The following is a 72,089-nucleotide window of genomic DNA, read 5'->3' on the forward strand; positions in this document are numbered from 1 at the left end:
AATTCAAAAAGGTATATGCATTGTTACATTTATTGCAACATTATTTACAATAGCCAAGATATGGAAGCAACTTCAGTGTCTGTCAATGGATGGATAAAGAAGAGGTCACATATATACACACAATGTATATGCAGCTATTAAAAAAAAGAGTGAAATCTTGCCATCATGACAACATGGATGGATCTAGAGGATATTATGCTGAGTGCACTAAGTCATAAAGACAAGTGCCATATGATTTCACTTATATATAGAATCTAAAAACCAAACCATGGGATCCCTGGGTGGCGCAGCGGTTTGGCGCCTGCCTTTGGCCCAGGGCGCGATCCTGGAGACCCGGGATCGAATCCCACGTCGGGCTCCCGGTGCATGGAGCCTGCTTCTCCCTCTGCCTGTGTCTCTGCCTCTCTCTCTCTCTCTCTCTCCCTGTGTGACTATCATAAATAAATAAAAATTAAAAAAAAAAAATAAAATAAAAACCAAACCAAACCAAACAACAGCAAAGACTCATATATACAGAGAACCAACTGGTGGTAGCCAGAGGCAGGTGGGTATAGATGAAATAAGTGAAAGGGATTAAGAAGTACAGATTTCCAGTTATAAAACAAAAAATCACAGAGATGAAAAAGTACAGCATAGGGGATATAATCAATGATATTGTAATAACTTTGTATGATGACAGATGATAACTATACTTATTATGTTGAGCATTTCATAATGTATGCAATTATCAAATCACTATGTTGTGCACCTGAAACTAGTATAAAGTATTATATGTCAACTATACTTTAATTTTTTAAGAAGTAAAAATATGAAGATTTAATGGAATTAAATATACAGAAGTCACCATGAATGGTGCCTAGCACATCATAAGTACATTGCAAGTGTACATTATTATTATTATTATTCTGTTCATATTGTGTTTATTCAAAGAATTGAAGACATCTATTCTTAGTTTCTAAGTGTTCAAAACATTTTACTTCTTATTATACAGTCTTCTCTTTCCACTAAGCAGAGGCCACAATTTACTTATGTATTTCCATTTGGAAGCATGGTGGGGTGGTGAAAGAGTCAGGATTTCCTAAGAAAATTTCCAAGGCACTATTTGAGTGGTGGGGGCTTTTCATGATCCTGATGTTGCAACATGCTAGAAAAATGGGTCCTTAAAGTAGACTTCTGACAGACTTGCACACACATCTTCCTTGACGATGGGCACATCATGTGACAGCCCCCCACTATATCTTCTTGTGTCACTTACCCTGTGATTATGCAGGGCAGTAGCTGATCCCCAGATTGTAGTGTTTACTATCTCTAACAGGTATTAGCTATTGTTTAGAAGGATGCTAACAAAAGTAATCAATAGCACAAAGAAAGATGAGCCACTGAAAAGAATATAATGAGATAGTAGAAGTCACCTCAAATATATTGTAGTTGCATAATTATAGAATTTCCTGGCTAAATTTAAAGTTGGTTAAGTAATAAATAGGTAGAGTATTTTCAAAGAATATCTGGCACATAGAGAAAACTAAATAACTCTTAAGTGAATGGATGAATAAATGACAAGGTTATGAAAATGTTTATAACATTGATTACATGTTATCAGAGAAAACAATTTAAAAGGTATACTTTGATTATTCTACTAAGAATGAAGACATTTTTCAGCACTGTGGAATATCTGTCAGAGTTGTTTCCTTAAATGCTTAATGAATTTTATAATGCTGATGGCCTGATGGAATTTGTAATTTGAAGACCACAGATATGGAACAAAAGGGGAGCAGGCTAAAATCCTATTCCTGAATTAAGAGAACACTTTGAGTATTAAGTACTCAAGATCTAATAGAATTGAAATGCCAATCTATGGCAAAGCCTTGCAGAGTCATTTTTCACTGTGTTGATTATGCTATAAGGCTTTATTTGATTCTAAACTTTGTAGTGGAAAAAGTACTGGATGTGAAGTGAAACAGACTCTAAGTATAGAGAACAGACTCTAAGTATAGAGAACAAACTAATGGTTACTGGAGGGGAGATGGATAGGAGGGTGGGTGAAATAGGTGATGGGGATTAAGGAGTGCACTTGTGATGAGCACCTAGTGTTGTATGGATGTGTTGAATTACTATATTATACACCTAAAACTACTGTTACACTGCATGTTAACTAACTGGAATTTAAATAAAAACTTGAAGAAAAAGAAATAGATTCACAGTCAGTATCTATCAGGGATGCCATTCACATAGACCTCAGGATGTGCAGTCCTTTATAGAGTCAGGTAAAATTGTGGTCTGGCTTGGGTTCAAATCCTTGTTCTGCTACCTACTAGCTTGTGTGATGTGAAGCAAATTAGTTAACCTTTCTGAATGTAGTTTCCTCTGCTACTAATATGAGCATTAAGTCGGATAACACAGTAGTAGGTACAATGTCTAGCATTGTGTCTTGCTCATATTTGATGATTTTTCTACATTGCCACTGTTAATAATTATAGGAAGGCATTGACTCTGGGTCTGTGTTAGAATAGGTGTTTTTTCCATTTGGATATTTTGCCTAGGCAGCTTTACATAGTGAGATGGTTAAGACTCAGGCTCAGCTCATACCTGGTTCTGCCACTGAAGTAGCTATGCAACTTTGAGTGAGTTAAATAGCCATGTATGATTTCATCTTTTTCTTCTATAAAATGTGGGCAATAGTAGTACCTCCCTCACTGGGGTGGTTTGAGGATTAAATGAGCTAACATTTGTAAAGTATTTGGAACAGTTTCTTTCTTTCTTTCTTTCTTTCTTTCTTTCTTTCTTTCTTTCTTTCTTTCTTTCTTTCTTCTTTCTTTTTTCTTTCTTTCTTTCTTTCTTTCTTTCTTTCTTTCTTTCTTTCTTCTTTCTTTCTTTCTTTCTTTCTTTCTTTCTTTCTTTCTTTCTTTCTCTTTCTTTCTTCTCCCCTTTTTTTCTTTTTCTAATTACCTTTCATTGAGTCCTTACTGTATGCCCACCAGGACAGTGTTTTGTGTGCATGGTCTTATATAATCTTCCCAATAACTTATTAGATAGGCTCCATTATTCTTCCCATTTATTAGATGAGGAAACTGATTCATGAAATTGAAGTAACTTGTCTGAGGGCATGTGGCAAAGTTGTAAGTCAACAGCAGCAAGAATCTCATTCTCTCAATTTGCCTTCTCTTGTTCATCTCATTTTCCAGTCTAGTAGTGAGCTCTTCATCACTGGAGGTGCTCAAGAAGGGACCTTCCCTATATCTCCACTCCATGATGGACCCTGCAACCAGAGCTGGAATAATTTCTGATATATATTTAGCACCACACAGATATGTGTCAAAATCTGATGGGAACCCAGAGAGCTGAAGACTACTAAAAGAAATTGATAAATTATTGTATTGGACTAAAGATGGTGGGCAGGACTATGGTTACAAAAATAAAAATAAATTATCAAAGGCATTAATATGTATTTTTAAATTGATATATAGAGGATTGATACTTCTCATTTTCATCATTGGTCTTTGCAATGGTCCTCTCTTGAATGTGTATGTACATATAAATGTATGTTTATATATGTAAATGTATATGCATATGTATGAATCTAGGTATGCTTATATTTATTACCTTTCATTTCCTATTAACTCTCTCCATTTCCTGTTAGGCAGCTATTCTTTTTTTTTTTTTTTTTTTTTTTTTTTTATTTATGATAGTTACAGAGAGAGAGAGAGAGAGGCAGAGACACAGGCAGAGGGAGAAGCAGGCTCCATGCGCCGGGAGCCCGATGTGGGATTCGATCCCGGGTCTCCAGGATCGCGCCCTGGGCCAAAGGCAGGCGCCAAACCGCTGTGCCACCCAGGGATCCCTAGGCAGCTATTCTAATGTATTTAACGTGTATGTTTTTGCTTGAATGTGTATTATTGGATTCTGTGTGTATATTTTAATTTACATAAAGGATATTGTGAAACATATATTTCATTTTCTTGCTTAACTTTGTTGACTTATTGCTTGCCCATAAGAATGATCTGGGTGTGCCTGGCTGGCTCAGTTGGTAGAGCGTGTGACTCTCAATCTCAGGGTCATGAGTTTGAGCCCCACATTGAGCATAGAGTTCACTTAAAAAAAAGAATGATCTATGTTGCTGTATGGGTACCTTGCTTCTAATTACTCCAAGTACTGCATGGGGTACCTCCATCACTTTTGGCTTGTCTACAGATGGATACCTTGTTTTCAACTTCCTATCACCACAATCAAGTTATTATTTGGCTACTTGGTATCCACTGTAGTTGGTCAAACTTCTCATGACAATCCAATTGTTATATTTTTATATATACAATAGAATCAGGGATAGTACTTATTAATTTAGAAAAATTATTAAAACTAAGAATTGTAAAAGTCATACAGAATTTAAGATTTTATTTTAGCTTCAAACGTTTAAGTGCGAATTTAGCCCTTTAAAAAAAGATAGGGTAAAAGTTTTTGTTGAATGTATTTACTTTTTCAAAAAAGTTATTATTTTTAATTTTTTTTATCTTTTTAAAGAGATTATTTACTTTTTCCCAGCTTTTGAGATATAATTGACATATATAATTATGTGTAAGTTTAAGGTATAATTGTGTTGATTTGATACAAACACATACACATATACATAGTGAAATGATGTATAAACTAATATAAATTGCTTAATTTATAATAACTATTATACTACAAGTATAATATTTATAATATAAATAGCTTACTTTAATAATGTATAAGCCAGTATAAATAGTTAAGTCATAGCATTAGCAAACATCACCATCACCTCAAATGACTACCATTTCTTTTTTGTGGTGAGAGCATTTAAGATCTATTTTCTTAGTAACTTTCAAGTATATAATACAGTATTGTTAACTATAGTCACCATGCTCTGCATTAGATCCCCAGGACTTATTCATTGTATGACTGGAAGTTTATGCCCTCTGGCCAACATCTCCCTAATTCCCTCATGCCCTGGCTTAGCTTCTGGTGACCATCGTTCTATACTCTGCTTCTATGAGTTCAGCTTTTTTAGATTCTACACATAGATGATGTCATTCAACATTTGTCTTTCTCTATCTCACTACTTTTGGTTTTATTTTAGTATGGGACTACTTTTTGGAATTCATTTTAATATTTCTTGTTTAAATGATATACTTTATCATTATGTGCTTTTCCTATTTTATTTCCTTTAAAGAGAAGTTAAGAACTTAAATCTATTGTAGAGAATTCTAAGTGTAGATTTCTTTCAGGTTTTTAACTCTTCTCTTTTTAAAAATTTAATTTAATTTATTTATTTGAAAGAGAGAGAGAAACTGAGATAGTGACAGGTATAGTGAGAAAGAGCACAAGCAAGAAGGAGAGGGAAAAGCAGGGTTTTCCCTGCTCAGGGTTCAGGGTCGCAAGGCTCTATCCTAGGACCCCGAGATCACAACCTGAGTGAAGGCAGATGCTTAACTGACTAAGCCAGTTAAGGACCCAGGCGTCCTTAACTTTTCTCTTTTTTACAGTTGTTCCACCAATATTACTTGCTTTTATCAAGTATTTCTAAAGTATTCTTTGTTTTTAAAATAACGATTGCTACCTTTTCAGTCTTATATTTTATTAGTTTAAATACGTAGCCTATAGCCACTTAAAATGGAACAAATGGAATTCTACAAATGTGATTTTGTTTTAATTTGAAGAGGGCTTAGTTATTATCCTAGATTTTGGGCCTCAAGCATTCTTAATCAGGGGCTTCAGCCTAAAAGCTATGCTTTGATACTTTCTTTTCTTTTTTTTCTCTTAAGGTGTGGGGAAGGGGCAGAGAGAGAATCTTAAGTAGACTCCATGTCCAGCAAGAAGGCCAGATATGGGACCTGATCCCACGGTACTGAGATAATAACCTGAGCCAAAATCAAGAGTTGGACAATTAATCAACTGAGCTACCCAGGTGCTCCTCTTTGATACTTCCAATAAGCGTAAAACCATGCTTGGAATTTTAAATATATAGTAGATTAGAAAGTATCCTGTATTGAAAAGAATAATATGTATATTAGATGATTTTAAACTCTGTGTCTACTGTCTGCTCTTACTGTTACTGCAGTAGCCTAGTCTCTGGCCATAAATGGAACCCAAAATAAATTTGTGTTTAAATTTAATGAATTTATATATAATTATATATTTATATTTATATATATTTATATATAATTATACATAATTATTTAATGAATGAATACATTAAAATTGGGAGGCCATTAAGTGTGATTTCTCATTTTTAAAAAAGATTTTATTTATTTATTCATGAGGGACACAGAGACTAAAAGAGAGGCAGAGACACTGACAGAAGGAGAAGCAGGCTCCACGCAGGGAGCCTGACATGGGATTCAATCCTGGGTCTCCAGCATCAGGCCCTGGACTGAAGGTGGCGCTAAACCACTGAGCCACCTGGGCTGCCCTGATTTCTCAATTTAAAAAAATTTTTTATTGAGATATAATTGAGATACAACATCATATAAATATAGGGTATTCAATGTGTGACTTGCTGCACTTAAACATGAAACCTACAGCAGTATGCTTTCTGATGTTACCTCGTGCCATCTTAAACACTTTGTTATTGACCACTGAATGTATAGGATTTCTCTGGGCTATTGCATTTTAAGAAGAACCTGTTTTTTTCTTCACTCTTAGTAGAAACTTAAGGAGTATTTTTAGTAGAAACTTTAGGAGTATTTATTTATTTATTTACATATTTTTTTTTGTTTCACTTTCCTGACAAAAGAGGATACTACTCATTTTCTCTGTAATGATAATGTTTACTCCTAAAACAGAGGCTGCTAAAATATTTTTTTGTACAGAATCCTTTTATACAAAATTTAAAGCTAATTGGACTACTCTGGTTTTGGAAAGCATACTGGAAAAATGCAATCGCAATTAATTTTCATAGCAAATTCTAAGAAACAAAGAAAACATTGATCGATGGATAGGTGGATGTATGTAAAGTACTCACGTTTTTATTTATTCATTCGCTCAACAAATATTTATTACCATTCTACTATGTGCCAGTCACTCTGATGAAAAATATTGACTATATTAACTGTTCTCATGGAGCTTGCATTTTAATCACTGGGAGCTAAAAAACTTTAAAAGGAGCTAATAGATGAACAAACATAGTGATTATAATAGGATAAAGGCTAGAAAGGAAATAAAAAGAATGTGAAAACGAGGGCTAATAGGGAAGACTCTGGGATGTTTCCTCTGAAGAGGTGCTGTTTATGTTGAGAACTGGGGGATAAAGACCAGCCAGGGATCAGATAAGGCCACACTCACAGAGGGAGACTCAATTTTATGTGCTCTAAGACTTTCATTAATAATTTCAAAGAAATTCTCGAGATATATAAAATCTTTATATATAGCCTTATTTTTTTAAATAAAAAAAATGAAACCAATAGAGATATCATCTAAATACCAAGGCAATTTAGGTTTTATATAAATACTATCTACTCTTTGCTCCCCAGAACAACACAAAACAGTTTAATGGACACGTTTTTATTTGATTTTTGTCTCAAGGATTCTTGTTTGTAATATTGGAACTCACTTTTCTTTTTAAACATGTAGCCCAATAAAGAAAAAAAAAAAAAAGAAAAGAAAGAAACACATAGAGAAAAGAGTATGACTTGCCAATTTAAGAATCTGGATTCTCATTGTCAGCAGATTATGACCAGTTCCCTACTTTGTAGATTATTCTCTTCTGTTGATTCTTTTACTTTTTCTCTTTCCACCCTTGTTTGGTTATTACACTGCTCATTAGCATTTCTATTAAGCCATTCTGAGGAGGGGAAAAATCAATCAAGGAAAGGAGCTTCAATTTAAGGCTTGGTGGGTGAGAAGTTGAATCTATTGGCTAAAATCAGATTATTTTTGGATTCTCTGTGGATTTTCTTTATCCATGTTATTTCTTTCCCCAATAGGATAGACCTATACAAGCTGATTATATTGTATAACATAGAAACTCAGCTAAAGATTTTTGGAGAACAGACATATTTAAACTAAAACTTCTAGGTGACAGTAATTTCAGTGATTACAATTTGAAGAGTGCTGAGGTGATGTTAGTAATAAGAACAGAAATTCTACATGAAAGACATGACATGTTGGTACCTGTAGCCAGTGTCCAACACCTATAGTAAGGAACTCTTCACATCCTGGAAGTAGCTGACCCTGCATCATAAAAAATATACCAAGTTATGTTCCTGTCTCTTCCCTATTTATGACAATACCCTTTAACCCACAGAAGCTCAGTTCTTATTAGTTAGGGTCTAGGGCAATAGAAACAGTATGTTTGAAGTATTAACCATAAATGTGAATAAAGACCAAGTACACACCCTAAATCATGGCTATCACTTACTTCATGTTTGTAAATCTTGGAAAAGCCTCCGTGTTCTTTCTTCTCTGGCCTGAGGCTATTTCCTTTTGAGTGACCATAGCCTCCCTGTGCTCCCAGGGGTTTGGGTAGCTGTACAGCCATGGAATGCTTGAAGAAAGGAGGATTGGAGACCAGGTTCCATGGGTAGGTCAGAAAAGGACATGGGGAGATTCTGTGTCCTTGCTGGGGATGGATTTGTGCTGAACTTGCAAAATGTACGAGTTCAGTGTCATCTGTTTTCAGTATTTCCTGAACAATTGATTTATTCCACATTATTAATGAACTTTGCAGCAGTTCTACTTGTCAGAGCCTACTCTGTAGGGGTCAATAATGAGAGGAAACCTGATGTTAGTGAATCCAGCTTAAGTGATTCTGTCATGCTAACGATTCAATATATCAGGACAAATGTCAGCTCCTTCCAATATGTTAATTCCTCGGATCCTATTTGCATAAACTACAGTCAATGAAATACAAGCTCCCCCTCTAAGATAGTTAATGGAGATTTGTAAAGGATTTTTAATTTACTTTTTTTTTTTTTTTTTTTTTTGGTCTCCTTCAACATAAATTCTGAAGTTAAAAGAGGGACATGGAAAACGAGAATCACAGATTAGGAAAAGGACATAAAATAATACAAAAGCCAAAATATAAAGGAATATAAGATCCATAGGTATAAACATAGTAGTTTCTTAAGAATTCTGTACATTTGCATTTACTAGTTTCAAGAAGAACAATTATTTTTTAAAGAAACATGACAACAAAGTATTGATGTATTCTTATATTTTGAGTTCAATTTTCAGTGTCTCTAGTCTCCTGAAGTCAATCACCAGTTCATTAGTTTTCCCAAAGGACATTATATCTGGGTTTCCTATCTTTGCTTCTAACCTACATTATCTCTCTTGGGGCCTCTGCCATGTGACAGCAGTGTTTATTTTAGAATCACCATTTCTTTTACTCTCATGTTCAAGGTGAATAAATATCACAATTTAAAATTAAGATTAGGAAATCAGAATTTCTTTTTTCTGGGGTGAAATACGTAGTTATCTGATTTCTCCACTGAAGTCATTTCCCTTCTTTTCTTTTTTCTTTTTTAGAACCTTTAGGATTTCTATTCACTTGGAGTTCTATAAGTTATTGTCAATTGGTCATCACCTGGGATTTATTAGCTTTCTGTATCTATTTGCACTGCTGACCACTGTAACTTTCATTCAGACTGAAGCATTTCTCTTGTCTGCTAATTTCCTTGGCTTTTGTTTTGCTGTATGGCAAATTTTACTTCCTCACCCATGACCATTAGTATAGACTACTGTATTCATGTAACTTTTTATAGAGATAAAAGAAAACCAAGCTGGACCTTGAATTTTATTGTTGACATTTGCTTCGTAGCTTCATGCCTCCCAGCAGTGCCTGAGTTGGTTTTCAGTCTCACTTACAGCAGAGGTAACAATGATGAAGCTAATGGCAGAGAGCACCATCAATCAACAAAGAGCAGTATCAGCAATATGGACTGCATTTTCCATTTTTGCTGAAGTGCTTACCTGCCATTGGCCTGGTGACCTGTCTGTGTCTGTTTTCTTAGGTTGCAAGATGATGAGTTTATTAGTTATCCAAACCATTTCCCTTGCCTAAGTTGCTATGTTTCATCTTCTTTTACCCCCATTTAATTTTGAAGATGCAGAGCTTAGTACTTTGGAAATTACTACGATGAGTTGTTCAGAACCTATTTTGCTCATCATTTGCCCTAATACAGACAACCGAGATTAATATTTGCATGTGTTCACTACCTATAGCGAATAAGTGAGAGTGTTTTATTAAGACATCTGCAGTATTTGAAGCAGAGGTTGGTGGTCCAGAATTACAGGTCCAGTTAATAAGTGAGACATTACCATGCCTTGACTTTCTAAAGATAGTTTCTGATGTGTGAATAACTGGAGAGAGTTCATTTATCCTCTGTTTTTACCTTCATGAGTCAGCTGGCTTTTAAACTCTGAGAGAACAAAGACTGACTTTCCTTTGTTTCACCATGATAACAGACACAATGCTATGCAATATAATAAAGTGTCTATATATCTTGTGGAATTTTCTAGAGGAAAAAGGGTCTTCTTTTCTGTACCTATGTTGCTTTGTATAATAAATTCCTAAAGGTTTTAAAAGAAGCATCAAATTGGGATTGGAATTTTTCAGCTTGACCAGGACTCAGCTGATTTGAAAGCTAAATCTTCCCCACCTTTGTTACTAACAAGTCTTCTAACTTTAGCTGAGCCAGGTCACAAATGCATTGTAAGAAAAAAATAATCTGGGGCTCCCTTTGGCCTGCTATCTCCTATCAAGGCCTTCCTTCCAAGCTCTTCTAGACCTGCTAGCTTACTTGTTGGCCCCTGTGATATCTTGACAGTGTCTGATTCTCCAAAGCAGTGAGTCACCAACTTTCTACTCTGATAAAAGGACGTAGAGCTTCCTCTGTTCCCTTGATACCAATTATCATGTATGAAGGGTTTTGTGCAGATGATGTCCTTGTCTGTGCTTTCTTATCACCTGATATGGGACAAGTGGAAAGACCACTCAATTAGAAGTCAGAAATTGGGAGGTTTGTATACTCTAACAGTTATTACTAGTGTTTGATTTTGGAAAATTCCTTGATTTGATATCCCTGATGATAGCATTTTATAATCTTCTAAATGGGCAGGATTGAATGAGGGGGCATCTGTGTAGACAGATGGTAGGTGAACTGTGAACGCTCTCCTAGAGTAAGGCTCCCTTGCTTCATCCTTTTGCTTCTCTCCTGTCTTCCTCTTTGACTGACTTGGTACCTCTCTCTTCCTTCTTTTTTCCTTCTCTTTCTTCCTTTCTTTTCACATTTCTGCCATATTTTGTCCTCTTCCCTTACTTTGTCTCAGCCAACCTTCCTCCCTTCTTCCAGCCCTTCCATGTTTCATATTCTTCACCCTCACCCCTACACAGTCGACCTTAAAGGATATGTAGTTAGTTGTTCACTATACCACAAAATTGGAAGGAGGAAGCAAAATATGGGAGAAGTTAGTATGAAGCTCGGCAAAAGGAAAGAGAGAAACATGATTAGATAAAATGTTCTTGTTGTCTTTGAAGAAGAATACATATTCTTTAGGAAAGATAAAGCTTTTCCTGATAATTAGGTCTGACACAAATTTGGGACACACAAATTTCAGTGTTCTCAAAAGATCCATACAATTAAGCAGTGGTGGGCTTCTGGATGTTTATTGTATGTCTTTACAGAAGCTGAAGGTATGAACCAAGAATCTCAGTTCTATTCAGGGTCAGAACATGGTCTAGTGTTCTGGTGGCTTACCTTCTAGATAAAAATATTTCACTTAAAGACAAATCATAGACTACAAAATGCAGACTGAATTTCTTCTAATGAGGTCACAGGAAAGTAACAACCCCTAGTGACTTGTTTTTGGAGCCCTCCTGATTGTACTGGAACCAGCCTCTTACATAGTCTCCTCACTTATGACTTGAAGCATAGGTCAGTTTCACACATGCCCATGCAAGCTGGTGATCGCTAATACCCACACATCTGCTGAGTTCTTCCTCTCTCGCTCTGGCCTCTCTTCTCAAGACTTGGACCTCAAAGCTACTTGAGACTTTGTACTGCAGCCATTACAGCCAGTGCTTTACATTAACTTCATTAACAGTGTTGTGGCTAAACATACTCTCCAAAATGCCATGATTGGTCAGTGTTCACTAAGAGGCCAAGCGCCAAGAGATTTTAAAGGACTCTAGTCCCAAAGTCCTCAATATGCCGAAGCTCTGAGTTTAACTCTGATGGAGTAGAGAGAGTATCTCTTTCATCTACTGTTAGTCACAGAGGTACCAGTCAGGGCTGCTGGTTGTCTACCTTAGAGTCCCTTGCAGAAAACACCTCCTTTATTCTCTTCCTTCAGACTCTTTCCATAGAGGGCATTAGTGATTAGTGGCACTGGGTTGGGAGACACACATGCCCTTTCTCCTCCTCTGAACCAGACTCCTTCTTTAACTTCCATTTAAAAATAAACTCATTCAACTGAAGGCCTGAGGGCACCCCCACCAACCATTCAGTGTGTATTCTCACACATGTCAAAGCCGCCACAATGAACCCAGCTTATGCTCTAATTGGGGTCTGGTTGCATCTTATTTTTTTTTTTTTTTCTGGTTGCATCTTAAAGAATAAATGTGAATCACTAGCTTCAACTGAATTGAGTGAATTGAATAACATAAATTTGAAGAATAAGTACAGTCTACAAATGTTGCTCCACATATATAATTTATTTCTACCATTAAACCATATTGATTATTATTTGTAGAAGAAATTTCAGGATAGAAAAGAATAAAAGTTGTTCTTCCCTGAAAATCTAATGGACAGTGCCATGCCATGGCAAGCATGGTGCTGGAATCATTGATGGTGTCTTTGGCTGCAAGTAACAGAAAACTGACTCAAACTGCTCAACCTAACAAGGAGTTTAAGGAAAATGGAATTCCAGTTCTAGTAGTTCTTTAGTGTGCTAGATTTTCTCCTATGTGATTCTCTTGGTTCCTTCATCTGCCGTTTGTTGGTTTTATTCTCAGGCAAGATCACAGAATCTGTTCCAGGGGGTGCATCTAAGAAGACAATGTCCAGAAGAAGCAGAAGGACCTGTCTTTCTCTCTCAGCGAGATAACTTTCCCCTGACACTGCTAAGCCAATCACCATTCATGTCTCACTGGCCAGAATTAGCTCAGATGTCCATTCTTAAACCAATCATTGCAAAGGGAATAATACTAGCGTAATTGACTGAGATTAATCACTTGAGGGTGAAAAGGAAATTAGGGAGTTAACCATTTCATACCACTCCACTGCTTATGAAATCATGTAGCACGTCAATTGTCACTAGCCCATGCCCTGTTAGTTCTGTCCAGATGGACCCATAGAGGCACTCATTGTATCACAAGCCCAATAACTGGTGTGCAGGTAGCTGCAAACTTCAATTAAAGTCCTTTCGGCGTTGATATTCCTTTGAAAATGTATTCAAAGAGAAAATTAATGAAGTCAAATATAATCTGTCTCCTAGTCACTCTAAACCCTTTATCTCTAGCTCTAATTTTTCTTGTGAGCTTTGGCTACGCTTATTCATTTACCTACTGGACATTCATGCAGCAACATTTGTGGTGGATGCGGTAGTGTGGCACTGTCCCTATTTCAACTGCCTTCTAGTGGGCCTTCCTAAAGCATCTGGAAAGCAAACAAGTGAAATTCAAAACAAATGCAACACTATATTTCCCAGACTCCCTTGTAGCTAAGCTTCTGAGTTCAAAATAGGTTCTACCTACTAGATGCATTCTTGTAAGATTGGGAAGGCAGAAATTACCCAAGGCCAACCAAGGATTGTGCTACAACCAAGGAAGGCCATGGACATATTGGGCTTTTCTGTAGCACTGGATCAGGATCATTTGGTCTGTGGCTATTGAGAGCAGTTATAGTGACAGCACCAGCTTCATGATTCTGGATCAAGCTATGGCAGCGTATTCTTGACATCAGAATTCTTGTGGTTGTCTCCTAACCTTCATCATCTTGACAGTGGCAAAGGTAACAACTCCTGTGGAAGGCCAGCTCAGCAGTATTTCCCTGGCAGTTATTTCTGGAGGATCATCCAGGAATCCTCTCCTCTAGTGCTTCCAATTACTTTTAAGCATTTAATTCCCTGTTTTAATTTTTTTTCTGCTTAAATTAACTCAAGTGTTTTTTGGCTGAAACATGACTGATACAACATTCATTGTCACTTCAAACTCAATTTGTTTCAAATGAAACAGTAGTCACCTCTCCTAACTAGCTCTTACTCCTGACATCCTTAGGTATTGTCACCCACAATTAATTTTTTCTCCCTCTTCTCTTTATTTCATAGCCCAACAATACTTCAAATGTCTCTTTTTATGTATACCTTTCTTTCTAGTTCTCATGCTGGCATCAAGACTAGACATTACCACCTCTCAGGCCTGGAGTATTGAAGTACAGGCTTACCTGATACTATGGGCTCAGTCCCAGACTACCACAATAAAGCAAGTCAAATGAAGTTTTTGGCTTCCCAATGCATATAAAAGTTATGTTTATACTATAGTTTAGTCTGTTAAGTGTGCAATAGCATTATGTTTTAAAAACCAACATATATGCCGTAATTAAAAATACCCATACATGCCTGGGTGGCTCAGACGTTGAGCACCTGCCTTCGGCTCAGGACGTGATTCTGGGTTCGGGGATCGAGTCCTGCATCGGGCTCCCTGTAATGAGACTGCTTTTCCCTCTATGTCTCTGCCTCTCTCTGTGTGTCTCTCATGAATGAATAAATAAAATCTTTTAAAAAATACTTTAAGACTAAAAAATGGTAACTATTACTTGAGCTTTCAGCAAATCATAATCACTGATCACAGTCACAGTGGTCCACTGAGTATCTCTGGAACATGCAGATTCTCAGTCTTGAACCAATGCTTTTACAGTTTCTCTTTCCTCTTCATGAATTCCCTTTCCCTTTCTTCATTTTATTAAGTTTCAAATCTCAGTGCAGATGTTTTCTCCTTTATGAAAGCTGGTTTGAACTTTTCAGAAAAATTTAGGAAATTCATTTATTATCTGGCAATTAATATTATGAAAACTCATAGTGGAATGCAGTATTTTTTTCCTTAACTTATTTATCTATTCATCCAGGAGTCTTCCTCCAGTAGCCATTAGATCCACTGGGGCAAAGATGACATGCTGTATTTCTATAACTCCTCTAATTCAGGTACAGTAGAAATTGCACTGAACTTGGAACCAGCAGAGTCCTTATCCCACCCCTGATTAGCCTTGAGACTTTAGATAAGGTAATGACTATGGAGGAGATATTTTTCTTTATTTGTAGAATAGGACTGAAAATAGCTTTTTTCTCTTCTTCACAAGGCCTTCATTTTTAGTTTTTAAGATTATGATAAAACTACAGGACTTTCTCTGATGAAAAAATGTGCTTGTGCACAAATACACAAATTACTTACATATTGAAGGGATTCCTACACTTTTTAAAAAAAAAAATGTAGTCTCTGCACCCAGCATGGAACCCAGTGTGGAACTTGAACTCATGACCCTGAGATCAAGGCTTAGGCTGAGATCAAGAAAAAAAAAAGATTTATTTATTTATTTGAGAGAGAAAGAGAGAGTTGGGGAAAGGGGCAGAGGAAGAGGGACAGAGAGTCTTAAGCAGATTCCACTTTCAAAGCAGAGGCGGGGCTCGATCTCACAACCCTGAAGATTAAGACCTGAGCAGAAACTGAGTTTATTGTTTAACTGACTATGTCACCCAGGCACCCCTCCTATACTTCTTGAAGTCATTCATGGACTGAGAAAGGGAATAATCCCTTTCTTAGAGTTACTGTGAGATAAAAATATATATTCATAATAATATATATCACATATATCTGATAAAATGTTGCATGGGAAAGTTCTATAAATTTATAAAATATTACATGAAGCAAGATGGCATTCAACAAAGAAGTAAATAAGTAAATGAGTGAATGAACCTTAGGAGTGGTAGAGATCTTAAGAATTCATCTAGTACATTTCTCCTGTTTTCAAGAAGGGTTTTTCTAGAACTAGTTTGGAAGATTATAATAAGGAATTGCAGAGAAAAGAATTCCTATAATTCAGATTTAATGCAATAAGTTGTCAAAAATTGCTTTCTTGGATACACATGAACAATTCATAAAAGAAGACATACAAATAACCAATGAACGTGTGGGAAAAAATTTCATGCTGATAGTTAAAGAAATGTAAATTAAAACCACAGTGAAGGGATCCCTGGGTGGCGCAGCGGTTTGGCGCCTGCTTTTGGCCCAGGGCACGATCCTGGAGATCCGGGATCGAATCCCACATCGGGCTCCCGGTGCATGGAGCCTGCTTCTCCCTCTACCTGTGTCTCTGCCTCTCTCTCTCTCTCTGTGACTCTCATAAATAAAAAATTAAAAAAAATTCTTTAAAACCACAGTGAAATATCATTCTTAATGCATCACATTTTGATTGGTAAATGTAATAATAGCTAGTGCTGGTGAGTGAGTGGTATGCTCATGTGTTGCTAGTGGGAGTAACTTAGTTTAAGCCTTCTGGAAGGCAATTGGTAATAGATAAAAAAAAATCTTATAATTGCTTACCTATACTAATCAATTCTGCTTTTAGAAATTCTCTCCACACTACATTCCCACCCCCTAGTTATCAAAAAGTGGAAAAGTATATTAGCAGGGATGTTATTTAAGCATTATTTATAAATATCAAAAATTGGAGACAATGTAATTATAGAATTGGTTAACTACATTTTAGCATATTCATGTAAGGGATACTATGAGCTTTTTGCATACTTTTGTAGAATATTCAATAATATAATTAAAAATGTTCACATTAAATTGCTATGAAAAAAGAAAAATTGTAAAATTATATACAGAGGACATATACCAAAATGATAGGAGTGGTTATCTTTGGGTAAAGAGATAATAAAGCTTGTAATTTTTTTTGTTGTCTTTTGTAGTTGTTTTAACTTTTAAAGAGTAAACATGCATTAATTTTATAATAAGAAACTTGATGAGCACTGGTTGTTTTATGCAACTGATGAATCCCTAAACTCTACCTCCGAAACTAATAATACAGTATATGTTAATTAAATTGAATTTTAAATAAAAAATTAAAAAAGAAGTTAAAATCAGGTCTATATCTGATGTCAGTTCTTCTTGCTTTTCTAAGTTTTAATGAAATGGAGTCTAGTTGATGACCATCTTCCATGTAGAATAGTTATGATCATTTTAGAGTTCCCTCTTACATGTGGCCAGTGCAAGTTTCATATTTTTTCCTAATTTGCGCATTTTACTTGGCTTCATTGATTCTCTTTTGGTATTTATTGTATTATGTACCCAAAACTTATTTCTGAAGTCATTAACCTCTCTTTCTCACCTTTTGGTTTTCTTTGTCACAAATTTAGGAAGGAGATAAGATACTTTTTCTAAACTACGGTTTCTACTGTGCACTGAGGTTGGAGTAATCAGTGGCATAAAAAGACATTAGGAACTTAGCTTCTGAATACCTAGCTTGAGATCCAGTTCAGTCTTTTCTTATATACATAAACTGTTTAAGAATCTTTAACTTCCAATAAACTTAGATTTCTTATCTATAAATGGTAATAATCATCCATCCATCCATCCATCCATCTATCCATCCCTAATTGAAGTCAAAGGGCTGTGTTAATGGCTAAATGAGAGGACATATTTGAGGAAACTTTGAAAACCCTAAAATACCCTAACACAACACATCTGAGCTGTGTTTGTTTTCTTGTCAAGCACATTGACAAAGGAATGGGGAGAAGGTGGTACTTCAGAGAAGCCACCTAGCCTTAGGTTTCCTGAAGACTTAGAATTACGGATGCATGATGTTAGTATACAGTCTTCTCCCCCCTCCCCTAGTTTGCATTTTCACTTTCTGCAGTTTGTTATCGATGGTCAACCAAGGTCTGGAAGCAAATGATTCTTCTTCTGAAGAATCCTCAGAAGGTCAAAGTAGCCTAACGCTAACATCACAATGCCTGTGTCATTCCCCTCACTTCATCTCGTCACATAGGCATTTTATCATCTCACATTATCACAACAAGAAAGGAGAGTACAGGAAGAGGTTTTGGGAAAGAGAGACCACATTCACATAACTTTTGTTACAGTCTTATTATAATTGTTCTATTTCATTATTATTGTTGTTAATCTCTTACTAAACCTAATTTATCAATTAAACATTATCATGGGTATATGTAGGAAAAAAGTAGTATATATTGGGTTTGGTACTATCTGTGGTTTTAGGTATCCCCTGGGAGTTTTGGAATGTAACCCCTACAGATAATGGGGACTACTCTACCAATTGCTCACATCTGGCTTCCTATTCACTTCTTCTGTCTTTGTTCTTCCTTCTGTCTTCCTCCCCATTAAAAACTCAAATATGACAAGAGAAAGCTTTCATTTTTTAAATAGCTTATATTGGCACAGTTTTCTTTTTCACCATCTCTGAAAATTAACATGTGACCAAATCATTTCACCTCCGGTAGCAGAGATATATGGGACTATACTCTTCTATAATGCCAGAAAGGCATAATCCAATTTAGTGGAGGCAAGGGAAGAAAGGAATGGTGATAAATTTCTACATAAATGCCTCATGTTGGCATGAGATCATCCACAATCCTCTTATTTGTCAAATAAAGAAATGGAGATTCAAAGAGTTGGAGTCACTTTTTTTTTTTTTTTAAGATTTTATTTATTTATTCATGAGAGACACACAGAGAGAGAGGCAGAGACACAGGCAGAAGAAGAAGCGCTCCATGCAGGGAGCCCGATGTGGGACTCATCTGGGGACTGCAGGATCACGCCCTCAGCTGAAGCCAGACGCTCAACCGCTGAGCCACCCAGGAATCCCTGGAATCACTTTCTATTACAAAGTTTGTAGCGCAAACAAGCCTGGGTCTTCAAAAAGAAGCTCAGTACATTATATCACGTTTTCTCCTGGCATTCATTCCTAGGACTCCCCAAAAGCTTTGAGACCAGGGAACATAATTTGCCATCTTCTACTTGGCAAATGTCATCAGGTTTTCAGTGAGTATGATTGTATGTGGGAATAAATTAGAATGTGAAACAATTGGCAGATTTTCCAATATTCACACAGGATAAAGTCATCATTATCCAATCAGGGCATCCCTATCAGTCAATGGTGGATGTTAAGGCTCAGTAATAAATTATATACGCTGGTCATTTTGCTTTGTAGTGTGGGTGGATATATCTGATTCCATTTGTCCAGTGGTCTTGCCTTAGTTTTAAAAGATAAGTCTGGGATTGCCATTCTTGAATTTCTCTTTTTGGTTCTGCTCCAACCCTCACTCCAGATTTTACAGTAATTAATGCAAAGGGGGCTTTCTTTTCTTTTTTGGATTGCAGATGTGAGTGTGTTAAAGTTTCTAGGGACAGAAAAGATAAGTGGCTACTGCTTTGTTTTCTCTTGCTTCCTCCATCTATGAAACCATTCTGATAGATCTGCAGGAAGAGATTTAGTCACAGATGGCAGAGGTCAGTGTCTTGTGTATTCAATGTAGTCAATAATAAAGTCAGGACTTATGCTAACTGAATGTTAATAAGGAAGCACAAGGACCTTGGAAAGTCATTATGTCTGGTCATTTGCTTCATAATATTACTCTAGCAGGCTCAGGAGGCCAATGCAAAGAGATTTTTAAACGAGTATCAAGAAAAGGCCGGAAAAATAAGGAAACAATAGAAATGCTATATAAATTATAAGTTTCATGTGATACACTACACCTCAGCAGAAGAATTTTAAAATGTAGATTCTGTGTAGCAGAGGGCATAGTATTATTTTTTACTGAGGGAAATTTGGTCTTTATCCAAATCAAAATGTTATGTTTTTCTTGTCAAAATAGTATGATTCCTTCTAAATATCATGGGCTCTGATAGACACTAATTACAGGTCCTTTGAATGAAGCTAGTTATATAGAACTGGCAGTATTTTTTGTGGAAGGATATCTATGCATCAATGCATTTGGATAAGCAGGTGGAAAGAAGCTAAGATGGGGTGACTGGTATAGGCAAGGCTTATAAATGTAAATATGCTCTTGTTTCCCATTTTCTGCATTTTCCTCTTCTTTTTTTTTAAAAAAAGATTTTATTTATTTATTTATTTATTTATTTATTTATTTATTTATTTATTTATTCATGAGAGACACACACAGAGAGAGAGGCAGAGACACAGGCAGAGGGAGAAGCAGGCTCCCTGCAGGGAGCCTGATGTGGGACTTGATCCCTGGACTCCAGGATCACACCCTGGGCCCAAGGCAGGTGCTAAACTAATGAGCCACCCAGGGATCCCCTGGATTTTCCTCTTAAACTTCATCTCTCCACAGTGTGAAGATTAACATTGCATCTTAGAGTTCAGTCCAGCTTGGGTTTCATCTCTTGCCTCCTTTCTGATCTTCCATTCTTTATCCTCATTGGGTCATTATGCCCATGAAGCAGAGAAGGAAGCCACAGTGGCACAAGTTAGAGACACTCACATAAAAAGAATAAAGTCCTCATTGCACAATGGTAAGGCCCCAAAGGGAAGCAGTATCCATTACACTGTCCCTAAGGAGAAAGCATCCCAGTTCCTCTGGAGAGGCATAAGCACTAAGAGATCTTTTCTCCATACTAATTTGTAAGTCCTGGGAGATATGCACTTCACCAAAGGCCCTGCTAATTAATTAATGTTAAAAGAGAATTGCACAATTTTAAAGTTTAAAGTCCTTTAGACTTTAAGAGTTCCTTCATGAATTTTAGAATTCCTATTATGTCGTCTTGTTGGTTTAAATTAAATTTTCTTTTTTAAATTTATTTATGATAGTCACAGAGAGAGAGAGAGAGAGAGAGAAGCAGAGACACAGGCAGAGGGAGAAGCAGGCTCCATGCACCGGAGCCTGATGTGGGATTCGATCCCGGGTCTCCAGGATCGCGCCCTGGGCCAAAGGCAGGCGCCAAACCGCTGCGCCACCCAGGGATCCCGTCTTGTTGGTTTATATACCCATCCATTGATTCCACATTTCTAGAACATGGGCTCCATTCTTTTGACATCGTGTATTTCACCAGGAGATACAGCAAATCTAGTCTTTGTTTCTTTGTGATGTCAGCAGCTACTGATACTTCATATCTAGATCTATTTATTCACTGGCAGTTATAAAATAGTGTTATTTCTGATTCCTTCATTCTATCTAATCCTATGATTTGGTTTTTACTTATTAGCTGGAAAATCTTATAAAAATTTATAAAGGAGGGATCCCTGGGTGGCGCAGCGGTTTGGCGCCTGCCTTTGGCCCAGGGCACGATCCTGGAGACCCGGGATCGAATCCCACGTCGGGCTCCCGGTGCATGGAGCCTGCTTCTCCCTCTGCCTGTGTCTCTGCCTCTCTCTCTCTCTCTCTGTGACTATCATAAATAAAATAAAAAAAAAAATTTATAAAGGAAAGAATTTCCCTTATATACCATTTGGGTACTTGATGATAATGCTGCCTTTTTATTTATCCAATATTCAAAACAAATTGATTCTTATGAACTCATAGGTTTCAAAGATAATTTTAACATACTTGATGGTTTCTAGTACATTGCAATGTTTATCCTTATTGGGGTATACATAGTTTCATCTTTTGCCAATGGATTCCTTATAAATTAGTTTCTGAGTCTTTTTGACATGATCCTGGTAGTCTTGGATTCCTTGCTATCCATCCATATGTCAAGATATTGCAAGGTCATCCTGTACATTTCCTAATCCTGACCTGAATTAGCCATATCTTTAAAAGCTCTGGTTTCTTTTAATGGAGATGATTTTTCAAGACCATAGTCTATCTTGCTAGGGATTCTTATTTATACTTGAATGGTTATTTTTGCAGGACTTTTATTAGAATATTTAGGATATACACTTGTACATATAATACGTTATATATGTATATGTGTGTTTATAATATATTGTATCATGTAAATGATTTATAGTATGAATAATATATAATAGGCATATATATTTTATTATATAAAATAAAACTAAAACAAATTTTATCATATATAATCACAGAATAATTATAAATTTATAGTAATATTTCCAAATATTAGTCGTTATAGCCCTTATATACTATAATCTTCCCCCTTAATCTTCACTGAATTTTAATTTTATTAGTAGTTTTATTTTATTTTATTATTTTATTTTTTTATGAGTAGTTTTATATTTAATACTTGTCACCAATTTCTAGTCATCTAGCTTGTTTGAAGTGTATTCCCTGGTAGATTTTTCAAGAAGCACTCCTAAGGACAACAGGAATTGAATTAATGCTTGCTGTCTCTCCTTTCTACTTGAAGCTCAGATTCCTGAACATAGAATCTTTGCCTCCTATTCTTTTTCTTAAGTATTTTAAATTAGTTACTTTGTTTGGCATACAGTGTTGTTGAAAAATTTGATGGCAATTCTAATAGTCCAATCTATTATATAAATTATGTTCCAAGAGAACATAGATTCCAAGAGAATTTTTTTAAGTTTAGATTCCAAGAGAATTTTTTTCTTTTTCTTTAAATTCCTGGATTTTTAAAAATTAGAATATACATTTCTTGTTTTGGGTCATTCTGAGCTTATATTTTCAAGTATATGATATGCATTTTCAACGTGTGGTTTCAAGTGTCTTTTATTGCAGTAATTTCTTCTTGAATTATACTCTTTAGAATTAGTTTTAGTAATAATTAACATTGGTTTTTCTTCTTCAAGTATTACTATTACCTGCATATTGGGTCCTCTTAGTCAGTCTTCAATCTCTGTTTTCTTTCCCAAATCTCTTTCATTTATTTTTCATTTGTTTTTGATTTTTAATTTTTTCCCCTTTTTTTTTTATCTTCTATTTCTCTTAATGTATCTTTTGTGGTGCTTATTTATTCTTGTTTTCTTTTAACTTAGTCTTAATTTCTAAAATAATTTTTCTTTATATTTAATTATTTCTTGAACGTTATTATATCAATTCTGAGCTATTCTAAATATGATTTATGTTTCATATTGCATGATTTTCTTGGGGCCTTTAGCATATTTAGAAATATTTTATTTCAGTTTTATTCTGTTTTTGAGTGAGTCTTTTGGCAGACTTTTATTGTCTATAGCTGTGCTGTACCAAATAGTACCTACTAGCCTCATGCAGCTATTTAAAGTTAAATTAATTAAAATGTAGTAAAATTAAGCATTTGTTTCCTGGAGCTCACTAGTCAATAACCACATGTGTTTAATAGTTACTGTACTGGACAACACAGATATAGAACAATTTTATCATTGGAGAAAGTTTTATTGGACAGCCCTGGACTATACAGATGTTATTCTGCTCATTATTTTTTTTCTTTTATAGTAACTCTCTAAGATGTAGACATCAAAACTTTTCTGCTATTTATTTTGGTATGAATTTAATTTTTCAGAAATATTAGGAGATTTGGTTCAGACAGCTTTCCTAAATTCACAGAACTCCCTCTTCTCTTTCTTTAATATTTGCTTATTTTCGTGTAGTGCTAAAAAGCATAGTTTCAAAAGTATTCCTAGCTTGATTTCTAAGATTACTTGACAATTTTCCCTGGGTCCACTTTTATCTGGACCATTTCCTTTCTTTGCTTGCTATCTTCCTCATCCTTCTTTATTTTGATTCCACTCTCAGCAGTTTCTCATTATGAGACCCTATTCTAGAAGGGATCCCTGGCTGGCCAGTTTTATGTGTGTACAGTGGCTGAACTGCTCCAGTCCTTTTGAGTTGTCCCTTAAGCTGCTTTTACAGATGCACTATTAGATTGAGCAAAATCATCTTGGTATCAGTCACTACTGTCAAGTTAGCCTTCCATGATTTCCAAGAATACCTGCTGGCTATTGTGAGGTTCTCCTGTTCTCAGTCCACAGACCTCTGTCATTTTGTCCTACTTCTTGCCATAATGATAGCATGCAGATTTTGTGGCTGTTGGTGGTTTGTCCCCATTTGTATTTTGGATTCATATCACCTCATTTTGTTGTAAATGTAGTCCCTAAGCTTTTAAATTGGCTCTCCAGTAGTTCTATTTTAATGGGAGAATTGAGCATATTCTAAGCCTCTGTTACTATTGCCATTGCCACCTCTGCTGATACAGTCTCCATCAATTTCTTTGAAGAATAAATTATTTGAAAATCCTACAAACTAGAAGGGAGAGAACTGTCTCTTCACAACTGTCTTCACAACTCTCTTGCTTTAGTTTGAGCCAAGTACCTGGGCTTTGATCAGGATTTGGCTTCAAGTAAGAAGTTGTTATTAGACCATGCAGGTCATCCAGGAGTATTCTAGCCAGTTCATTCTGGCTAGAATACCTAATGGTTGACTTTTTCACTTGGAAATACATATTAAAACCTTTTCCAGCCCAGGTGCTTCAAGTCTACTGTGGACATGTAATACATGTTGCTTAATTAGCTAGCTGCTGATAATCCTGTCTCATATAATATATGTATTAACTTTGTAAAATTCAAAGTTGAAAGCATCTTCACAGATCCTCTAACATAGAGTTTCTCACTAGGCACTAGTGACATTTTGTGCTAGATAATCCATTGTTGTGGGAGCTGTCCTGTGCACTGTGTTTAGTAGCATCCCTGGCCTCTACCCACTAGATGTCAGTAGCACCCCCAGTTGTTAAACCAAAAATATCTCCAGAGATTGGGAGGATAGGGGTGGAGTAAGAGTGAGGATTGCCTCCTGTTGAGAACCATTGGTGTAAAAGTTCTCACTTTTCAGTTGAAGAACAGGCAGAGACAGGAGCAGTCATTTATATAAAGTCACATGGCTATGGCAAAATTATTTTCTAGACTTTCCTGGAGGACATCATTACAAAACATAATTCTGCCTAATTATGCTTCAGCTTTGAAACTATTTAAAAGATTTTGAAAAAAAATAAAAAAATAAAACGGGATTTTGGAAATTAGGGTAAAGACTTTCTTTTTGGACCAAAATATTTTTTAGACCATCTCCATTGTGGATATTTATCCTAAGAAGAAAAAGTGTTTAGTGTTGGCTCTTGAGATGAAGACTAAAACATTCAAGGCATGTCTTTGGACTTTGGGGAAATTTCGAAAATAGTTGTTTGGATAATCGGATCTTTTGGGTTCGCTTACTTCTAGTAAGAGGATTATTTTGAGACTGCCTTCTTTTCTTGGAATTTTCTTTGAGATTTTCAAGAAGAAGAAAAAATTGTGCTACCAACATCTTTTTAACTGGTGGGGAGGATCCTAAATCCAATCTGGTAATGCCTTTATCACCATCTGCTGGAGACTTTTGACAATATATTGTTCCAAATTTTGTATTTGGGAAATTCTATAGAAATGAGAAATGAGAAAGAGAGAGAATGAGGAAGGGAAATGAAAACACAATGCATATTATTAAGTTTAGCATAGGTTTATCATTAAATATTTCTTCAGGGCAGCATCAATGACTCTTCTTTGATGTTTTATGAAATATTGCTGTTTTCCTTCTCATCTCTTTCTCAAAACTATAAGCTTTAGATATGCTAGAAGAAGAACGTGGAGAAGACTTCCGTAAAAGCTTGCTGCAATTAAGCTGGACTGTAAATATATATATTTTTTAAAATTATTTTTTGAATGTTATATCAATTCTGAATTGTTCTAAATATGATTTATGTGTATATGTAAATAAACATTTATACATATAAAAATGATTTATGGTCTATGTGTTTATTACACGTTAAAGAACGGTATATAGATGCACAAAAATATGGGGGTTTGTGTTTCTGTTTCATTTCTGTTTCTGTCTCTCTCTCTTTTTTAGATTCAACAAAACTCTAATGCCTTCCATAGATGTCAGGCAGTGGGATTGTCTCATAGGTAAGTTCCATTTAAAAGACACCTTTTCTGATCATGAAATGGGCAAAAGACATGAACAGAAATCTCACAGAGGAAGACATAGACATGGCCAACATGCATATGAGAAAATGTTCTGCATCACTTGCCATCAGGGAAATACAAATCAAAACTACAATGAGATACCACCTCACACCAGTGAGAATGGGGAAAATTAACAAGGCAGGAAACAACAAATGTTGGAGAGGATGCGGAGAAAAGGGAACCCTCTTACACTGTTGGTGGGAATGTGAATTGGTGCAGCCACTCTGGAAAACTGTATGGAGGTTCCTCAAACAGTTAAAAATATACCTGCCCTATGACCCAGCAATTGCACTGCTGGGGATTTACCCCAAAGATACAAATGCAATGAAACGCCGGGACACCTGCACCCCGATGTTTCTAGCAGCAATGGCCACGATAGCCAAACTGTGGAAGGAGCCTCGGTGTCCAACGAAAGATGAATGGATAAAGAAGATGTGGTTTATGTATACAATGGAATATTACTCAGCTATTAGAAATGACAAATACCCACCATTTGCTTCAACGTGGATGGAACTGGAGGGTATTATGCTGAGTGAAGTAAGTCAGTCGGAGAAGGACAAACATTATATGTTCTCATTCATTTGGGGAATATAAATAATAGTGAAAGGGAATATAAGGGAAGGGAGAAGAAATGTGTGGGAAATATCAGAAAGGGAGACAGAACGTAAAGACTGCTAACTCTGGGAAACGAACTAGGGGTGGTAGAAGGGGAGGAGGGCGGGGGGTGGGAGTGAATGGGTGACGGGCACTGGGTGTTATTCTGTATGTTAGTAAATTGAACACAAATAAAAAATAAATTAAAAAAAAATAAAAGACTCCTTTTCATTACTTTAGAAATTAATCACTCTCCCCATTTCCAAATCCAATATAAGTCTTCCTTAAATTGCATTTCAATTAGTGGTAAGTTGTGTTTGAATAAGTTGGAGGAAAAGGAAGTGAAATATAGGGGCAAATAACATTTGTTGAGCCCATAAGTGTATATATATGCTCTCTCCTACCATCCTTAAAGCAACTCTAGGAGTAGGTATTCTTATCCCTATTTGTCAGATCAGGAATATTCTAATACACACATATACACATGCATATATAATATCCTATAGGTGAAGCTCTTATATCTGCTTTACAGTTGACAAAGCACTTCAAAGATATTGAACATATATCAGGGATATCTAATAACTGATTTGGTAGCCTTTTATTAATACTAATGCATAAATGCTCTATGGACTTAAAGCTCTTTAAATTTATACCATCCAATGAAGTTCCATAAGAGAAAGGACCTTATAGTCTAATTCACTTGTAAACATTCCATGGTATGTAATAGATGCTTGAAACATATTTGTTGAATGAATTAGCATATAAAGAGGAGTATAATAATGTTCACCTCAAAGAACTGTAAAAACTGAATGAGATAATGCAGCAAAGAGCCAGACCCAGTGTGGACATTCCATGAGTGTTCATTCCCTTCTCTTTCCTGAACAAGCTCCTGCTGTTCCCGTACCTATCCTTGATGCCCACTTGTGGCTGACATTTACTTTGCGATGAAATCTTCACCATCTATGCTGCTAGGCCTGGATCAAATCACTCCAGCCTGGGAATAGAAGTATCCATTGAAAAATTAGTGGCTTCCAAAAAAATAAAAATAAAAATAAAAATAAAAATAAAAATTAGTGGCTTCTGAGGCAACTTCAATTCTAAAACCTTCTGTATGAAATTAGGCTAACAAGTATGATTTCAACTGTAGGGCACAAAGCATGAGACACTCACTTGAATTGTTCAGGAAACATTGAAAGGAACATTTTGGGGGGAAAAAGGAGAAGGAGAGAATGAACATTAAAGAACCATTTGCCTGTTGGTGTGGTTACTTTTCATTAATATTCATAAAACCTGTATCAGTGCTTTGGGGCTGAGACACTGTCTTTCCAAATGTTCAATGCAAATACTGTGTTCAGGTGCTCTTCTAGAACTCCCATTGAGTTATAAAAACTAATTTTATTTCATTGAATTTGTCGTGCAGCTCTATCCTGATGAATATATGACAGAGAGAGAAACAGAACAATTTTCTGCACTTTCTTTTTTTATCTTTAATTTCAAACTTAGTTCCCCTATGCATTTGGGAGATAGAAGAAGCTTAGATTTTTAATATGTACAGTTATGTGCATTTTAACAAACTTTAAACTTCAGAGACTATGCCTTCCTGCTCTGCAGTGTGCCCACTGCTGCATGCATAATAATGAAGATTGAGAACAGGGGAGAAAGAAATGCTCCTGTATGGCAATTATGTCTGGGAAAGAGAATTTAGCTTTCATCAAGTTTACTGATAATCCTGAATCTTCATATGGAAATGTAACTCATTTTTCTGAGATGCCTGCTATATACATTTCAAATATTAAAAAAAAAGAGGGCATATATTTTTCCCTGGCACCCCCCACTTGCAATGGAAACTAGTTTAACATAAAACTCATAATGCTGATGAACTTGAGGGGATGGATTAATAACGGTTAGTTTTGTATGGAGAAGAAAAGTGAAGATCTGCATCTTCATTTCCTGAAAGGGAAGCAATCAAGGCTTTTTGGTAAATCATGTTTTCACTTGGGAGGAGTAATCTTTTTGAGGAAATGTTTTGGGAATCATCAAGTGCCAATCAAACATTAGTATCCACAGCCAAAGATTGATTATTTTTAATAAAACTTGAGTTTCCCCCAGGCCTCACATAACATCCCTATGGGGTACATAACATTTACCTGCTTCAGCTCCCTAAAACTTCAGTGTCTTCCCATCCTCCACACACAAATGAAAAATAACAATGAAACTATATGGAGTGCTAAACCCAGGGGCTGTCTGTTGTCCTCAGAAATAAGTTTGTCAAGCTGGATCTCCAAGCTGTCCTTCAGTGCCTTTGTTCTCTCCCGTGACTGCTTCCCCTACTAGCTTTTGAGCTTCTTTAGGAAAGGAACATACTTATTCATGTTTGTGTCTCCAGAACCACCTGACATACTACCTTACTCATCCTTGGTGACCAGTAAATAGTTGTTAAACTGAATTACTGGATTCTGCTTCATCATCTAGTGTGTCGGTGATGTCATCTGGGAATACTATCAGCAGCCTGTCAATGTTCTCATCTTAGTTACTGATGATGCAAAGATTCTTCCATGGAATTTAATCCTTCATGGAGTAGAGGGTTGAGAATGAATGAGTTCTAGCATTTTTTATAGCTTTTAGAGACTTCATATTCTTGTTAAAGTGGGTTTTAAACTCAGACAGACCAGGGTATGAATCCTGACTTTGCTGCCTGGTTGTAGTGTTGCCTTGGGAGAGTAACTTTCAGTGCCTAAATTGGAGGTGCTCAATAAATGTATGTTGGATGAGTTAATGATCTCTAGACTTCATTTTTATTATCCCTAAAATGGGAAAATAATATGTATCTAGCAGTGCTGTTAAATACGTTACCTACTCAGAAAGTAGAAAATTATATTGATGTCTTACAAACATACTTTTGGATTTTTAATTGCTCTTTCTACATACTTGTCATTTTTTAAAATTATCTATCTGTCTATCTATATTTATCTATTATCTATCTATCTATCATCTATCTATCTATCTATCTATCTATCTATCTATCATCTATCTATCTATCTATCATCTATCTATCTATCTCCCTATTTCAGAGGAGGATAACACTGATATTATTTTATATTAATATATTCCCCGTTTCTACAACACACTGTTTAATTTTGCTTCATAGCAACCATCTGAGGTTATAAAGGTTATCATCCATATTTTGCAGACCAGAAACATGAGTCCCAGATGAAAATTTGATTTATCAGAGTTATAGCAGTAACCAAAATATGACTAGAACTTAGATCTCCTGATTTAAAATTTGATGGGCTTTGACCTCTGTTCTATTGCCATCTCAATGATCAGGATTTCTAAAACGAAGCAAAACATTTACTTATATCTGCATATTAGTTTCTTTTTGATGAAACACAAAAGTAAGGAGCCTGGAATCCTAGCTTATTGAGTGGCTTTTATGCTGGTACACTTAAGTTATTTTTTTGATCTCTGCAGTTTGTGGGTGGAATGAAGAGGAATGGAGAAAGAGGCCATTAAGCATGACAGCTGTGTTTGTATTTGTAGCTGTTGATATGCAGACAGGGCTTCAGGGAGACCCAGTTCACTGGGTAAGAGCTGGTCTCATGGTCACTAAGTACATTAGGTCCTAAGAACACCACAGCTTCCCCTGTGAGTGTTTAAGGATTTGCTGGAGTTTAGAAGATATGTGGAAGTCCTACTTAATTTAAAAGTCTTAAATATAAAGCATATCTCCCACCCCCCTTTCTAATACTAGACAGAAGTTCATGCCTGACAGACTCAAGCAAGCAGGTTTGCTATGGTGGGGCTGGGGAAACTATTGATTGTTTCAAGAAGTAGAATAGAATACTGGTCAAGTGTGGTTTCTGGAGCTAATTGAGTACCTACTATATGCAGAGTACCGGGGATACAGTGGTGGGAAAAATTCCCCACTTTCATGGAATTTACATTTTAGGGAGAAGAGGCAAATAAAAAGTAAAATAAATAAGTAAATGATATAGTATATTAGAAAGCTATTTGTATTGTGGACAAAAATCAATCAGAGAAATGGGCAGGGATGCTATTAATCCCTCATCGTTGGCCCACAGTCAGTTTTCAAGGTTCAACTTTCCAATGTGTCAACTTCTAATTCTTAGGCTATCTTGATTCTCCTTTTCTAATGATTTCCTCCTTTTTCCCAGACAAGAATAGGTTTTTCAGTTTGCATCTGGTATGGACAGAGTAAGTAGTCATCAACATGGCATGGATTCGAGAGTGAATAAAGAAAATAAATGAAAAGAGAAGAGAAGAATTACTTAGAGATAAGTAGACATTTAAAGTCTATATTAAAATTAAGCTTTCTTTTTTGGCTTGCTTTTTCCTGCATTTTGTGTCTGTAATATGGAATTGAATTGTGACTTATTCACCAAACTTGATGAGGCAGGAACTAGGGGGTATATGGAGAAAAGACCCACTCCCAGCCATAGAAAACCTCTCTACCCAATGGCGTGACATTTATATTTTCCACATACATTCTTTCTCTTTTCAAAAGAGATTTGGACATCTGTCATTAGAATGGAGTAAACACAATGCAAACACGTGAAAGAAAGCCAGGACTAAGGAACAGTGTAGCCCGAACCACATCACAGTGACAAGAGTCAAACACTCCAGAAGCCTTGGAGCCTTCCAGCACTCAGGGTCAAAGAGGGGACACCTACCAGTTTGTAGAGAAGAGGGTTTTCTTTCATCTAAGTTTTTAAAGAAATTCTTCATGTTGGACAGTCAATAAGGGAACAGGAAATAGTATAATGGACAATTCTTCACCAATATCTTTAGTACAAATGCAGAATTTTGTCAGTGTTAGGTGTGACCAGGAATATTCCTCCATCAGTCTCCTTCAATGCGTCTAAGTTTCTGAGAGGTCAAAGGACAGGGTCTTGGAAAATTAGTTGGAACCATGGGGAGCTAGCTACAAGGTTTCCTTTGCAAAGGCAGATAAAAGCCTGGGACCCTCAAAGAGCAGGAGAGAGATTTTCTCAGACATTCCCTGAGCCTACTCTCTAGTGTTGACCCTCCACATCAATGATTTGCAAACATTTTTGACGTTTCCAAGTTAGAAATATATGTGATAGTGCCATCCAACACATAAACACACACACACACACACACACACACATTCTGAAGCAGAAATTTCCCCATATTTCAAAAATATTTCTTATATGATGAATGAGGCCTTCTGATGTTTAAAAAGTCTATCCATTTCTATTGTTTGTCTCTTATACCAACTCAAAAAAATTAATTTCATGCCCCACTAATTGATCACAACCTGTACTTTAAAAACTAACACTTTAAATCCATTGTTTTCAAGCAAGGCAACTTGTCAAACTTCACATGCATGCCTATCTGTAGATGATCTGATGTGTATAAGGGACATAATCTCCTTAAATGATTCTAATATGTCCCCTCACCATCCTCTAGCCAATCTAAAGTGACAGGTGCCAGAAAAAAAGAAACAAAGATAGAGAAAGGGTAAGATTTTTTCTGACGGCTTAGAGCTGAGTTGGTCTCCTCTGTCCCAGGGGGTACCCTCGAACTGAAGGAACTTTTGGCTTCCAATTAAGACATGACCTATTATATGGTCTCATTCATTTGGGGAATATAAATAATAGTGAAAGGGAATAGAAGGGAAGGGAGAAGAAATGGGTAGGAAATATCAGAAAGGGAGACAGAACATGAAGACTCCTAACTCTGGGAAACGAACTAGGGGTGGTGGAAGGGGAGGAGGGCGGGGGGTGGGGGTGAATGGGTGACGGGCACTGAGGGGGGCACTTGACGGGATGAGCACTGGGTGTTATTCTGTATGTTGGCAAATTGAACACCAATAAAAAATAAATTTATATTAAAAAAAAAAGACATGACCTATTGGACTACCACAGCTTCCAGGAGACAAGCCAAATACATTCATGTACTGAAGAGAGTGAATCTGAGGATACCAAACCCTCACCGAAGCCAGGGCTTTTAATCCTGACATTTGTAACAGAAGGGCTTTTGGGGCACCAGGGCCAAAGATCCAGATGCAATCACATATATGTGTTCTTCAGTGCAGGTAATAGGATCAATCAAAATGTAACCCTGACCTTCATTAAATGTCTGGTGAACCATTAAGCTCCAAGTGTTCTTGGGTGTAAACATCCCAGGGTTTTTGTTTCAGGGTGAACAGAAATTTTGCATGTAGAATCTTGGGAGTACAGGAATACATAAGCTCCAACTCTGCAGTGGCTGGCTGTCTGGGTGTGCGCCTTCATTCCCACATCATCAGATAAGTGGGATATCATATCTGATACCCAGAGACGGTCATTTTTTAATAATCTTCCTCTATATGACAGAACTATTTTTTAGTAATTATGAAATGAAACAAAAAACAATAATAGCCAGAAAAGCAATGTGGATGTTGACATTTTAAAAATTGAAGTTGGCATAAATAATCATGCCAATTAAAAACATTAAAAATTTAAGGAATGAAATAAATATTATAGTACAAAATGAGAAAAAAAACTATGGATTGATTGTGTTAATATGTTTTTTTTGAAAAAAGAATAACATCTTTGTTATAGCAACAAGTAATAGTATTCCAGTTTTTGTGTATTTTCAAGCCTGCAAGTTTGTCAATGACATTGTTAAATAGATCTCTGCATATTTATGTCCAGTAAAGTCATATACGTTAAATCATCTTTGATCATAGTTTAATGAAGAACATTTTTTTTTCCTTTGAAGTTTGAAACATTTTTTGCATGTGAAGTAATGAATATTTAAAATAGGAAAAGGTGGGGAAGCCTGGGTGGCTCAGCAGTTGAGCATCTGCCTTCAGCTGGATTCATGATACCATGGTCCCAGGATCGAATCCCACATCAGGCTCCCTGCACAGAGCCTGCTTCTCCCTCTGCCTCTGTCTCTGCCTCTCTCTCTCGGTGTCTGTCATGAATAAATAAATAAAATCTTTAAAAAAATAGGAAAAAGTGTAATAATAAGTATACATTTATCAGAAATTCCTAAATAATCCCATTTTACAAAAAAGTTTCAGAAATTCCTAAATAATCCCATTTTATAAAAAAGTTTCAAGAATTTCAAGTCCACTTTGTTACTCCTTTAGAAGCTTGCAAATGTCTCTGCAGTCAAAAAATTTCTGCTAAAATATCTTCAGCAAGAAGTTTATCATACATTTCTGTTAGATATACTGTAAAAACTTGAGGCTTTTCATCTTCTGCAAAAGTCAGAAATTGGCTGAGTGATACAGAACATTGGCAAGAGTTAATCCACTGCTTTAGGATGAACTACATAATTGAACTAACCTCAGTTCTATTCCTTCATTTTACAACCACTATTGTTTATTTAGAATCTACTGTTTAAAGACAGCCACATGTAATACCACAGGAGTAGAGACATGAATTACTGTATCATCGGAGTTCTCTGAATTAACTTCCATGAGGGATTTAAAATATCTTGTCAAGGAATAAGAAGTCCACATGTAATGATTTGAAGTTAATATGTATTATTAAAACTCAACCCTCTCTGCAGCAAATATTTTAAATTCAGCGCAACAGAACAATTTCCCGAGAAGAGCATTTGTTGTTCACTAAGGTGACCCCCTGGCATCATCCCATCCCTGACATGCCACTGGGAATGGGTTTTTAGTTGAAACAGACTTATCTGAGCTGTGGTACAGCAAGTTCCATCTCCCAAGGGCATTCTGTTATAGGGGGTAACAAAAATTTCTACCTCTGTCCTCTATGTTCTTGGTCTTGAAGCAAAGTGACCCATCTTTAGCACTTTTGTTTGAGGTGGGATCGGTGTGGAGGGAAAGCTTGTGCCACCCCTACAGGCCAATCCTTTCAGACCAGAGGCAGTGTGTTTACAAGTGAGAAGTACAGACTCTATTCGATCCCAGCATCAGATTCCCAGGTCTGTCACTGATGTATCATACGAATGTGGGCAAGTTACTGACTCTCTCTGTCCAGTGTTTTCTTGTCTGTAAAGCAGGAGTAATAATAGTAACTGCCTCAGAGATTTTGTGATGATTAAATAAGATGGTGTATGTAAAGTGTCTAAAAACAATGCCTGGTACAAGGAACACACTCTTTTGTATAATGGTCATTAAGGGCAGGATAGAAATGTGCAAATTAACAGAGACAATTCTTTCAGGAGTTTAAGCAAATGTCATAAAAACATATTTCTTAGACTGATCTAATTCTAGTTTAAGTGAAAGATGGATTTATCCTATTTGTGGTATTTTTAAAAAATGCTACCCATTCTAAATCTTGAAACTCAGGAGACTAGATTGGGTCTGAGTTCATGTGATAGGTACCTTTAGTTGCACAGGAACTCAAAGTCCCATGGAAGCCACCCAATTATAAGGGATGACTTGAGTTTGAAGAAAGCTGGTCCTCTTTAAGGGCTTGAATTATTCTTTGCCACCATGCAAGTGGAGGCCCTTAGCAGATTTGCATTATGGAAAAATATTTGATTTCCCTGATGTTACTGCATAGCAATTCATCCTGACAACCAGTATTCCAATTATTTCCATCTTTTTCTACTTCTGTTCAAGAACCTCACATAATACAGTTAACCAGCAGGGTTAACAGATTGAAACTTTGTTTCAGAGGAGTTTGCTTTAGCTTCTTAATTCTAATTCAGCTTTTAACAGCTTCCAGAACCTAGCATCACTGCCACTCTACCGTATTTCCCTTTATTTACCCATTAAGGTAGTAACCTTCTTATATCTGCTCAGTCTTTCTCCAGAGCCTTTCTTTCTTTTTACCTCTAATGCCTTTTCTTCTTAGTGCGGGGGAATATTTGTCTAACTATCCCAGCATAAGATGAAGAAACTGAGGCTCAGAAAGTGGGATGACTTGTCTACATTGACAAGTTTAGCTTGCTTCATGGCAGAACCAATCCTAGAATTCTGATTTCTAGTCTAGGGATTTTATCCTGAGGAACTGTTGCAATCAAGTTTCAGAATGCAGATGTATCTCATTTCCTTTCCTTCACTTGTTTTTCTATACCTGGGACCTGCTTCTTACTTACCTCCTGATAGACGAAAGACCTTAAAAACTCTCGGAAATGGGTCACCTGGGTGATTCAATCAGACTGACTCTTGGTTTTGGCTCAGGTCATGACCTCACGGTGGTGAGATTGGAGCCCTGCATCTGGCTCCGTGCTCAGCACAGAGTCTGTTTGGGATTCTCTCCCTCCCTCCTGCTCATGCTCTCTCTCTCTCTCTCTTTCAAATAAATAAATAAATCTTTAAACAAAAACTCTTGGAAATAAGTTTCAATGCAAGTCACATTGTGTGTGTGCATGCATTCAGGCATCCACTGTTGGGGGGTGGTCAGGGTGGAGAATAAAGCTACGGGTAGTATTTAATTGACAGAGGTAATTTTTTAAAACTAAATATTTGAAGATAAAGCATTTCAGTAAGTATTTACCTTTTAACTGGTTTCTTCTGTCCACAGATTTGCACACCACATCAGTATCCCTTTTGTCACTTTTGGCCAGTGGCCCCATGGTTTGGAATGGTGATTTTATCACTTCTGACTAACATTTTGAAGGAAAAGTTTCTGTCTTCTTTCTTACCTGTTTACATTGAACAGAGGCAAAAATTGGAAGCTAATGTGTTCTCACTTCCATTTTAAGTTTAAAATTAAAAGTGTGCCTTCCAGATTTCACAGTAATGGGCAAGAATGTAAATAAACATACTTCAGTAGAATTCTGACAGGCACAGAGAGCATTTAGGTATAGTTCATACAAGGACATAGTTGTTTTCAACTAACCTCTACCAACTGACATAATTCAGTCTAAGGAACTTATATTATTTAAATACTTAATATCATTTAAATTTATAATTAAATATTTTAAAATTAAAAATGAGTATTACTTTTCCTGACTGTAGAGACAAGAATGTTTTAGGAGGCACGCCTATAGGGAGAAAATTCTTCAGGAAACTTGCATAGAACAAATCCTCTTTGTATGCAAACTTTCAAGAAACTGAGGAATCTAAATATGCCTAAGACTTTGTACATCTTTTTAAAATTTCATAGATTAGACAAATACATGTATAATAATTAAAGAAAAAATTCAAAGTAGAGCTGATTTATGTCACTGCTAGGCCCCAAACCTAGAATTTTTGAAGAATAAAGTTTAGGTCAATGATTGGACTCATGTCAGTTTGGCAAAATGTGGAAAAAATTGAGATAATATGGATATCAATTGTCTTTGCCTCACGCACATTTATTTCTTCCTGCTATCATTTAATTCAACTTTATTCTAGACACATATAGAGTGCCTACTCTGTACTGTATTCTGTGCCAGGTGCTCTGAATGATTCAAAATCAAATATGATGCATTTAAAACTGGTGGCAAGACAGGCCCAGTACAACTAAATGTAACATTGTTTTTATACTAGAGCTGTGAATGGAGTCAGCCAGTCTCTCTTGACAGAGAAAAGCTTCACAAGAGTGGGATTTGCTGGTGGTAAAGCAGAGGAAGGTCATTCCAGGCAGAGGGAGCAGTGTGAGCCAAGGTACACCTTGGACGGCTTAGAGTGTGTGTGGGATGGCAAGGAGATGAGGGGGGAGTTAAGGGCAGGAGAGGTGAGGGCACTTACTGGAGGTCTAACCTGCCTGTCAAGGATGCCAGCTGTCTTCCATGAGCAATGGGGGAGCCGTGATGCTGCTGCTGCTGCTGCTGATGGAGAGTATTGAGTGCACAGAAGGAATGCCAATGGTGTTGATTTCTGGCAGTCCCGAGTCTCCTGAGGAAGCAGATGGCAGGATTTATGCCGAGCAGAGGACTTGGCATTGAGGTTGGGATGCTGGGGACAGTGTAGTTGAATGTTGAATAGTTGCTATAGGGGCTAGATGCAAAAGGAAGCCGACCAGTAATGAGCAAGAGGACTGGTAAATAATATCCAGTTAAAGATGAAAAATCACACATCTGTCATATAACCAATTAACACAGTTATAGAAACTGTGGCAACATTCAGTAGTCAAGGTGAAGGCAGTCGGGTTGATATTATTGATAATTGATCATTTCACAGACACATGTTGTTTGATGTCTCCCCAGTCCCTCAAATGCCTGTAGTCACTCATCTTTCATCAGGATCCATGATGAAGGCCAAAAATGTGCTGGTATGTCCTGAGGGGTGGAGGCGGAAATATTTTACCAAGAAGAGACATTACGCCTTTTTGACAAGAGACAAATGTTTCATTCAAATGCTGCATTTCGCATATTGGAAACCATAATGAATTCTTGTGCACCTCTCTGCCTAGTTCACAATGTCAAGCCCGGGCATTGAAACACCTCAGGCTTTCCTCACAAAATTAAATTTAATGTTACACCCTCCAGTAGAATGGTGCATAAATCAAGCATTTGATTTGCATGGACTATAGCAAGCCGCTCTCTTCCGGATAAATATAAACCCAACTCTGAATATTATGTCAGGGACAGGAACAAAGCAATCTAGGACTTCCAATAAAAGTCTGGTACCAAGTGTAATTCATGCTGGTATTACACTGCTCTGTGTCAAGCCTGTTATTAAAACTCTTGTTTTAACCTCCTTTTTTCATTTCAAAAGAAAATGTTTTTCCTGACCTTCCTGTATTCAGAAAACCAGTGCACAGTCAAACCAGTACTATTTATAAACTGGTGTCTACTAGTGACAACCATGGGCGTATTTTCTTTTCTATCTACACTTACCCAACAGAGAGTACAGGAAAGGGTACATATGAGTAATCAGGTGGAAAGAAACGAAACAAAGGGCATGGAATAAAATACACCATGGGAGATTAGGTAACATGGGTATTCACTAATGTTCTACCTCTGGCCATAGTCCCAAAAGAATGCTAAGACCAGACAAGTTTTAAAAACAACTGAATAGCCAAAGTTAATGCACATTCAGATGCAAAACATGCATCCAATTCAGGAAGAGTGAGTCTAAATATGCATCATTTAGTCTTGTTTCTGGCTTCTAGCATATGTTGAGTTATACATTTTCCTTGCTCATATTTTCCCCATCCCAGGGTACCTGAGCTATCTTTACTAAAAGTAAAATTACTGTGATCTGAAATTGAGAGGGGCCCTAAGATAAGAAGCGTTTTTACAAATGCAAAATGAGTCCACTGTACGTCCCAGAAGAACATAAATAGATCACAGACTCGCACATATTCTACTCTACATCAAGGCCTGTCATGTTTATTCTGGAATGCTATAGAGGTATTACAAACAGAGCTTGCTCCTAAACCCAAGTGCATTTCCAAGAAAGCACAGCTGTCTGGAACCATAACCAGGTGAAGATGTAAGCCTGAGAGCTAAGCTGATGATTTGGTGTCTGCAGTGTAATTTCTCCCAGCTGTCTACAAACATCTGTTAGAATTTGGAATGCTTCAAGATCTGAATAGGTGAAAACAGGTGTTGAAAAAATAGATCTATGATGGTTTAAGGATAGTAAATTAGGACTCATCCACTTATTTGTGAATGGAATGCATCAATAAATATTTATTAAATGGATACAACATGCCAGTCACTCTGATAGGTACTATGAGGGGATGTAAAAATGAATTAGTTTTAGATTTTACCTCCAAGGAATTTATGTAAATATTTGAAAAAAGGCATAAGAGATATATAGAACTATCATTGAAGGTAAAAGTGTCATAAGATATATAGATACAGTTCTATGTGGCATGAGAAGGCAATTATTTTTAATTGGAAGAAATTAGGAGAAGCTGAACAGGCAGGATTTGGCCATGCAAAATAAATAGGGACAGGAAAGGGAAATCCAGTGTGGGGAGCTGGTAGGGTGGGCATGATTAAACACTCGGAAAGGGGAAATTCCACACAGAGACTGAGTAATGAATAGTGACTCATTCCATGTTACTGAACCAGTGAGTGAATGAAGATGAGAAGGAAATAAGACTGGAAAAGGTAGATGGGATGGGGGATGGCCACTGAACACTGGACTAAGCATTTTAGACTTTCAAAATTAAGCAGTATGGAGCCATTAAAGATTTTTGAGCAAGGAAATGACATGATCTAATCTATGCTTTAGGAAGATTAATGTGATCATAACATGTAAAGTAGACTAAAGAGCAGAAAGACTGGTATTAAGGAGACCAGTTGGCCCTGGAGAGAAGTAATGAAGGCCTAAACCAGGACAATAGCGCTGGGAATAGACTAGAAGGGACAGGGTATTATACTAGTAGAATCTACAAGACTTGCAGATTGGTGAGCAAGAGAAGGTTGACGGGGTTCAGGGCAGGGTACCTCAAGTATGATACTTTACCATATTGAATATCTGACCTGAGAGAGTTTGATGAAATGCAGAAGCAGGGAGTTCACATTGACCTTTCCTCACCTTTCCCATGAAGCAGTCCATAAGACCTTCATGTGAGAGGTGCCCTCCCTAATACCTGAGAAAAGGTGCATCCTTATCTCTGAGGACAAAGACCACCAAGGAGAATCTGGGCAAACAGGCCTTGCTAAGTTTCCCTGATTGCTACCATCACCTCATACTCATTAAACTATCATATTCTTCCACTTTTCATCAAACTCAGCAGAGAATACTCAGGTTTGTCTCTTTAGGTCTTAATTTTTTTTTTTTTTTTGTGAAGGCTCCTATGCCACATAAAATTTATATTAAATACATTTGTATGAGGTTCTCCAGTTAGTCTGTCTTTGTCAAGTTCACTTTTTAGTCCTATCCAGAGACCCTACAAGGCTCGAGGAAAACTTGACCTGAGGTTTTGACTGGGTGAACAGAAAAATCATGGGCATTACCAATAAAACTCAAAAACTTGACATTTTTTCCTTTATATTAAAAAGATAAATGCTTTTATAAAACAGAATATAATATGGAATATAATATGATTGCTTCACATCTTTTACCTGAGCTCAAAATGTAATTGAAAGGCACCTGCTAGTGTAGGCTACCTATTTCACACAGTAATTTAGGAAGAGTTGAGTGACTTCTGAGCGAAAGAAGAGAAATAAAATGTTTCTAAGTAGTTGTTTTGGTTATAAAATCAGCATAAACGTTTTTGGCACTTATCATTCTGATTATGCCACTAATATTTTTAGAAATCATTACAGAAAGCCAGAGTTGAGCATGTCCCAAATAAAGAAAATGGATAATTTCAGGTACATTGACCTCATTGATCATGATTTAAAGATTCATACTGGAATAGAGCAGCCTCTAGTCCAATCCAAGTTTATTTTGAAAGTACAGTCAGTCCACTTCATGGATAAGGTGTTTTCTAATTGACTGAAACACCAAGCAGGCTGATCTCTAAGCCAGCCTGTCAATACTCATACAGAGAAAACCAGTGCATCTCCCCCTCCCCTACACCAGCTCTCAGGCCAAGTGATTAACTGCGCATCGGTCATTTAGTGTAATAAATGTGAAGTTGGAGCCATTGAGTGTTACCACAGGATTCCTACTGTGGAAATAAATGCCCTCCCACCTTGGCATGCTTAGAGCAGACACAAAAAAGTCTGCTTTGAAAGTGTTAGGGAGCAACAAGCACCCTTGTAGTTTTGAAATAGAGTCTCCTGTAGCTAATCGTACCTGTCAGGCAATGTGGAATGTGCTGCCTATTATCATTGCCTTCCAAATTTGAAATAAGTCTATTTTAATGGGAAACAAAAAGTTATTCTTTAGTGTCCTGAGGATGTAATTTTCTAACACTTGACATGTACCGGCCCTAAAGAGTGTTACTTCTAGTTTGGGAAAAATCATAAGAACTCTAGAAATAGTACTATGGAAGGATTGAAGACTCCATCTTGTACATTTCTTCTTTGGCAGATAAAGAAGAAAAGTAGATGCTGTGGTTGTCAGTCTGTTTATTGCTAAACAAGTGTTAGGAAGGTCTTTGTTCTCTCTTCAGATTCCTCAGCCTGTTGAAGAAATGGGCTATATTTAATTTGTCTGCCAAGTTTCTGATTTTGTAAATTTATTAAACCAGTGAAATAGCTAGTGTAATCTGGTTGTTACTTCTAGTTAATGCCTCTACCTAGATTATTTGATCCAGATTATTGCTATTGTTGAAAGAGACATGGTTTCATATACAACGAAGCAACTGTTTGATCAATTAGGTGGTATCATTTGGGGCAGGGCATATTGAAATCCATGTCCTCACATCTCCACTTGCCAGCTCCAGAGATTTGCCTCTGACCTGCAATAAATAGTTGTGGTTCTTGAGCTATTGAAGCCTGATTAAGGTATTTGTTATGCATTTGACAGTACACAATAGTGCACGATGTCAATTCTCCACCGTCATCATCATGATTAAAAAGAGTAGAAGAGAGTGACCTCTGTGTGGGATGAGTTGTAATAAATAATAAGGATGCCACAAACCTGTAATCCAATCAGAGTTTAGGCAAAGTGAATAAAAGCCCTAGCAAGATCTCCAAACAGAAAAGTTGCTAAGCAAATGTCACTGGATTTTCTTGTTAACCAAAAGTACTTTCTGTTGTCCAGCTATACCATATCTTCAATTGTTAGGGGATGTTGTTATGATTACAAATGAGAAGAATGCAATTTACTTCAGAGAAGCACCCCACATGACTGCCTTGTTCAAGATTGGCTTATTGGAAGTTTTTTAATTTGAAAAATAATTTACGATGAGGGAGGCAATCCAGTAAAAATTCCAGCGAAGAGAAGACATGAGACCAGGATCTTGTCTTTGGAGCCTGAGTGTCAGTCAATGTGATGTCAGATGTCCCGTCTGGCCCACTTATTCAACGAATTGTCAGATATCTCTGCTGAAGCCCACATTTTAACAATGCTGAGCCAAACAAGAACAGGAACAAGATGGACAACTGCAGTTAAAAGACCAATCGCAACTTTTATGAAGAACCTACCATGACCCAGGCTCTATGTTGGATCTTTTGTGTGGTAGATCTCTTTTACTGCTAACATCAACAGCTGAGGTTGCTGTTCTTATTACCTCTGTATTGCCAAAGAGAACAAAGGTTAAGTAACATGCATTGGCTAATACGTGGAACATTTGGGCGCCGAATGCCAGCCGTCTTTCATTCTTGTTTTCCCATCTGTTAATGCTATAATGTAAATCATGTAGACAGATTTAAAAAATTGAATCTTGTTTTTTTCATTGCGGGAGATACCTTTTTTCTTTTTTTCTTAAAAGATGCCTAAAGTTCATCTGTTTATCAAATGGCTATTATCTATTCATTTAAAATATATTTATTAAGGGGCACTTGGGTAGCTCAGTCAGTTAGGTGACTGACCGTTGATTTTAGCTCAGGTCATAATCTCAGTGTTTGGGGCTCTGTACTCAGCCTGGGAGCCTACTTGAGATTCTCTCTCTCTCTCTCTCTCTCTCTGCCCCTCTGCTCCTCCTCCTGCTCAAGGTTTCTTGCTCTCTCTAAAATAAATAAATAAATAAATAAATAAATAAATAAATAAATCCTTTCCAAAAAAAGTATTTATTAAGCATCTGCTGTGTGCCTGGTACTGCTGATGTTAAGGAGATAAAGGATAAAATGTGGATCCCAACTTTAGAAAATCCTTTCTATGCCCAGTGGATTAATTTAAACTAAGATACGACAATATTTATATCTATCTTTTTGGCATAATCATGGTCTTCATGGTCATTATAATGATAATGCTCAACACTTATATGGAGGTTGATCATAATAAAATGTTTTCAAATGCATTATTTTATCTGTGTCTTAGATTCCCTATGAGGTAGGCAGGACCAACCCTTCCTTTAGGGTCCAGGGAGCTGATATTCACAGGTGGAATTTCTCTCACTTGGATATCCTGGGTCCAACTCCAACTCTCCTTAAGGAGCTCCAGCCCGTCACATTGGTGTCTGCAGAGGTCACTCCCATTTTGTTTTTGATGCTGCATATGAAGAGAGTTATGAATTTTGCTTTACATAAATAATAATATTTGCCTTAAAATCTTTTATTGTATTTATTTCTTCCAGACAGACCTAACAGAAGTCTCTTTCTTAACTGTGTTTAGCCCCAATGGCAGTCCCATTTCCACTCATGATTCTGGCTGCCTCCTGAACTGCAGTGTGAGCAAATGAGATAAGTACAAAATATTCCTACACCACTGGCTCCATGCTCTCCTCATATTCAATCATGAAGACTAATGAATCAGAGATGATTGCGGTGGTAAAAATCCAAATGCAGATTTTTGCTGTCCTTACTAATGAGAAAAAAATATAGTAGACCATTGGCCTAAAGGCTCCAGATGCGATTCCTTTGTAACTTAGAGTGCATTAAAAAAGCTTCAGTCAGCAAGATAAGTTAATTTTTTTATGACCTTTATAAACTCTTTTAGCCTGTATCTCAGGAGCTCCTCTTAAAGATTAAATTTTTAAAAATCCTTTTAGCTCAGGCCGACACAGTCTTTTTTGCTTCAAGGGCTACATCCAAAATCTATAAAGAAATTCTGTTCATGACAATTATTGTCAAAGTAATGATTAGGTAACATGTCATTTTTAGTTTTTACTGTTCTTGTCTCTACGATGGTAATCCAATAGAGCTCACTTCTTCTTAATGTAAAAGTTGAGTAAAGGATGCATCATTCCCAGTTGACTTTGCCTACATTTGCAAATTCTTGAAAAAGCAAATTGAATTGTCACTGGCAGCATCTCTTTCACATAATGACCATTGGGTTAAAGTGGGAGTGTGGGGGCACAGATATCAAGATTTCAGGGATCCCTGGGTGGCGCAGTGGTTTGGCGCCTGTCTTTGGCCCAGGGCGCGGTCCTGGATATCTGGGATCGAATCCCACGTCGGGCTCCCGGAGCATGGAGCCTGCTTCTCCCTCTGCCTGTGTCTCTGCCTCTCTCTCCCTCTCTCACTGTGTGCCTATCATAAAAAAAAAAAAAAAAAAAAAGTTAAAAAAAAAAAAAAGATTTCATTAAAGGAAAGGAATCTTCACCATAAGAACGATAAAGTTGTATTGATATATTCTTGAGTTCATGGGTTTCAGTAGACTTTATGGTGCAGTTATCCAAAGGTGATGGGTGTAGTTTTTCAGGGGAAGAATGTTGGAGGAATGTGAGGGCTCTTCATTAATGGTTCCACAGATTTAGTTGTTTGCATGAAATACTTAGTTTCTCCTAAACTTTTTAGTTGTAGGGTATCAGTTTCTTTTAAACATTGTATTTTAACTGACTTGATTGGTGACTACAAGAGTCATCATCACAGGCATCTGTCACTACTTCTATTCTATACAAACTGCTGACCCAGAAAATCTGTGGTTGACACAATTGATTTCTCTATAAGATTCATTCAGCATTTATTTTATTTCTGACATCCACTTACAAGGTCCTGTAAAAACACAGTTCCTACATCTGTGTCAGAGAAATATAGCCCTTTATAAAAGGTGTATATCCTGAGCTGAGGGGCCGAAACAAAGCATGAGTGTTACTTAGAATGATTCATTGAAATAATTGGATTTATTAAGACATATGAGCTTTGGAGACTAGGCTGTTGAAGACATAGTGCCAACCTCATGAGTCTTGCTTTTGAAAATAACAGCAACAGGAGCATAGCAGCAAATAATAATAATAATAATAATAATAATAATAATAATAATAAAGAGAAAAGGCTCAAGTTACAGGACTTATTTTGCATTATCAAACTTTACTCTGGATCAACTCTTAACCTTTGCCCCATGTTACTTTCTTGCTGTCCTCTGGGAATTCCTTCTCCTAGGTCCCAGAAAACATCTTGGTTTCAAACTAAGATACACAAATTGCATGCTTTGAATAGGTGCTTGACAGTTATCTATTACTTTCCATCTACTATCTTTGTGCTACTTAATTATATAGATAGGTCACATGATTTTTTTTCAAAGCATATAGATAATTAAGTGCCAGATTCAGAATTCAACCTCACTTGTTTATCTTATAAATAAATCGACATCTTCCTCCATGCTCTAAAATCTAATGATCTGACTTGATCATGCATCATCCTATGAGTTTTGCTGAGAAATGAGCAATAGGAGGAAACATGGAGGTCTATTTAAAATTGCAGTAGTGGTCTTCACTTAGTGAATTCACATATCTAAGCTGATTAAATTATTTCCCTTTTTATCTCATTAGATGAGACTTTCAGCTTGCACTGAGTCTCAGGTCTAGTCAAGTCTACTTAATATTTAAGACTTCTCATTTTTTCTAGTAATTGCAATGTTTTATTTTCATTTTTAGTAATTTAATGGTAATATGCAGGGACCACATTTTCTAGAGAAATCTTTTTGGTTTGACATAGGACAATGTAAAGTGTTTTATTAATCATATACATGACTAGACAGAAAGCTCTTAAAGTGAATATTGTTTGTCAATTTCTTCTGGTTCTACTAAATATTATTTCTACTCCAAAACAAAAATGAGTGAGTGTAATGATTTTGGAGAGGAAGCAGCATCATAGGCTCCATCAAAGATGAAACACTTCCAGGGATCTTGGGGCTGACTTTTACTATAGTGCCACCATGAAAGATCTGAAGATCATTATTTACTAGAAATAAAGGAACAAGGCAGAAATCGATTACTACCACACTAGATTTATGTTTCCATTGCTCTCTATATACATCTCTATTTGTCCTAACTTCACAGGGAAGATATTTAATACATAATGGAAGGAGGCTGTTGCTTTTGATTTATTTTTTGTTTATTATTTTTGGCATTCCATGGAGAAATTCTGGAAATCAATACTGTGTGTGTGTGTGTGTGTGTGTGTGTGTGTGTGTGTGTCTGAGTATTCTTGGCACAGTGTAGGTTAAAAGGTTCTGGAGGGATAAGAAAACTTTCTCTACTTGCTGAGTTCTCTTTTAATAAGCAAATTATATTATGCACTCATGTAAGAGGGTTACTTTTCTTTCTTTATGTTTTAAGTGACATTATGAGCACAGATACAAAGGCTAATTTAGTCATGATCACAACAAGAAAATACTTTGTAATATTTACATTTATAGACTATCTCCTCCTCTAGAGCTCATGAAGAGACTCACTAATCCTAGCTAACTCTCTTTCAGCAATTTATTAGAGAATTATGATATATCTTAGGTCTAAGAAGGCACAAATACAGAAATGTTATGAAATTTTAAGTTTACTTTGGGTAAAAGATTGGCTGGTAATGCATATAAGGTAATATGGGCTCTGTCTTTAGATACTTTAAAGTTAAGCATTTGATTTGAAAAAGGCAGATTCATTCATAGAGATGAAAAAATATCCCTTCTTTGATATACAGTTTCATGGTCTTGATAAATTGAGTTGACTGACTCTCTGTTTTCATCTCTGTGAATTTATGACAGTTGAAGAGAAATCTAGAAGGACAGAATACATACAAAAGGAATAAAAATAATAAGACCGTTCAATGTTATATAATGGTAAAAGAGAGTAGACAGGTGGAGCTGGAATACTTTTAGAGGCCCTTGAAAAATCCAATGAAAAAATATATTTGAACTGGATTGTTTCTTTTAAAAATACTAGAATGACATGGTTGAAAGAGCACAGATTAAGGCCCAACCTGCATACAGTAATTTCTGAGAAGTAGTGAGGTCAAGTGTTGACACTGAAATTTTACAAATGAGAAATCAAATTCAGAGAAGCTACATAATAGTATTAATAGAGACATGAAATACAGATTTGGGGAATTGGTAACCAGTAGCAGCAAGTATGTTCTCTTTTTGGATTTTTTTAAAATGTTAGATATAAAAGAACAAGCTCTTTACTATAACTCAAACCCAGAACCTCCCATGTCATAACAGGTATGAGAACTGTGGGTGCTTATCAAATGGTTTTGACTTAACTTTGAAGTTTACTTCTCATGGAGTTGACCTGACCTACAGAGTTGATTTCACCTTATTATGGAGCTTTCTCATGTTGAACCTCTCTGCCACCTCTGGGCCAAGAGCCCCTGTAAAATCTGCTACCCAAGCATAAACAAACTCTTATTCTTGGTTACCTCTAACCAAAAGGAGAAAGCCTTGGTTTTAAAAATCAGGGTAACTAAATATTAAAGACAAAAGGAAAATAAAAAGAATTTAGAAAGATGATTTAAAAAAGGGGTAGCCCTGGTGGCTCAGCGGTTTAGCACCTGCCTTCAGCCCTGGCGTGATCCTGGAAACTCAGGATCGAGTCCCACGTCAGGTTCCCTGCATGGAGCCTGCTTCTCCCTCTGCCTGTGTCTCTGCCTCTCTCTCCTTCTGTGTCTCTCATGAATAAATAAATAAATCCTTTTTTTAAAAAAAGAAAGAAGATTCTAAAAAGAAGGGATTTTTATCTGATCATCTCTAACCTGTTCCCAAGTTGTAGATTTTGCTTCAATATCTACTTTGTCTTTTAAGACAACTACCTCTAGTCATAGAGGGTAAGTGCATCTTTACTTAAAATTTTCCTGACATCTTGTTTTTCCAGCTGCTAACTTATTTTCACTTGGCAGGCCCTATTGTAATTTCTACCACCCAAGAACTGGTTCTTGGTACCCCCCTTTTTGTTTCTGGTCCAAAGCCATAAAAAAATTCAAATTGACTCTTCCCCCTGAAGTTTTGTTTTTTGTCTGAAGACTTACCTCACCCATGGATGCCTGCTAGGACTATAGTTACTGATAATTCCATAACAATACACTAGACAATAAAGTTAACATAAAGAATAATAGGAGAATATATTTTTTCCTACACTGTGCCAGTGTGCTAAATATAGAGGTCCAAAGAAAATTAGGAACATATATTTAGAATTCAGGAGAGGAATTACATATTTGGGACCTGTCAACATATAGATATAAGTCAAAGTGATTGACATGGTTAAGATTTCCCTTGGAGAGTATTAGTAATAAAATTGAGGCAGAGGACAAAATCTTGAGAAATAACAGTCACAGTAAGGATAAGGGGATTTAAAGAAGAAGACCGAAAAGTGCATTGGAACAAGTAGCAATATTATAGAAATAACATGCACTAAATGCCACATTGAGTTAGGCAGGGTTAGGATTGAAAATATTTACTGGGTTGGCCAAATCCTCATACAACGATTTGGTAATCCTTGTATGAAACAGTTTCCAAGGCTAGGTCATTGTAAGTTTGTCTGTGTATTCTTAAAACATGGCAGCTACTTGCACTTGTAACTCTCTTGATCAAAGTGACTCCTTTGAAACTCAACATTTTCAGCCAAGATATTCCTTATCCAACTTTTCCAACATTCCTCCAAAGTTAGTGCACTTTTTGAGAAGTGGTGAAATCATGTTCCCTTTATTAAAAGTGAAGGAAATAATTGGGTAAGAATGATTGATATGCTTTATGTTGGCAATTGTAACAAAAACCTTCACTGAATTTTGAAAACTTTGCCCACTAAAATCGAAGTGGCTTGAGGAGCAAAAGTTTGGAATATGAATGTAGCATTCCATGGCCAATTTTTCAGTTTAGCCTTGACCCTCCCACTGCTCCAGTTGGCCTGCACTCCTCTGTAGTTGGTCTTCCTCACTTCTGGAACTTCCAGTGTTTCTGGCTAAGCTGTCTGTTTCATTATCCATCAGTCCCTAAAGTTTTATTTGTATACTTATAGATACTCTTTATATGTTATATTTTTGTCACGAATATTATTTAAAAATGCTAGATACAAAATACTAAATATGTGCTAAGTGTCATATGTCATGATAAGTACATTATGTAGCTTATTATATTTGACACACACACAAAAGCAATACCCTATGGAAAGTGTTATCCCCATTTTATCCATCAGAAAACTGAGACTCTAGCTCACGTAGCCACTAGGTGGCAGGACAAGGGCTCAAATCTGGCTATCTCTGGTGTCACGATTTTTGCTCTTAACTACTGTTTGTACTACTCCTTGGTTATTTGTATGATCAGCTGTTAATACATTATTCCCTACAGTTGCAAGTTGTGGTGCTTGACTTGTGATTATTCTGCCTTCAAATCTGGTGCAAACATAAATTTGGGTATAAAATGTAATTGCAATTTGTTCTTAAACTGTGCAAGTGTCTCCGTTGATCTTTTGTTTTTTTTTAAGATTATTTACTTATTTATTCAGGAGAGACACACAGAGAGACGCAGAGGGAGAAGCAGGCTGCATGCAGGGAGCCCGACGTGGGACTCGATCCCGGGTCTCCAGGATCAGGCCTTGGGCTGAAGGCAGGCACTAAACCACTGAGCCACCCGGGCTGCCCTTCATTAATCTTAATAAATAATTGATATGCTTATTAAGCAATCTTAGATACTCTATTATTTTTTGAAATGTCAAGCTAAGAGTAGTAGGACATTATATGATATATGAAGACATTCTGGAAGTCAAATTCTAAATTCAAAACATTCACATATTTTAAGGAACAAAATAACAATTACTAGTATTTTCCTCAGCAAATAGGAAACTCTAAATTCCTTCTGTTGTTACTTATATTACAATGTATATGATTCTCTCCAATAAGAAGCTTTAAAAAAACCAAATACACTTTAATATGCATTGGAATATATTGGTTGTGCACCTTACCCCATTTTTAATACTGAAGTAGCTCAGTTGTCTATATAATAAGATCCCATCATTTTCAAATCTGTGATTTAGATTTTCAATGAGAGAAGTTAAAAGGTTTTAGGGAAGAGTGATATGTTAAATACATCCAAGTAATGAAAATGGGGAATTTTAAAAATTTAAAGATAAAGTAAAATTTAAAAAATAATTAATTTTTAATTTTAATTAATTTTTAATTAAAATTAAAAATCAATAAATTAAAAAAAATTGACTTAAAAATGCCCCTCATGTGGAATTGAAAGATAAGGGTGTATTTGTTGGAAAATAGGACTTCATAGGCCAAAAGCCTAAGTCATAGCCAAAGCCTCAGTAGTTAAAGAAAGGCTGTTAAGGCAGAGTGTTGACTAGGGTCCTGCTAAATAAACACACATACACATGCAGATCTTCCACCATCCTCTGCATGGTATCGAGATCCATCTATTAGGAGTGCTTTGCTTCTCCTTTAAACCATGTAATCATAGTGTTGAAACACACATTAAAAGAGCCTTATATATCTTAGTCACACACAATAAAAGAAAAGTTGCCTTGCCTTTATACAGAATCAATAGAAATTGTCTTCTGAATAAAAATCAGGGCCTTCCAGGAAATAAGATTTCCTACCCTGCATTCACTTTCTTCATATCGTTCTTCATCAAATCCCTGCACCTCCAACTAAAATTATAGCTATTTCTCAGTCTATAGTACATTTACTCTCTTAAAAAATCTTTTCAGGTCAGTGGCAGATCAGCAATAGGACTCTGATAAGAGCAGAACGACTGAGCATTGAACCCCCCAAAGCTCTGAAACTCACCAAAAAGGGACAAATAACAAAGCCCAAGTTTTCTTGTAGAGCATGCTGATGGTTATGGGGGGAGGGGGGTGAAATAAAAGCACTGCATGGGGCCAAAGTGTATGAGCTGTGTGGGTAGATGATCTTTTATTCTGGTATTCTGAATACCCTGCCACTTGTCAAACTCCCAATACATGTGGACAAACGGGTCAGGTTGTCTGTTCTTTTTCAGTCTTTGGCACAATGTGGCCTGTTTTCAGGCTGTACAAACTCTGAAAACACTAGAATTGAGCTCCAACATTTATCAATAACACTTTATAGCTGATATATAGCTTTCTGGAAAAGAGTAGGAATCCACTGAAGCCTTACAATGCAGCTCCCACAAAGGTTTGCTCCAGGACTGGGATCAATGTCATCAGTGAAATTTATGGGAACGGCATGAAACTCTCTGAGATGCAATGGCATTCTCCACAACCTTTCTTGGATCCCATTAATTATGGTCTAATAAGGTCTTTCCAGCCATACAAAAAGGTTTTCATTCCTTCCCTGCCTCTCTCAGGTATACTTGTATAAATAAAAACAGCTGTTTCTTTATCCTAAGCATGGCCTCCTGAGATACATCTCTAATCTAATGGCTTCCTCAACATACTTATCTGGGTTCTGGTAAACCTCTGGTTTCCCTCACTGGTTCTGTTTGCTCAAGTGAATCTAAATGGCCCATGACTAACTCCTGAGATCTCTCTGAGGTAAAAACAAGCAACAACAACAAAACTTGTCTCCAAAATACTCTCTATTTCTTGCATGTTGAAAATCTATAAAATGGACATACATGACTAAATATTATGGCAGCAAAATATGTTTAGGGAAACAATCCAAGGCTCTGTAGGAGAGGAGTAGATTGTATGCTGGATATGGGTTTGCTCTATATTTTTCACCACCTCAATAGGGGTGAGGGTGGGGTGCAGAACTGTGGGTCTTTGGACCTTTGCCTCTCCTTTAGATCAATTCTAGTTCATCTTGGTGATGTTCTCAAAGTTGACTTCAATAGTACTTAACTTATGAAAGGCTGTCTCTTTGAGAGGTAGTAGGTCTGTGGCTCACTCTTAGGGAGTCATTATGGGATTCTAGTTTCCTTAAAAGAACACTCAGTCATTAAGGGAAAATAGATTTTACTTCTAAGATGCACACATAAACTCAAACATATCCACATCTATATATACATTTGTGCTTGCACATAACATCCACATACAAATGTGTGCATGTATTTCCATGAATTTTAGGAAAGGTGTTTTAGGAATGTTACATTTTAGGAATAATTCATCATTACTTGTCATGCTTTTTCTCTGGATGAATAATGTTTTATTTTCTTAATGTGATCATCACAGCCTTAGCTCAGTAATGGGCTGCAGACAGAAGCCAGGCTTCCTTCTATAACTTAAGTCACATGTTTGATACAAAAAGAAGTCCTATGCAAAGCAGACTTCTGAGGTAAAGCCTGCTTACAAAGAAAACCTAGAGGGAAAGAAATGGGATACTTTCATTTTATCAATGTACCGTCTGGCCTTTACTATTCTTAGGTATCCTGAGTAACCCATGGTCACTCTACCATGGGTCGGTCTTCTACTTTCACCATTAGTAATTTTGGTGTCAAATTTAAGACCGTAAAATCCTTATTAAATGACATAAGGGTGAAGATAGGTGAAACAGCCTAAGAACCTAATTAGTTTCCTGGGGCTGCCATCACAGATTGCCACAATTTAGGTGGCTTAAGACAATAAAAATTCATTGTCTCTGGAGGATAGAAGAATGAACTCCATGTGTCAACAGGGCCATGCCCTTTCTGAAGACTCTAGGGGAGAATATGCTCCATGCCTTCCTCTCAGCTTCTGGTGTTGCCCACAGTCCTTGGTAATCCTTGGCGTGTAGACACATCTCTCCAATCCCAGCCTCAGTCATCACATGGTGTTTGCTCTTTGTCTTTTTATGTTTTCTTTGCTTCTTTTAAAGACACCATTTATATTGGATTGAGGGCACTCTCCACTCCAGTATAAACTCATCTTAATTAATTATATATTCAAGAAACTTATTTCTAAATAAAATCACCATCTGAGGTTCCAGAAAAGGCAGGAATTTGCTGGAGGATGCCATCTAACAAGTTAATGTAATAACTTGTTGCTACTTAAAAGAAAAGACAAAGCAAGTAATGAAGGGGCAAAGATGGGGGAAATAGAAAATAACCAGAGCAGTGATGTTCAGTGCAGTAGCCACTAGCCCCCTATGGCTATTTAAATTTGAATAAATTAAAATGAAATAAAATTTAAAATTCAGTGTTTCAGGATCACTTGAGAGTCACATGTGGTTAATGACAATTCTATTAGCGCAGAAATAGACCATTTCCAACTTTGCACAAAGTTCTTTTGGACGGTGCTGGTCTGAGCACATAATGAGTAGGAGCTACAGTGGAGGTTCTCAGGAAAGTTAAAGAAGGAGAAAATAAGTGGAGTAATGTGCAGTAAGTTGCAGCAGGTGAGGGGAGGGAAAGGGAAAGGGGAGGTGAATGCAAATAATATTATTATATATTATTATTTTATATTATTATAATATTATTATAGTGCTTCCTGGCACAACCCAACTACTGGATGTGGCTCTCATCTCTTGACCTCTATATTTTGCCTTGCAGAGAACAGGTACCCAATATTTGTTGAACCATTGAAGAAAAAGGTGACTACTTCAGTCAATATAGAATGTTGTTCAGACTGGTAAAGCTGCTGACAGAAAGGTAGGATTTCCATGAAGCCTTCTGGGAAATAGTGCTTTGAGTATTAGCAAATCTCTACACACTGACCTTCACTTAAAGCCAGAAGACATTTGCTTCTCATGCCTTACTCCTTTACCAGCACCATCTGCATTCTGCCCCAAGTTATTGGGTTCCCCAGGAATATACAAAGCTGCCTTCTCTCTCTTTCAAGGAAGCATACGGTGGCATTATATTTCTTGTGCCCTTTGTATTTGTACTGGTTCAGCAATTTCCCTGTCAACTGCCATTATGGTGCACTAATACAAAGCCACCAGCCACTACTGTGCATGTCCAAAGCCCTGTGGCAAATCCCTTCCTGACAACTTTTCCTCTCCCTACAAGATGGGAAGAACAAATTGCAATTGGGTTTGAAAGGGATGGGTAACTTACCTGGTCTCAGGGGCTTTGACAGCCTCCTGTTGCCGTACCCACCAACTGGAGGGCTGACACAGCTCATTTCCCAAGCCTAGATTTACTGTGATCCCTTGTCACAGCTCTGTGATGAGGGAGGAGGAGAGGGAATTTTTATCAGTGCAATGAGTCCTTGTTGTAGCTTCCTGTAGTGACCCTCCAACACACACACACACACACACACACACACACACACACACACACAGTGTTGATCCATTCCTAACTATTGTCATCAGTGTAGATAATAGTCTTTCTATATATCCCACAGCAGATTTGGAAGATCTCCCCCTGAGTTCCCCTATTTATTTCTTTTAGCTCAATTTTTATTTTGTTTTAGATACAAAGAGGAAGGAGCTCTTCTATTCAACATTGTGACAGAAGCATGTGAGAGGAGAAGCCAATGGGCATATTCTAAATAAATCAATCCCCAGGATGTTGCCTTCTGAAAGTGTGTTGGGCTGTACATTTTTAATTATTTGCCTGCAAAGAATGGTATGGTGGAAACACTATGAATAATGAGTAGCCTTGCATATTTATTGAATAACCTATCCAAATTCCAAAAGGTAACAAAAGACTTCTAATTTTCACTTTTGGGTAGTAAAACAAATTCTATGAATTAAATTCAAAACATTCCCAAATAAATATCAGAAAGGGAGACAGAACATGATAGACTCCTAACTCTGGGAAACAAACTGGGGGGGGGGGGGTGGAAGGGGAGGTGGGTGGGGGGTGGGGGTGACTGGGTGACAGGCACTGAGGGGGGCACTTGATGGGATGAGCATGGGGTGTTATTCTATATGTTGGCAAATTGAACACCAATAAAAAATAAATTTATATTAAAAAAAACATTCCCAAATACATTGACTAAAAGGAGATTAATGGTTACCTGGTGTGAGAGGTGATGATTGGGATTGACTGCAAAGGGGCAGCATGAAGGGTAAAGGAACTCTTCTGTGCCTTAATTATGGTGGTGGCTTGCGTGAATATATGTAAGTACCAAAAGCCATCAAACTGTACACTTAATATGAATGATTTTATTACATGTTAATGTCTTAATTTAAAAATTAATATAAAAATGCAAAAATTTTAATTGCAATATCTAGAATGAGTTAAACAATGAAGCCTGGAAAACTGATTACCACAGGGTACATTTAAAAAATCTATAAGTAGGTGAGAGTTTTCCTTATGAAATATTGTTTAGGTGAATCCAATACCATACATGGATGGTAGAATTATTAGTCTTTCTGAGCATTCAGAAGTCTATCCTTCTCCGGTCCTTTGCAGTTAGCTGGGGCCTTATAACTGGTTCACTACCAGGGAACTAGTAGTATAATTGACATCCGCACAGGAAAAAGCCCCACATGACCCTCCAGTTCTCTTGCTTTCCCTCTCAGCAGTACAGGAAGCCACATGTTGAGATGGAAGTGTCACAAGAAGATAGACCACTCTCAGCCAGGAACACTCTGTGACAACTTAGGATGGGACCCCTTTTCCAAACTGCTTTAGACATGTACACAAACAAAATTGAACTTTTTGTGTGTTAATCTACTGAGATTGGAGGGTTTATTTGTTACTACAGTGTAACATAGTTTGTGCTGACAAATACAATATATTGCCATGATTTCAAAATCCTCAGAGTTTAATGGCCATGGATCCACTTAAAGTCTGCCTCACTGGAGAGCATGGATTTTGATAAACACACTATTGTTGTAGGCATGGTTGATAAAAGAGGAATTCAGGTGATGGCTTTCTACTTGGAAATTCACACTTGAGAAGAGAGAGACTGGGCAATAGTAACCTGAATTTTATGAATGAATTCCTGTTATGTTCTTACTATCTGGGTGCTCTGGGATATTGTGAGATTACCTACTGATAGCCTCATCAGAGACAGAATTCACTTGAAGATCCTGGAATTCTAGATTATAAAACTATGGGTGCTCCCATAATAACACAGAATATATAAGACAGAGCAGAGAGTTTATTGATTGGCCAAGGATTCAAGTAGAAGCCTGCCTGTTTGTCCCTTTCTTGCCACCTGTGTGTTCTATGAATCGTACCTTTACTACTACTTTGTTGCCTTTTACTGTTTTACATTATATCTTTAACAAAGAGGGTCTAGTTTCTTACTAAAAAAATGAATTCTTGGCCCTGTTGATATCAGTGCCTGATTGTTTACTCCAGAATTTCTATGTCAGCTAGTGAAATCTCTTTTGTCCTATTAAAATCTACATGACTATCTGCAAATATTCAGATGTTTTAAAATAATTTATTTTGGAAGAGGCACTAGCCATATGGGAATATAACTAAAGAGCCAGTTCAACAAATCACTCATCGTTGTAACTCACAGTATGGCCAATAAGAGTGTATTTACCAGAGGGACATGGACGAGTCTGTATTGGGTTTCCTTCCAATACAAGAGTGGAAAAGGATAGGGTCAGAGGCAATCAAGTGGAGAAAAATACTTTTCTAATGAGTGAGAGGACAGTTTTATAGTTTCATGCTATTCATAAAGAAATACACTATGTGGTGGTAATCATTCTGCTTTTGTCTCACAAAGAGAAGCAGGAAAGGAGATGGAGGAGAGATTGTTCTTTTTTTTGTAGAATCCCTTTTATTATGGGTGAGATAGTGAATACCACATGACTAAGAGAGCCCATGGCAATTAAGATTTCATCTTGCCAAAAAGTTGAAGCCATTATCTGGAACAGGAGAAAGAAACCTGAGAGCAGGTTGCAGTAATCTTCCCTTCTACTGCCTCCCTGTAATAGGGACCCAGGACACTGCAGTATATCTACGTTTATTTCTATATTCCTTCTGCTCATGCAAGATCTTGAAATAAGGAATTGGGATGCATTAGAGTTCATAGACCTCTGGGACTCTTGCTTTAACTTGTTCTTCTGGTGTCACTCCCTATTTAAGTGGTCACATTATGCTTAGCATAATGTGAAACACATTTACAGCAATCACTGAGTTAGAGTTTCACTCTTGCTTGAACATCATATTACTAATATTACATACTACCCCCTAAAGACAAATCATAAGTACTTGTAAATTAGGCTAAAGTTATGTGGATCTGAAGTACAGTATACTCAAGGGTGAGAATAAGTTATACTTTGATTGGGAGAATAAGGAGGGTGGTCATTTTAGGTTCTTCCTCAAAGTTGAGCCAGGAGTTTGGTTTTTTTTTTTAAGATTTAAAAAAAATTTATTTGAGAGACAGAGAGAGAGAGAGAGAGAAAGTGGTGGTGTTGGTGGTGGTGGCGGGGGGGGGGGGGCGCTAAGGGGTTCCTGGGAGAGGGACAAGCAGCCTCCCCACTGAGCAGGGAGCCCCATGTGGGACTTGATCCCAGGGCCCTGGAATCATGACCTGAGCTGAAGGCAGACATTTAACCAACTGAGCCACCCAGGTGCTGCAAGAGTTTGTCTTTTGTTAATAAATTTACAATTGGTACAACAAAGAAAAAAATGAGAAAATCATTAGGGCCTGTGTTGTGAAAAGTAGGTAAAGATCTACATACAAGTAGGAGTGGGAGTGGGAGGAATGTGGAGGTGGCAAGAGAGAGTGCAAGAAGGCCTCCTTTCAACTGTTTAAGAATACAGACTGTAGCCGACAAACAAAACCGAAAGCTAATTTTCAGTATTTTATTGTAATTTGGGAGTGAGATCCTGGAAGGTTCAAGGTAAGAGAAAATGGATTTGGGATAAATATAAATAATTAATCACCTAAGTTAAAAAAAAAGCAATCAATGTGTTTTAAAGTACACTGCCTTTACCATTTTAGTTAGGTACCCTAAGCAAAAGTTATAAAGGGTTTTCTAGCTTTACCTTGTTAAATTAATTAAACAATGAGGGCATTAGACTGAGGTCGCTTTAATGCCTTTAGCAGCCTACATCACCAAGCCAAAACCAACGCCTCTAAATGCTTCAAAGTTAAGAAATTGAAACCTAAGTATAACCAATCACAAATAGCCAATTAAGTTTTCCCAAATAATGCAACCACTTAAATCAAATAATATCCTTGCTTTCCTTCTACCTCATCTCTATGAAAGTCTTGCTCCCAACACCTGTTGGTGGAACACTTCTAACCAGTTCCCATTTGGTGCTGCCTGATTCAAATTGATTTTTGCTCAGATAAACTCTTCAATTATTCAATATGCCTTGGTTTATTTTTTAACAACTTAGAGCCTCAATTCCTCGGTCTGATTTTTCTAAGAAGGTCTTAGTTTAATCAACTGAATTCTTCCAACAAGAGCTTCTCCTAACCTTGTGTTGGGGGAGAGACACTCATTTTCCCTAAATCCATAGAGGGAAGCATCTATCTTGAGTTTCAGGATATTTTGGGAAGTCTCACTTGCAGAGTTTTAGATGTGCCTTTGACCTATTGTGCTTTAATTTTTAATTAGCCTGGGATTTTAATCAGCCTGGAAAATGGCAACTTGTTCTTAGTCTAAAAATGAAAGGGATGAAGACTATTGTTCAGGTTCAGGAAACCATGTGGTGCCCCCTTAAACCTCTTTTGGTCACAACTACTTCTTAGGCAGCTTCTTATCTAACACTTGGTGCTTTTTTTCCCCCCTGGCCACAGATTTTTAATACACAGTCTCTCCCCATTATAAGCTGCTCCCACCCATATTTCAGGTTGACCACAAAATGGGAGAATTCTTTTCTCTCTCCTTGTCATACTCCACAGTAAGTATGGACTTCTTCATTTTAGAGTTTTACTTTTAATCATGAAGAAGAAATAGATGTACAAACTTGGACAAAACATAGCATTATTAAATCTTACCAAGTCTTTGTAATGCTTGTTCCTGGCCTCTGGTCCTACCCTTGATTTCTTTGTTGCAATTGCAGAAGCATCTGGTGTGGGAAGCCTCTTGATGTTCTTCAAAATCTGCCTATCTAGGTGGGATGTCTGTGGTAGCCCTAGCAAGGTGTGGGCTTGTACCATTCCAGAGCCATTTTGGTTCTTTCCAGAATCTGCATACCACTTTTCCTATCCACTCGGTTCCTCTGCTCTGACAAAGGCCCTTGTGAGATTGGCTTCTAACGACCTCAGCCATTCTTGCAGCCCTTGTCAATGCCTCCTTGTTCTTTTGCATGTCTCTTCTACCTTTAGAAATTCTCCTATGTTTCAGGCCATCCAGTGCTTGTTCAGAAATCTTTTTTGCTAAGTTTCCATAGGATCCTTTTCTTTTGCCTCACTCTGACTGGCCATCACCACAGCATAATGCATTGACCAGGTAGTGTAGACCAAGCATTGGGCTAGGTGCTTTACATGAGTTAAAATGTCCTTTTGATTTTGCTTGCTGTATATTCTGCAGCTTGTTGAGAAGGCTGATGGTGCCCTTAGTATAAGCAAACTTTTCCCATCTATTATTCCAAGCAAACATTTGAGTGTCATCTTTGGATTGGCTGTGTGATCCTAAAGTCAGTTTTATAGCTCTGTGTTTGCCTCATATTTTCTCATTTTCATAATGCTAGCAGAGTTGTCCCTTTCCTTGTTCAAAGAGCTCACACAGTTTCTTAGACTTTTCAGTGAGTTTTGGTTTCTAATTCAAGGGAAACCACCAGTTCATAGGGTCCTCAGAGAAATGCCCTGAACCCATCGAGTGATTTAGCTCACTGGTTCTCAAACTTCACTGTGCATGGGAATCATTGGGAGGGTTTTTGTTAAAAATGAATATCCTTGGGCTCCACTCTGGGTTAATTTTATAATTAAATATATCCAGAGTTAGGCCTAGGAATTTGTTTTTAACTCCTACCCCCCCGGGAGTTTGCTGTAGGTGATATGGGACTACATTCTTGGGAAACTGATTTGACTTTCTTTGTTCTGGTGTCTACTTCTGTCGACTACCTTGGGTTCCTTATTGATCACTGCTTCTGGTGTACCCATTCAGTTCAGTTAGATAGTACATTTATACAGGCCAGCGCAGACATGTACAAACTACTCTAGGCATAATTTCTGCCAAAGAAGAGAAGACTCTCCCTCCTCCTTCTCACAGATATTTTCTAATACTCAAAGAGCTAAGTATCTAGAAATGAAATAAATTTTTTAAAAAATTTGAAAGGTACTATTCACGTCAGCAAATATTTATTTTATGTATTTTAAAATATAGAATGTAAACTCATTCAGATGGTTTAGCTACATACATTATGTAATTCAGAAACACGAGAAAGTACAAAGAATTATATAAAACACATTTGAATCGACACCTCTGTATTAATATTTGATCACATTTAAAAATGCCCTGAGCCCAAGGCAGATGCTTAACCACTGAGCCACCCAGAAGTCCCAATGTCCATCTTTTAAAACATTTACCACATATGTCTTGACTTTAAATAACAAATAACTTGCTTTCAACACTTTTAAATTTTACATAAATGATATATACTGTATGTATACCTTTGTGGATTTTTAAAAATCAACATTGGTTTTGATATTCATTGTGCTGTGTGAACCTAATTATTTCAACTTCTATGTAGTATTCTCTTTTACAGATCATGACTTATCATTCTCTTATTGATGATCGTTAGGTACTAACTTTTTTTTTAGCTAATATGTTGTTGAATCACATAAGTATGTTAGCGTTGCTTTCGATTATAGCACCTAGATGTGACATTGTTGTATTATAAGATCTGTGCATTTGTAATTTTAAGAAATTGTACACTTAAAATGTAGAGCCAAAGATAATAATCACACTAAATTTTTATTATATTTTATTAAAAGTCTACTTTGAAACACCTATGCTTTGCTAATTTTTTTTTAGATTTTATTTATTTATTCATGAGAGACACAGGCTTTGCTAATTTCTATTCCATCTACTTTTCATTCTGTCCAGAAAAGTCTTTCAGAGTTTTAATCAATGGGGATGTATATTTTTTACTCTGTTGGAATCTGGGGTTCATCTGTCTGCATCAAGCTTAGAGTCTATGGCTCACCGGATGGAAGGTATTCGCCATGGGTTCCCTCTATCGGATGTCGCCTGGAGCTGTGACTTCTGTGGTTCCTGCCTCACAGATGGGTACCTGCATTCACGTACACACACACACACACACACACACTACTCACTACTCACTACACACAGATGCATGTAGGAGAGAGGGAAAGGTGATTAAAGGAGGGAACTGAGCCAAGAAGTTTTGCTAGTGAGAACAAATTCATCAGTTTGAGCATTTTACCTAATAGTACAGCAGGTTGTTTCTGAACTGCGAAAATGAATCAATTAGGTCTTTAGGCTGCTCTCACTACATGTAAATAAGGTGGTCATTTATTCACAGTCCCCTGCCGAATGGTCTAAAAGTGGAAGAATTTATGAAGGAACAACCAATCTTAATAAAACCAGTTTCCAGCTCATTTCTCCTTTTGAAAATGCTCATTATCACCCACTGGCTTTTTTCCTCCCTCTTCTTTCTTCCTCACCCTTTCCTCCTTTTCTTTCTTCCATTCCAGAATAACTTCTGGCCATGGGGAAAATGAACTGATATAAAATATGCCTGCATCTTTTTCTCCAAATTGCTGTTTAAGTTCGGTACAGACATGAATCACGAAGTGCTAGCAGTGAGTTAAGGAGTGCATTCTGTATGCAGTGGGCTCCTATGAAGTCACTGATTAATATAATTAAAAGCCTGAGTTAATTGCATTACTTTCCATTAGCTTGCATTGTATACCTACCTTCCAAGGACCTGACTACCCATGCCTGTGGGGCTCCGGTCCCACGTTGATCCAAGTGGGATGGCTGCTTTCAGAACGAACCCTTTCATCAATCCGCTATTAATTAGCTAAATGCCGCACCGGATTATGCACTCGGGCCTGCCAGGCAGGCGGTAGCATCAGGAGAGCGGAGCTCACGGTCCTCTCGGCTCGTCCTGCAGCCCGGTCATTGGTATTCCAGGACAAGTCAGCTTACTGTAATTTGAAATTGGTCTGCCGTCCCATTAGGAATCTGCCCAATCGATACCAAGTGAATTAGAGTTTCAGTGATCTGATTAACTCCCCATTATTTTCTACCCTGGCTGATTTAGAATGCATGATGAGACAATATTCCAGTTTCTTTGCTTTATCCCGGTTTAAGTGAAATATAGACATGTAAGGAAGCAGTGCCTGTGCATTTGCTTTGGCTCGTCTGTAATAAAGTCAAACACGGCCAGTGTCTCCCCGTCAAGCCCGCGGGAAGGGCTGGGGCGGAGCAGGCGGGGCCTCACTGTCTTCTCCCTTCTTGGGGGCTCTACTTGCTGATGGGGCTCCTGCAAGGCATTTGACCAGGGGGTCTGCTGATCCACACGAGCAGCTTTGTGACTGAAGTTCGAGGTCATGAGGCTGGAGGGCAGACTGTAATTCTCTCCCAAAGGCACAAGAGGCTCGCGACAATAGAGTGACTAAATGTTGCACCTCGGTGACTGAAAACCCGCCTTGCCTGTGCAGGAGGACTGTCTTCACGTCCTGGCCGAGGGCTTCGGAGAAATCTGAATGGGCCTCCCAAGTCGGCGTGCATCTCCAAGAGGCTCAAAGTCCAAACTGGTTAGAAAACACAGGATCTGAAATAGTTAAAGCAATGGCACCACATCCTTTACCACGCAGTTGTATTACTTCCTCAGATGTCTGAACTTGGTTGGCCAAGCATCATCTGGTGGATGAATAAGCATCATCTTATTATTTCTTTAAGTGTGTGATTTGTAATGGGTTTATCGATTGCTTTAATGTCACCCAAACGCTTTAAAATATAAAAGTGGTGTATTTTTAAAATAGATCTGAGCTATGTAGCACAATAGCTTTCCACTGGTGATCGGAAAAGACTCAGCATAGCTTACATATGATTGGAAATAATAACTCACTAGTAAGGCTTACGCTGACTATCATCCCATTTTCCCCTTAGGAATTACCTAGCAACTTAGAATATTCTGTATGGATGGGTGAGGACATTTGACTAGAGATGATATAATAAGATCTGCCAGCCAGTTATGTAAACACCTGGATTGGAAATAGAAATGTATGAGTGGAGCAACTTGACATTGACAAATGTTTGCTTGATGAGAGGTTTGGTCAGCTTAAGGTCTTATGAACTTCATTGCTATTCTCCACTATTGATTATTACTCAACTGAACATTTCTGAGTATCTTTTGTGTTTTGTCTCCTAGTTATGGTTCATGAAAGCTAATTAGAGCAAAATCATAATGAGGATTTACGAAGAAATAAAATTTGAAACAGCATGGATCAAAACAAAAAAAAAATTATTCACCTTGGGTTTAAATCCTGCCGTTTACAGATAGGTTAATTTATTTGCCTCCTTAAGCCAAGGATTTTTACATCTATAAAATGGAAATAAGTTCTATAAACATTATAGGATAGTTTTGTGGATTCAATACAGTAATATATGTAAAGTGCATAATAAATGCTCAAAGCTTGTTAGCTTTCTCTTCTTTTCTCCCATGAGTTTAAAGAATCAGTGGGAACATTTTTCATGTCAATCTCTACTTTCAAATGTTCCATTTTAAAATCTTAAATTGAAAAGAAAAAAGAGTTTCAGGATAAATGAGTTGTATCAGATATTTTTTATGCATATGATTTAAATGGAAAGTTACTGGGATATTGCCAGTCCTCTGAAATATCTCAAATTTCTCACCTGGGAAAAGTTGAAGTTACATAAAGAAATGATTCAAACTGTATCTAAATTAGACCAAAAACTCTAATTGATTATTAACACGAAGCCAACTCAGCCTCTCTGGTAGAGACAAATGCCTGCAGCAGGGCTAACAGGCTATGGCTCAGCAAGATTGTTTTTGGGTATTTCTGAACATCACTAGTCCTTATCTTCTGACTTTATTCTGACAATAGGCCTCAACCCCTCAATGGTTTTGATTCTGTATTTCTATTCATAGATTGAAGTCAATATCCCATAGTGTTTCTGGTCAATTAAAATTCTCAAACTTTTATCACATCTGCTTTTATTCTTTTTTTTGTGTGTGTGTGTGTGATTATTTTGTAACATGTGCAATGTAACATTTTTCCCAAATAGATGTTGTTTTGTTGGTCGTACCCTATTATCCCAATTTATTAACATCTTTTTGGATATATGTCATATATATAATTAATCATAAATTAACATCTTTTTGGATATGTATTGTATTATGGACATAATTAATTATCTTCCTAGCTTAGAGTTCTTCAGTCACTAATAGAACATGGTACACAGTAGCATGATACTCATTCTTATTCCAATCACGAAATTCACTCCCTTGATCACAGAGTTGAATAAACACTTAACTTGTGCTAGTATCCAACCCACATTTCTCTCTGCTACGACTGTGCTGCATATCTTCCAATTGTCTCTCTATACTATATCCTTCTCCATCCTACTTTGTATCCTGAGAGGCTGGCCTATATGGACCACCTCTGTGACTATCAAGCGTACTGGCTCCTACTTTGGTTCAGCCTATGAGGTGCTGACTGAAGGTAAGATAGAGGAAGAAGAGTGAAATCATGGGTATTTTTTGTTCTAGCTCCTTCCCTGCTGAATTCCCATTGGTTGGGTGCCTCTTTGACTCAGGTTCCTGGCTCCCATAGAGATACTGTATGCATCTCAGGATTATTGCACATTTTGTGGACTGAGACAAAATGGACAGTTACCTTACACATACAGCTATTATATTAATATCAATTTATGTCTGTTACAAATTACTGTTATAGATTTGCTGACTTGTACATAGGCAATGCATAAAAACATACATAAAATTTTATCATCTTTGGATCACTATATTTGATGACACCATGCTGTTGCATTTTAGTGATAGTTTGAATGTTGCTTGAAGCTTGACATATAACCCAAATGTCACAATTAAGTTATTAACTGGATGGTGAAAATACTCATACTTAGCACTTACATGTTGCTTTTCATCATTAATGTGTATGACAAATCGGAGCAAATCAATAGCACAGCAGTGTATTCAGTAATGATCTTTTACTGTTGCTTGGTTCATTCCAGTTCAGAGGCCTTTTACTAGTAAGCCCATAAAACTGGTGACAAGTTTCAAGTTAATAGACAAGATTTATTTGAGTATCTCTCAGCATCCTCTCTTTACCTGCTTGGCTTCCCACTGGAGGGCAAACCCCCAACGGCTGAGATTATCTTGTATCTTTGTATCTCCAGTGCCCAGTACAGGGCACCTGATAGATATTCAAAAAAGTACTCATAGAGTGGATAAACAAATGGAGAATATAACAAAACTATTGAGGTGGTCATTGATGTTGTTTCTAAAGCCTACTGCAATAAGTGTCTTGGTGGCTATAATGTCAGAAATTTTCAAAATCTTCTTCCATTGAAAAAGAAGGGCAGTAGTTTGAAACATTTTGAAAGCCATGCCAGTATTTATTCAAAGGGAGAAAACAGCATGTACTGATGAAATGGACACTGCTCACCACATTGAGGGACACCAGAACCTGTTCCCTGCGGTCACCGCTCAAAGCAGTCTATGCTCCATGCAGCTCTACTACATGTCCAGGAGTCAGAATGCCAGAGCAGATCTGGGAGATATTACCAGCAGTATGCAGAGCTTCCATCACCTTTTCCTTGGTGCCTTGGACATAGGGGATAGTGCTGGGTCTTTCTTGACTTTTGAAAAGAGATTCTGTAGCTTTCCAAAGAGGCAACCAGTTCCTAGCAGTGGTAGTGTGTGGCCTTGACAAGTGAGGTCTGACATGTTGGGCATCTGCATCATTACTTGTCAACACCCACCTTAGAGAATAGGAGAAACATTTTGGAACGCATAAAAAGAAGACTGTGGCAGAAGACAAATCCCAATGTGGAAAATAAGTAATTGGACAGCTCAGCTCTATGTAAAAAAAAAAAAAAAGAAAAGAAAAATCTTAATGTCATTTGTCAACAAGCATGAAGAAGAGGACTGAAAACAAGAATCCAAATTAGTGTTGAAGGAGAATCAGACTTAAAAACAATCTTTGACAGGTACCTGGGTGGCTCAATTGGTTAAGCATCTGACTCTTGGTTTTGGCTCAGGTCATGATCTCAGGGTCTTGGGATCAAGCCCCGTGACAGGTTTCCACACTGAGCGTGGAGTCTACTTGAGATTCTCTGCCTGTGTCTCTCCATCTGCCCCTCACCCTGCTCACACAAATGTTCTCTCTCTCTCTCTCAAATAAATAAATAAAATAAAAATGAAAAACAATTTTTGAGACAATCCAGTGTGACCCTTTCATTTTACAGATGAGGAAATTCTGACCCAAGACAGATAAATGACTCACTCAAGATCATATAGCCAAGTCTTGTTCTACTGTTTTTCTCAATACTATCTTCATTTCTACAGTGCTCAGGACTCAGGGTCTATTTAAATTTTATCAGTAGTTTTAGAATTTAAAATCGAATTATGGACAATTATTCTCTCAAATATTTATTGAGAGTCCATTTTGTATTAACTATAGGTGATGTGCAGATAAAACATTCCTACACTTGACTACCTCTGGTGATTGAGCCAGTCCTAAGGACAGAGGTGAGTATATTCTTGTGATAGATAGCAAAAATGAAGCTTTTCAGATTCTTTTGATTTAGAATCAACTCTACTAATTTAGAAGTAACTCAGTTTCTGTGATTAAAAAAAAAACTTCCTCAATTTGGCTTAAAATAAGTTGCTTAAAAAATTAAAAAAGAATTAATATTAACAATTCTATCCACTTGTCTTCAATGACTAGTAATTTATTCTCCTATTACTATGCTTTCATTTTTACGATACATTTTAATGTAGTAGAGACCTATTTTAATTATTGTTCAATAATGGATGTAACAAGACAGTGAAACTGAGGTGTTGTAAGAAGAGGTGGGGCTGGAAGACTTAGAGACAGAGCAATCCTTGCCAACAATCAGTAAGAGTAACAAGTGATGCTCCTGTCTAAACTAAAAGAACTATGTGAACCAGAGAAACACTACAAATGGGGCTGCTGAATGCTTTCTTTCCACTGGCACTGGAGAGGGGTTTCAAAGCAATATTTTTCTGGAGTGGAAAGGAAAATGGACCAAAGACAGGATAGTTTAAATGTAGCATACAGCCTTCTAGAAGGTTGGAAGGGAGCTCTTCTACAAGCTGGAGTCAGAACCAGTGGGCAGGGAATGGCCATTTGATTGGCATTACTCAGGAGGAATGCCTGGCCACTTCAAAGGGGTACCAAGTTCAGCAGAGCCTTAACAGAGTTGGAGGACTATCCTGTCATCTAGCCAACCTCTGGGGAAAAGATAAATGTCTACATGGCTGGAGTTTGGACTGTGAAGAAGTAGTGGCAAGTGATTAGGACTGAGAATTATACAAGATCTGGTATATAAAAGATGCTCAAATAACAATGAATGAATGAATGGCCTTATGAGCCAGAATTAAGGAGTTTGAATGTTATCCCAGGCCAATGGATATCCAGGAAATGACGACAAGATCAAATCTGCACTTCAAAAAGATTTGCACTGTGGTAAATGGATTTAAGTTGGAGATTGGGAGGCTACTTAGGAGACTTTTGCTAGTGGCTACTCAATTAATAATTGGACTTTTTTTTTTTTAAGATGTTATTTATTTGTTTGAGAGAGCAAGTGAGCAGAAGAGAGAGAGAGAGAGAGAGAGAGAGAGAGAACAAGTGGTGGGAGGGACAGAGGGAGAAACATTCCCTGTGGCAGGGAGCCGGATGTGGGGCTTGATCCCAGGACCTGAGCCAAAGGCAGATGCTTAACCACTGAGCCACCCAGACACCCTGGAATTTGTGGGTTTTTTTTTTTTAGCATTTTATATTATTATATTTATATTATATTTATATTAATTAAAATAGCTCATGTAACTCTGTGATAATAATTTGTGCTACATATATCAGATAATGTCAGGAGTGCTTTTACCATGCTAGCTGGCAGTATTGTGACATTAGAATTTTCAGAAAAATACAGTAAGAGCTAATTTGATGTATCCGAGGTACTTGGAACTATTATGGAAGGTTGGATACAGTGGGGCATGATTAAGATGTGAAAATGAATGTCTTAAATGTTTTACCTAACTTAAAACCCTAAGTACTCATTCACTTACCAATCTTTCAATATAGAGCATAGATCTTTTCATTGGAGTTATCTGTAGTCTTCTTCTGCATACATGACAAACATAATGCATTTTTATGACATCCAAATTAATTTTTGTTCGGGTACAGTGAGAAATTACAAACCCTTCTACAACAATTTGAAAATTTTGTTTTGCTCACATTAAATTTGATAGCAATATTTTATTAACTATCAGCCTTTATGGTTTTCTAAAACGATCATATTATTATTATTTTAATGGTGTATAGAAACCTTACATCATATTGGTACACTTTTTGTTCTAGGTTTGGTTTGCAGATGCTAACTGCCAGTATTTGGTCTCAGCTGCACTGTTTTCTAGGGCTTTCTGACACCATAAGTTTGAGATGCTTTTGGTATGCTTTAGGGAAACTCTCTAAACACATGGGTGTAGAAACCTCACGTGTGTGCAAGGAATTATGTATGTCCCATGGCAGACCTGTGATCAGTGGACCTTGTAGATACATTTTGCATGGCTTCTCAGAGGGTTCCAGGCAAATTCAGCCCCAGTGCAAATAACCAATAACCTGCTCAATAACACACCCTATATTGCATTTTCTGCTTTTTCTGGTTCTTTATTCTTGGGATCACATTAACTGCCTGCGCGCAAATCCTTATCTGAGATTTGCCTTACCAAGACACGAGTCAAACTAAGAAACATGGAAGCAACACCTCTGTTTTTAAAACATATTATTTTCCCAAATATTTAATTTTTATTATGTATTAATAACAAGGGCAACTGGCATAAACAGATTTGGGAACAAACCCAACTGCCCTTGGAAAATATCCACCGCAATGATTGGGAGCTGAGGTAGTAGATAGGAGCCTACCTCTGGTGGGAAATGGGAAATCTGCTTTACAATGGGCAGGGGTAGGTATTGGTCAATCTGATGCTGCTGCTATCTGGAGCTCCAGTAAGAAGTCTTTTACAGAATGTTGTTCTCTAATTCATTAGAATTTATAAGATGGCTTAGCTATCCTAGGGCAACAGTGTGAAGGAGATGAAGTTTGTCTTTGGAGGTCTTAATCTACTCCTTCCATTCTTTATCTTTCTCAGAAGTACTCTCTGTGTGCTTTATCAACATTGGTTCTCAGGAAATACTGACACTCATTTAGTCTCAGGAATAAAATACTAATAATGCTTGATCTGTGACCATCTCTATTCTACCCTCCAACATTCTCAGAAATAGTTGCATTTTTGAATAAAAATATTAATTCACTAACTATTGGTATTTAAAGTATAAATGAACTTGGAAAAGAGGTATGTTTTGAAGTTGGTGGGGAGAAGATATAGAGAGGAGAAAACTTCTTGATGTCTTTAGTAATCACACTAGGTGTTCATTTATACCTATTGAACTTTAAAGATAGTTTTGCTTAAGTGGATTCACTCGTTAATTATCGCTTGGCTTCTAAACAATTTCCTTACATAAAGTTCTTACATCCCTCAATAGATAAAAACCTCTAATATCTGCTTCTTTTTCTGCCATCTGGCTCAGAATTGATTAAAATGATAAGAAGACTTATTTGGAAATTTCCAATAACATAGCAAATGCTTGTATGATGAGTATTATGTACCAGATGCTGTTAATTCTCACAAGAAACCTATGAGTACTATTATTATCACCTTATAGTTGGAGAAATTGAGGCACATAGAAGTTAAGATTCTTGTCTAAAATCACAGGAAGTAAATGCCAGAACTGGCATTTGGCCCTATTTCCAATTAAAATCAAACATAAATTAGAAGATTAGAACTAAATGGAAGCAAAAAATCCTTGTAAAAATCCTGGGATTGTTGTATTTTAAAATAACTTTAGGATCACATTTGAAGGAAATCCTAACCCAACCACTGAGCCAGCTGTTTTGGGGCTGAATGGGACTTCAGTTTATTCTCCAAAAAGACTCCTCTCTAGAGCAGAATAGGACACAGAGCAGCTGACCTGAATGCTGCCTGTAACTACCCTCCAAATGGAAGCACAAAACCTCCAAACCTAGAATAGGGTCTGGAGCAATCCCCCAAGAATGACTGTGCTCAGAGTACATGTTCTCAAGAAAGCCAGTTCTATGGGCTTCTGATAGAAATATGCTAATTTATACTTTTCCAATGCCACCTATGTGCCAGACATAATTTTCCTTCTGCAGCCTTATTCACGCAATCAGTAAAGCTCACATTTTAGGGATTATGGTAATTCCAAGACGTATAACTCTGTGATCTTTTCTGTAATTCCGACTTTTACTTTACAGTGATGCTCTCTTCTTCCTCCATCCTTGTCAATAGTGCTTAGCTTTATTTATTTTGATGTTTTCTAGTAAACACTCTGTGTAGTAAAGATGTATGCCTATTTTTTTCTCTTAGAAGGACTTCCAGAATCTTAGAAATTCTGTATGACAAGCTTTGGTATTGATTTTTATCATAGTATATTCCCTGAGGATTATGAAAGATTCATTTTATAGAAGGATTAACAAACACTGCATTCACAATGATATCGTAAGTTGATTTTTCTTTGCTTCATCTCGTTCCCTGTTTTTTTTTTTTTAAAGTTGGCGTAAAAATGTTTAAGGCTTGACTTATTTATAACAACATCTTTGCAACAGTGTTCCTAGGGTTTTTATTCTATTTCTTGTTAAATCAGATAGAGTAGATATAGTTGCCATCAATACTATAAATATTAAGCTCGATTTTCAATAGCATTAGCAAAAATTTATCTTCACCAAATTTTACACAAACTATAATTTATTTATATTTCATAGTTATTTCTGAGAAACCTTAATAGCATTTTATTAGTTAAAACTCACTCTGATATGTGGGTTCCAATAGGAAATACTGAGATCTTCATATTATTTATGCATTTACAGCTTCATTTGTGGTGCCAGTTAACCATTATGCTTTTTACCAATCCACAGTGCATCTGGACTGTCCTCTATACCTGGCCGAAATATATGATAGAGTAGCAGCTACTTTAAAGAGGCCTTCAGTTTACTTCAGGAGAGAAGTATGCTCTCCTTTCAGGGTCCTGTCCTTAGGAGTTTGGTTTTCTGGTTGTTGGATACTCTGGATCCTTTTCAGCTAAAAATGGGTAATGTTTTCTACTCACTTTCAATTTTTCTGTCTCCGATTTTACAAATAGACACCATTCTTGTAAATTTGTTTAGAGACTAAGAAATTTTTGCCTAAACTCCCTAAAGCAATGAAGCATCAACAGCGTGTGCCTACCTTATGTCTACGCGATGATGTTAAATCATTAAGAAATGACATTATGTCCCATTGACATTGTAACCAATGTAATTGTGTCTTGGTATATGGTTTTTTCTATGTATGACGGAAGTTATAAAAACATTTAAAATATGAATGATGCAAGAGTAACTGAGATGGTTAATAAAAACAGCATTTTGTTAATTTATTGACCCCCACAATGCTCATAAAAATATGTTACTTTCTTCTTATTGGTAAATATTTGTTTGAAACTTCATGCACCAGGGACTGGGGCTTTAAAGATCAAAGAAACAGGGACCTTCCCATCAAAGAATTCTCCATCTAATCATGCTCTGTGACTGCTTCTCATCTCCAGACACTAAGGCTATCTTGTCTCCAGATAATCTTATTTGAAGATGAGACTAGTAAATTTGAGCTAAATAGTTTATTGGCTGCTTGCTGATTAGTGATAGGATTGGTATTAAGCTATTTTGAGAATTATAGACCATATTTGGTTGAGAAAAGCTCTTTAAACTGGTAGTCATTATTGGCCTATAGGTATTTTATTTGGTATCTACAGTGGGTGTTTTGTTTTGTCTATTTGCTTTTCTAAAAATATCTTGATTTGCCTCCACCTTTTTTTTTTTTTTAAGATTTTATTTATTTATTCATGAGAATACACAGAGAGGAGAGAGAGAGAGGCAGAGACACAGGCAGAGGGAGAAGCAGGCTCCATGCACCGAGAGCCCGACGTGGGATTCGATCCCGGGTCTCCAGGATCGCGCCCTGGGCCAAAGGCAGGCGCCAAACCGCTGCGCCACCCA

The 72,089-nt window shown here is 37.0% G+C and overlaps 1 long non-coding RNA gene across 2 annotated transcripts; it reads right to left on the reverse strand.

The window, feature by feature from the left end:
• Window positions 1–25,364: 25,364 nt before the first annotated feature.
• LOC140623632 (uncharacterized) lies at window positions 25,365–28,968 on the reverse strand. Of its 2 annotated transcripts, none has more exons than XR_012023188.1 (3): window positions 28,619–28,968; window positions 27,259–27,465; window positions 25,365–25,483 (listed from the first exon to the last, which is right to left on the reverse strand). It is a non-coding gene; the product is annotated as an uncharacterized lncRNA (long non-coding RNA). The 2 variants fall into 2 exon arrangements; XR_012023187.1 differs by having other exon boundaries at window positions 25,371–25,538.
• Between the last annotated feature and the right edge of the window lie 43,121 nt (window positions 28,969–72,089).

Source organism: Canis lupus, chromosome 33, assembly GCF_048164855.1.
Source record: "Canis lupus baileyi chromosome 33, mCanLup2.hap1, whole genome shotgun sequence".
Taxonomy (NCBI): domain Eukaryota; kingdom Metazoa; phylum Chordata; class Mammalia; order Carnivora; family Canidae; genus Canis; species Canis lupus.